At 44.2% G+C, this 71,344-nt stretch overlaps 2 protein-coding genes across 5 annotated transcripts in view; one reads left to right on the top strand and one right to left on the bottom strand.

The window, feature by feature from the left end:
• Positions 1 to 20,752, bottom strand: part of LOC128117975 (sp110 nuclear body protein-like) — a 26,748-nt gene extending 5,996 nt beyond the window's left edge. Inside the window, exons 1-10 of one of the 2 annotated variants that reach the window (XM_052750561.1) lie at positions 20,548 to 20,752; positions 17,706 to 17,870; positions 15,669 to 15,837; positions 10,148 to 10,414; positions 9,550 to 9,633; positions 8,463 to 8,540; positions 8,271 to 8,354; positions 7,066 to 7,143; positions 5,738 to 5,806; positions 185 to 334 (exon numbers count right to left, since the gene is read on the bottom strand). In XM_052750561.1, coding sequence (XP_052606521.1) covers positions 185 to 334; positions 5,738 to 5,806; positions 7,066 to 7,143; positions 8,271 to 8,354; positions 8,463 to 8,540; positions 9,550 to 9,633; positions 10,148 to 10,414; positions 15,669 to 15,837; positions 17,706 to 17,852 — 1,126 coding nt within the window. In that variant the 5' untranslated portion in view covers positions 17,853 to 17,870; positions 20,548 to 20,752. The remainder of the gene's footprint in view (positions 1 to 184; positions 335 to 5,737; positions 5,807 to 7,065; positions 7,144 to 8,270; positions 8,355 to 8,462; positions 8,541 to 9,549; positions 9,634 to 10,147; positions 10,415 to 15,668; positions 15,838 to 17,705; positions 17,871 to 20,547) is intronic. The other variant, XM_052750560.1, reaches the window with a different exon arrangement.
• Positions 20,753 to 22,844: 2,092 nt separating this feature from the next.
• Positions 22,845 to 66,300, top strand: LOC128117973 (nuclear body protein SP140-like). Of its 3 annotated transcripts, XM_052750557.1 has the most exons (21): positions 22,845 to 23,009; positions 28,964 to 29,126; positions 30,034 to 30,202; positions 32,260 to 32,343; positions 33,349 to 33,396; positions 35,965 to 36,045; positions 36,391 to 36,474; positions 39,265 to 39,369; positions 39,651 to 39,764; positions 40,086 to 40,139; positions 41,397 to 41,462; positions 43,348 to 43,428; positions 45,086 to 45,190; positions 47,144 to 47,286; positions 49,080 to 49,127; positions 51,576 to 51,614; positions 62,321 to 62,436; positions 63,147 to 63,252; positions 63,548 to 63,625; positions 63,818 to 63,961; positions 65,970 to 66,300. In XM_052750557.1, the coding sequence occupies exons 1-21, from the start codon at positions 22,978 to 22,980 to the stop codon at positions 66,066 to 66,068; spliced, it is 1,959 nt and encodes a 652-aa protein (XP_052606517.1). In that variant the 5' UTR covers positions 22,845 to 22,977; the 3' UTR covers positions 66,069 to 66,300. The 3 variants fall into 3 exon arrangements, with proteins under 3 accessions (XP_052606517.1, XP_052606519.1, XP_052606518.1); XM_052750559.1 differs by lacking the exon at positions 39,651 to 39,764; XM_052750558.1 differs by lacking the exon at positions 43,348 to 43,428.
• The last annotated feature ends 5,044 nt before the right edge of the window (positions 66,301 to 71,344 follow it).

Here is a 71,344-nt window from a genome sequence, read left to right as displayed (position 1 = left end):
TTCATACCACCCCCCGCCTCAAAGGAGTAGATCATTGCCTTTCTTTGCCCCTCTCACACCCCATCCTCATTCTCTGAACTCTCTTCTAATACTGAGTTCCTGTATCTCCTCACCCCTGTGGCAGCTCTAAGAGACCCTGCCATACTGAGCCCTTCCAATGACAGGTCCCCACCCTCAGCCTTACCCTGTGATCTAGATGTCTGAGCACGTTTAGTCCTCGCCTTCTGAGCCCTGGTCACCATCTCCAAGTTCCTGGTTGAGTCATCCTTCCTCTGAATCCTCTGACCCACCACTTTGGGCTTCTTTTGGACTCCATGTCCAGGTGAGGCCACCCCTAGGCCAAGAGAGACTCATGAATGAAGGTCCCCAGTGGACTTTTAACTTCTTTCACAGATTTCCCTGCCCATCCCACCCTCCTTTCCAGATCTCTGTACCCCTGTGCCTCACTGAGGGAGACCAGCTCCCTCTTTTTCCCCCAGGGTACTCTTGAGGAGGGAGAAGTGAGAAATATGTAGATAGAAGTATAGAGGAGAGAGACAGAAACACAGGATAGCCTCAGGAGGGCCTGGGTCAAAACCTACTATCGCCTTCTGTCTCTACTAAAGGGCTTTTAAAGAAATGCCAAGGGGTGGAACAAAGACCTTCCCCCAGCACAGCCAAGTGCAGACCATCCAAGATACCTGGTAACCATGCACATGGTCAAGCAATCCCCTAATTCAGCTGTGTTGTGTAAAGCGAGCTCAGATCTCACTAGGAAGCTTTTGCGGCCTACTACAGGTCCCTCATCTTAATTTTTTAAAATAACCCCTCAGGCCCCATCAGATAGCCTGAGGACTGTCTTAGGTCATCCCCGTCAGCCAGACAACCCTTACCCATCTTGGAGGTACACTTCCATCAAGTGCCCTCTGGCTTAGTTTGGGAAGCTGGCAAGAGAAAGTTGACCATCCTTGACTCTCATTCTCTGGTATGAGGGTGTACTGAGCTCATTAACTCAGCTCTGGCCCATTTGCTATTGAGCTTACAACCTCCACAATGATCTCCATGGCTGCCACACCTCCCAGTACAGGAGTAGAGGATGATAGAGATGGCATATCTTTCTTGGAATGGGTCTTAAGATGTCTATATCAGCCTTATCTGTGCCAAGCCCTTTTTAAATCAATAAACTCTTGATGCAAACCACATCAGATAAATTACATCAATCTTAAAGATTCCCTTAGCTTTTACCAAACTCTGGTTCATTAACATCAACATAATTTTAGTATAAATGTTACATACTTACAACTATCATGACTAGTTACTATATGTATTTACACTTCTTACAAACCTACATCACTATACATATTTACAACTCTTTACAAGTTTACTTATTTATACTTCTTATATTCAAGAGTAAACTATATAACCATCTTATAAACTTATATTCATAAGGAAACTATTAACACATATCTCTTAGAAGAACTATTTACCAAGATTATATTTAAGAAGAAACTCTGTGAAACTCTAAAGAAATCTAGAACTAACTTACACTAGCAAGCATCTAAAAGAGATTTCTTAACATTTAGAAGAGATTTCTTAACACCGAGAAGAGATTTCTTAGCTAAACTATTAACAAGACAAGAAGTACGCAAATCATTTCTAAAGTTCAGAGTTTATAGTCAACTTTGTTATCATTCTGAAAGTTCTCCTGACAGTTGTTAATAAGAGCCTAATTCATCAATGACTCAATGCTGGGATTTAGTGAGCTCTGTTGCTATGGAGCTGTAACACCTGTACCGTTGTAACTCTCAGGACAAGGCTCCTCTCCCAAAGTCACCTTTCTCACCGAGCTCTCTCTGCTGTTCTGGAACCGGCAGAGATGCACCTAGTGACAGACGGTTTCTAACTAGGGGTTGTCCCTTTACCCAACTCATCGCAGCTCCCCTGAGTGCCACAATTCAGACAAACATTTCTGTTACAGCAGAACTTTCGGTTTGCTCTACCGAAAAGCCTTGCCTCAGGATGATGGTGAAATTACTGTATTGAGCTGCCATAAAGCTCCTAGCAAAAACTCCTTGTGCAGCTATTAGGCATTATCTTAAAGAAGCTTACATTGATTTGCTGCTAGTCAAAAGCAGTGTGACTCCAGGCTTCATTTCTTTTCAGCTTTTCACTGGAGCTGACATTCAACAAACTCTCAGACAATTTCCCCCTTCTTAATTTTTTAAAGCTGCTTTTTAAGTTTACCATGAGCATTTTTTTTTTTTTTTTTTGGTTTTTCGAGACAGGGTTTCTCTGTGTAGCTTTGCGCCTTTCCTGGTACTCGCTTTGGAGACCAGGCTGGCCTCGAACTCACAGAGATCCACCTGGCTCTGCCTCCCGAGTGCTGGGATTAAAGGCGTGCGCCACCACCGCCCGGCTACCATGAGCATTTTTAAAATGATATCAATGTTTTTCTCGAATCTTAAGCCCCACAGCAACCTCCCAGTGTAAGGGCTGTTTCCCCTTGTTTTCTAAAGGGTTTCAAAATGACTTGCTGATAAAGAGTATTAGCACTTTAATAATCTCCTTAGAGGCAAGTTGTTCACCTGTTCTTAGTTCTCAGGAGGTAATATTAAGCTCTCTAACATTGCTTTGAAAAGAAACTTCACTTTCAGCTGAAAAAAAAAAGTTTTCCCAGGCAGTACCACCACTTTTATCTAAAAAGCTACGTTTCTCTATATCATCCTGCTGTTACAAATGACATTATGGACTATGTTTCCCAGACTGCCTTTTGAATATGCTACTTCCATTTCTGGTTACATGACTTCTATGGTTTGTGTTCATACTGAAATCAAGCTTCTGCTTTTTTAATCAAGGGAGGTTTTTGTCTTCTCTAAGCTGCATTAGGACAGGTGTACTTCCCTAATCAGGCCTTTCACCTGACCCTGTCCTTGAGTGGGTTGTGTCTGTCTGCATTAAGACAGCGCTTATTGCCAGAAGCAAAAACCCTTCAGGGCTTCACTCCCTCTCCTCACTGGGTCAGTGAAAGAAAACAAAAGCACTTGAAACAAAGCTTTTTCAGAAAGACTTTTTCACCGATTGAAGAGAGGTTTTTTTCAGAGAGATTTTTGGGAACTCAAGCCCTGCCTCCCTCATTTCAGGGAGCATTTTTTTTTTTTTTTTTTGGTTTTTCGAGACAGGGTTTCTCTGTAGTTTTGCGCCTTTCCTGGAACTCACTTTGTAGACCAGGCTGGCCTCGAACTCACAGAGATCCTCCTGCCTCTGCCTCCCGAGTGCTGGGATTAAAGGCGTGTGCCACCACCGCCTGGCTTCAGGGAGCATTTTTAAAGCCTCCCCTGCTTTCTCCTTGCCAGTAGCCCCTCCCCCATAGCTCCACCTTTCAGGGATGCTGTCCCTGCTTCAGCTTTCGGCCTGCACTATCTCACTAGGCTCTAACTACAGGGAACTTCTGGCTGCTGTTTTTACTGGCTAGCAGAGAGGATTTGCCATATTCCAAGAGTTTGTTTGTTTGTTTGTTTGTTTGTTTGTTTGTTTGTTTTATCTAGAGTCATTACAGGTGAGTCTCCCATACTGATAGATGTTACTGCCAGGTGAGTTAAACTTTTGCCCTTACAGAAAGAGAAAAAAAAAAAATCTGAGAAAGAAAGTTCTGAAAGGCTTTTAGTTTTGTAGAGAGAGATTAAGTTTTTCCCAAGAAAGCTTTCAGTTTTTGAGAAAGACCATCAAAATTTCCCCAAAACTTCTGTTCTCTATACTTTGGCTTCATGGCCAAACAGAAACCAATTCTGATGGTACAGTGTTTCCATACAGTGGCAGTGCCAGCAGAGTGAAAAGTTTTACTTCACCCGCATTCGCCCCACGGAGAATTCTTTCCCTGCTGCTTGGGACCAAAAACTTCCCACAGGAATCTTTTTCTCCCCATTTCTTCTGTGATTTTTCCTAGTTTGTGTTCATAGCCCCATAGTTAGAAAATTAAGGACATAGTTCCTCCATCTTGTTGCTTATCTTATTCTAAGTTTTACTTTAAGTTACATTCTACTTTTCTAAGTTTTTTCCTACACTATATTACTACACTCTACTTTCATTATTTTTCATAGATAAAATTTTAATAGAAAGAGAAAGAAAGAAACCTAGATAGACAGAAATCTATGGTGCAGCCTCACTTAGGGCATCTTTTAGCCCCCTTCACTCCCGAAAAAACTTCCCATGGGGCCCTCAAACGCTCCTTTTGCCAGGTCCCTGGTCCCTGTTTCCAGTGCCATTTGAGGGAGACCTACTCCCTCTTTCCCCCCAGAGTACTCTTGAGGAGGGAGAAGTAAGAAATATGTAGATAGACATATAGAGGAGAGAGACTCTTAGAAACACAGGATAGCCTCAGGAGGGCCTGGGTCAAAACCCACCATACCCTTCTGTCCCTACTAAAGGGCTTTTAAAGGAATGCCAAGGGGTGGAGCAAAAGACCTCCCCCCAGCACAACCAAGTACAGACCATCCCAGACACCTGGTGACCATGCCATCTCCTAATTCAGCTGTGCTGTGTAAAGCAAGCTCAGATCTCACTAGGAAGCTTTTGTAGGTTACCACACCTCAAATTTCTTTTATTGATTTTTTTGTGTGCACCAAGCTTTTTCTCCCCAAATCACCATATATTCTCACTCCAGGGAGCTCTTATAAGAATTAATCAGACAAATTTGGGAGGATTGAGGGGGGAGGTGGCTTTCTGGTTCCTGTTTCTAAGACTACTGAACCACGAGATGGTCCCATCAGAGCCAAATGACAAAGCCCTGGAATTGTTCAGTTGGGGAGGGAGGGCCTTCCATGTGCAGAACAGACAACATCCAAAGGCCTCCAGGCACCTCTTGTGGATAAAGTGTACAGAAGCACAGAAGAGACAGTCATAGTGCCTGCCATGAAGGCAGCTCCCAGGAGTGTCCCTGGAGGGTGTGGCTGAGGCCCAGAGACTCTGCCATGTCAGGGCTGGTGGATAGTGGGTTTCACTGAGGAGAGGGAGGACACAGTACTTTACATTGCTACAACTTTGGAAGCCACAGCCCACTGGCACAGGACACCTTTCCAGAGCTCTTCTGAGGCTCGTCCCATGAACTAACTGCCTGTGGTGGTTTGAAAGAAAATGGCTCCCAAAGGGAGTGGCACCATTAGGAGGTGTGGACCTGTTGGAGGAGGCGTGTCACTGTGGGGATGGGCTTTGAGGTCTCAAACATGCTCAAGCCATGCCTAGTGTCTCAGTTCACTTCCCGTTGCCTACAAATCAAGATGTAGGACTCTCAGCTCCTTCTCCAGCATCACGTCTGCCTGCACACCACCATGTCATGCCACGATGATAATGGACTAAACCTCTGAAAGCCACCCAATTAAACGTTTCCTTTATAAGAGTCACTATGGTCATGGTGTCTCTTCATAGCAATAGAAACCCTAAGACACTGCCCCTCATGGATAGGACCAAGTTGTTTACTCTCACTTTAGTTTGGAAGGATGGTTGTTGTCTTCATGAATACAAAGAGGAAAGCTGTAACTCTCCATCCTTCACCTTGGATTGTAACCTGCCCTCACACAGAAGGATTCCAGCATGTCCAGTTCACCAGTTACTCAGTGGCAAAACTGGTCTGGTGAAATTTAAAACCAGATCACTGCACGGGCAGAGTGCCTGCATGCCTTCTCTTGAAGTTCAGAGCAAATCTCCACCAGATCTACAGCCCTTCAGGAGCCTCCTCCAGCCTCCCCTTGCCTCCTCATCTTACCTTGTGGGAGTCTTTTTTTTGGACATCTTCTTTTGGGAGCTGACCAGATGCATCCTTTCCTTTTCTTTGCTAAGAAGAAAGAATATAAAGTCTTTTATAGACATAAACATGATCTGTCAATCTTTTTTATTTAAAAAAATTAAATTATATTTTTTGTTGATTGTGTGTGCATGCGTGTGCATGTGTATGTGTATTTATGTGTATGTGTGTATGTGTGTGCATGTGTATGTGTGTATATGTGCGTGTGCATGTGTGTGTGTATATGTGTATATGTGTGGGTGTGTTTGTGTCTTAACCCTGAGACACCTATCCAAGCTCACCCCTAACTTTTTAAAGGATCAGCTGGGAAGGAGAGATCAGAAGTTGAACTAGAAGCAGCAAACTTCAAGGACAAGTGTTAAAATGAGAATTCTTACATTAGCTATTGGGAAATTAAGCTAGGCTTGAATAATGGTAGGGCCTATGGATGGCTTTTGGGCATGAGAAACCAAGAATTTGTGAAGGAAAAAAAAACAGATGTGAGGAGATAAAGACTTGAGCAGCTGGAGTACTGGGTAGGTTGCCTGCTACCCATGATGCCTTGAAGGCATTCAACACCATGGCAGGATCTAAGATGGGAGAAAATTAGGCTTAGGAGGCTTCTAGGAAGCAATGGGGAAGCCAATGATGACAGCATCAGAGAGGGCACAGTGATGATGATGATGATGATGATGATGATGATGACATTTACTGCGGGGGCTGTGCACATGTGCCATGGTACACATGTGGAGGTCAGGAGACAACTTGAATGAGTTGGTTCTGTCCTTCCACCTTATGGGTTTCATGGATCGAATTCAGATCATTAGGCTTGGGGGCAGGCACCTCTAGGCAATGACCCATCTTGCTGGGCCAATAACAACACATGTTTTAACTGAATGGTGACACCTCAAAAAAGGAGCTGGGAGAGCAAAGAGCAAGCTAGGAAGTAGGTATCAGATGGACATCCAACCTGCTTGCCACCATGAGGTGTAAGTGAAGGATGACAGGAGTTGCCTGAACATGGCTTACCAGGAAGAGTGTCCTCTTGGGACACTAATTGTAGTTAAAGAGGTCAGTGGAACAGACATGCTACATAGTTGTGGGATAGGAGTCTGGTGATTCTGAGGGATGCTTGGTTCAGCATGTCTAAGTGCCTGCTTGCTACCTGTAATTTTCACAAGGCCTTTGAGAGAGGTGGAATGAGAAGAGGTTGTAGAAACACTGCAGTTGCAGAGACTGGGTGCATTGTGGGTGCTAGGATGCAGCAGCTGGAAGAACAGAAAGCATCTTGAGGGAAAAGATGTCCATACCTTTCTTGTTTGCAGGTGTGCTGGGTGCTTTCTGGGGCATTTCCTGGTCATTTGGTGCTGGAGAATCGTCTTTTACCACTAGCAAAAGAAACAGAACCCATCTCAGAGCTCAGAATGGACTGACGAGAAAATGCTAAGGGCAGCCATTAGAACTTAAACGGCAGGGAGTGAAGGAAGGGATCTGCCAGCCCACAGGGTTCTGCCTTCATCTGACCTTATTATTATTTTAAAAATTCTTTGAGTATGGGTGCTTTGCTTGCATGTGTGTCTGTGTACACATGCCTGGTGCCAGCAAAGGCCAGAAAAAGGCATCGGATCTCTTGGGCCTGGAGTTACAGATGGTAATGAGCTACTATGTAGGTGCTGGGAATGAAGCTCAGGTCCTCTGGAAGAGCAGCCCATGATCTTAGCCATTGAGCCACCTCTCCAGCCCTGACCACTTTGCTGTTGTTACCTATGCATCTGCTAACAGCAAATATATTTTGAAATTCTGCTAACTTTGATGGAATAGGAAAAAAAGGGACTTGAAATTATAACAGATAAAGGTCCACCTCCTTAAGGCTGTCTGTCATTTACACAGCACTATGAATTTTGTATTCAATTCTGGCTTCTTTAGGGTCAGGTAACTGAGGCATGTCACAAACTGTCTACAGACTTTTGAAGTAATTTCTTTCTTTCATATCATTTTAATAACACACATTCTTAGTACCCCCATGTGATGTAGAATTGACTAGCCCTGAGGGACTGTTCCCACAGTCAGGGTGACATCAAGGCTAGCCACACCAATTGTATCACCCACCGATGGGGGACACACAGGGTTTCTGTTTGTCTGTCTTGCACTTTGTTGGGACCATTTTGAGCCTTACTTATTGCAGTGACTTCATCACAGTGGCAAGGTCACACAGTCCAGCCCTGCCATGTCCTCTTCTCTCCTGGAGTCCACCACAGTCGCTTGTGGCTGAGGAATCTTCTCTGTTTGCCAATACCTTATGCATTTTAGAGTCTAGCAGGTCCGAGGGGACTTTCTGACCTCGGTGATTGGTTCCTACAAGTCTACCTTTCCAGTCTTGCCTCCTTGCCCACCCCACAACTCTCCCTCCCTTCAGGAGCCCAGGTCTCCTGATTCCCTAAGCACCCAAGCAGTGTAATTTTTAACTATCCCAGTTAAGACTCCTAAGGGTTAAGTCATCCTTTACCAGTGTTACCTTGCACAGTGCCAGGGGAACCCGGAGGCTGCCCTCCTGAGTCGTCGTCTCCCTCAGTCTCGGGGGTTAAGCTGTCTTTGATCACTGGAGGAGGAAGGAAGCTCTTGGGTTACCAGGCCTTGCTGTCAGGGAGGAGAGTGGGTGGTGTAAATGTCCAGAAAAGGATGAACACTAAGGCCGGAGGCGGGTTACCTGGCATGGGGCCTGAGGGACTGTGCGGCATTTCTGGGGAGTCGTCTTCATCATTTCTCTGAGGATCCCTGGAGGATGCTGAGCAGAGGCAAGAAAAAGAATTGAGGCTTTCAGGATGACCAAGTAGGGACCAGAGTGGTAAAGAGAACAAACGTGATTCTAACTAACCAGTAAGGGGCGCAAGTGACCTGGGTAAAGTAGGCTAGAGAAGGAACAGCAAACAGTTGCTCACTCTTAATTAGCAACTCATTAATAACAGTATTCTTTTTTTTTCTGAAAAAGTGAAAGATGGAAGTTTCTATTGTCTCTAGCTTTCTGATTATGTTAAACAACTTGAGTGGCATGTATCAGAGGAGTGGAGGAAATGCCACTGAGTTCAAACAGGACTCCTTTCTTCTCAGTCCTGAGAGCAGGGAGTCCATAACAACGTATCTTGGGTAGTGTCAGTAATACATCCTGCTAGAGTTAATGTAACTAAACATTATTATATGATGGTTTGGGGAAGGCAAGCAGCATTAAGTCTGGAAGCTAAATTAGGTCCAGCAGACCTTTAATGTTTTATAATATTTTCTAATAATTTTAATAACATACATATGTCTTGGAATCTAATCAGTCTAGGAAAAAATAAGGAGGGTTGGGGGCATAGGTCAGTGTTTTTCCAGCATGCAAGAAGCCCTGGGTTCTACTCTTCACTTGATCTTAGCCAAAAGGCCGAGAAGCGATGGGTTCTACTCTTAACACACTATGAAAAAAAATGAATAGGGCTGACACTCAAAGGTTTCTGTAGTCAGTGAAGAATTATCACTACAAGTGTATAACAAGCTATATGGACAGGAAGTGGGGTTCTATATACTATGGATTGAACCCAGGAGTCTTGCATTGACCAGGGGAGTGATCCTCCACTAAGCTAAACACCCAGATGCATAACAGCATTTTTGAAGGTTTCCTTTGCAGTGTGAGTTTGTGAGAAGCCCTCTCTGCTTCTCTCCCCATTTATTCTCATGCCCATCTCTTTCTCCTGAGGTTCCAACCATAGCCTCCCACTTGGCATGCACATAGTCTCCCTCCACAGCCCAGTCAGTGTTACTCTGCACAGTGTCAGGGGAAATGCTGGGCATCCTTTCCAAGTCTTCTTCCTTATCAGTTGTAGCTGCTACGTTGTTACTGGCAGCTGAAGGAGGAAGGAAAACCATGGATTACAGGACTGGCTATAAGGGAGGACAGTGAACGGCCTAAAGGAGCAGTTCTCAACCTGTGGATTGCGATCCCTTTGACAAACCTCCATCTCCAAAAAAAATTACAATTCACTACAGTAGCAAAATTACTGATATGAAGTAGCAATGAAAATAATTTTACAGTTGGGCATCACCACAACATGAGGAACTGTTTTAAAGGGTCACAGCATTAGGAAGATTGAGAACTGAAGGCTCAGGGAGGTGAAGTACCAAGGCCAAGGGTGGAGGGTGAGATGTCCAGGTGTAGGAAGAAGGGAAGAAGGTGTTCTGGGACCTGAGTCTCCCTGGTCACTGGTAATGCTTGTGATTTACTTAGAAAGGGTTATATGTAGGTAGGTGAGTGCATAGAAATGAACAGATGACCAAAAGGCAGCAATTTGGGGTCCTAAGTGACAGGGAACAAGCATCCTAGGTAAGGTTACAAGTTGTAGGAGGGGATCTGTTTCTTGCCTGGAGTGGTCTTTCCTTTCTGAATGAAGCCAGGCGGAGGCACAGCTGGGTGAGAAGGGCTGGACTGCTCATCTAGGATCTCAATGATTTGCTGTGAGGATGCTCGGGGCTCACAGAATCTTGGTGCCGAGGATAGATGACTTGGTGAAGATAGTTGGGGTGGGGGCAGTGGTTGCAGAGTCTGGAAGGAGCACCCTTCTGCTGGGTTAGTTGAGGCTTTGAGTACAGTCTGTGCAGGTCTCTTATTCCCTCCATAGGCAGTAACAACTGGAATTAGCAAAGGAGCACACATCATGACCCTAGAGATTCTGAATTATCTGGAAAATAGAATTGCCTAGTGCATCTTTTCCCACAGTACAGGAGGCAGAGTTACTGATTTTCCCCAGGTGCACAGAACAAGTTCATCATCATAAGTGTCCATTTGTGGCCGCTTTTGACTTTTATTTCATTTGGACACTCAGTGCTATTTAGTTCCCAATATATCACCAAAAAATTGGTTGACCATATAGAAACTGTCTACTGTAGAAGCTCCCTAAAATATACACATATATAAGTGGAATTTAAATGGAGTTATCATATAATGGGGGAGACAATGCCCTGATAAGATACCATATGCTACCAAATAAAACTACTGTGGAACAATCTTTTTGCATACTATGAATATATATTACTCTTGTTGACTAATAAAAAACTGATTGGCTTAAAGCAAGGCAAGAAGAGATCAGATGAGACAGCCTGACACAGAGAGATTGATGGGAAGAAGGAGGGTGAAGTTAAGAGAGACACCAGCAAGCCACTGAGCAAGCAGGACATGTAAAAATGAGGTAACAAGTCATGAGTCACGTGGTAAAGCATAAATAGAAATATGGGTTAATTTAAGTGTAAGAGTTAGCTAGTAACAAGCCTGAGATATCAACCAAACATTTATAAGTAATATTGAGCCTCTGAGTGGTTATTTGGAAACTGGTGGGTGGAAGAGAAACCTCCATTTACAAAAACACCAAATACCAGGAGTGTGTTACATCTTTTTGAGTCATTGGCCAAAGGAATACCAGAGGTTCCCCTGTCCCCAAACAGTACAGGCTAATGCTAATGCTAATGCTATTGGTCACTCTCCATAACCTGCTGGTAAGACTCTACTGTTGAATGCACCATACACTTATGTCATCTAACATGGAGAAGTCAAGCTAGTGCTCAACTAGAAGCTTCACCCCTACTGATTAGCATTCATAGTGCTGGAGAAGGTTCTATGCACACTACCAGAGGTGAAAAATTATCATCACTCTCACCCATGCTGTGAGCTACAACAGTGACCTGCTTATTTGATATACTCACTGGTACAATGGTGGCACAAGTGTTATGGGAGTGGCCAACCATCTTTGGATTGGCTGTAAGGACGGTTTTACAAGATGGAACCTGCACTCAACACATGTTCAAAATCCAAGACTAGATGGGTCATGGGCCCTCAGGTAAAACCTACTGCAACCAATCTTCTAAATGAACATAGCAACAGAATGACCACTAATAATGTTTTGCTATACTCATTGTGATGCCCATTCTTGGTAGCTAACTTGACTATGTCTGGAATTAACTAAAACCCAGTGGCTGGGTACACCTGTGAGTGATATTTCTTAATTAAATCGTTTGAAGTGGGAAGCCCCACCTTAAATCTAGATCTTTTGAGGTGGGAAGATCCACCTTCAATCTGGGCCACACCTTCTGTTGACAGCCTATGGAAAGAACATGGCAGAAGGACACTTGATCTCTTTGCCTGCTTGCTCTTGCTGGCAAGTCCATTCCTTCACTGGCACAGGAGACTACTTCCATGGGATTCCAGTGTATACTGAAGGCCAGCTGAGATATCCAGCCTCCTGGACTGAACAACTACTAATTCTTGGACATTCCATTGGTAGACAGCCATTGTTGGACTAGCTGGACCATAGTCTGTAAGCCATACTAATAAACCCTCTTTCTATACATAGATTTATTCTATCATTTCTGTTCCTCTAGAGAACCCCAATACACTCATAGATCTGAACCCTCAGCAGAGAAGCTTCTTCTTGCAGTAGATGGTAATTAACACAGAGATCCACGACTGGACAGCATTCAGATAGTGGGAGATGTCTTAGGATTTCTATTGCTGCAACAAAATACCATGACCCAAAAGAAAGTTGGGGATGAAAGCGTTTATTTGGCTTACACTTCAGCATTGCTGTTCATCACTGAAGGAAGTCAGGACAGGAACTCAAACGGGGCAGGAACCTGGAGGCAGGAGCTGATGCAGACACCGTGGATGGGGAGCTGCTTACTGGCTTGCTTTCCCCTGGCTTGCTCAGCCTGCTTTCTTATAGAACCCAGCACTGATAGCCCAGAGATAGCACCACTCACCATAGGCTGGGCCCTCCCCTATTGATCACTAAATGAGAAAATGCCTTACACCTGGATCTCATGGAGGCATTTCCTTAACTGAAGCTCCTTCCTCTGATAACTCTAGCTTTTATCAAGTTGACACACCAAACCAGCCAGTACAGGAGACTTTGGAGTACTCAGCCCTAAATGGGATGTCTGTAACATCCTCCCCTCAAGGCTCAGGGATCTATGCTAAAGAGGAGGTGGAAGACTGTAAGACCCAGAGGTGGTGGAAAGAGCATTTTCAACACACAGAAGGACTGGTGCATAACAACTTTCAGAGACTGTGTCAGCGTGCCTGAGACCAAGTTCCACCCGACAGAAACCCGGGCGCTGAGAAGGCCCAGTGGGCACAAAGTTCCACTCCTAACCAAGAAGGTATCTGCAATTAGTACTTGAAGGAAAAGGGGAAATCAGTTTTCTTCAGTGGAATGGCACTAGGTATATAATCACACTCAAGGGCAGGCCCCATGCTCAGGGAGAGTTGGCCAACACAAAATGTATTCCAGTTTTTTTTCTTTTTCTTTTCTTCTTTTCAGTTGTATTTGTGTCTACATGTGCTTTTTGTCTGTTTGTTTATTTTGATTTGGGTTTGGATTTGAGGTTTTTCTCCCCCCGCCCAAGACAGGGTTTCCTCTGTGTAACAGCTCTGGCTGTCCTGGAACTCCCTCTGTAGCCCAGGCTGGCCTTAAACTCAGAGATCTGCCTGCCTCTGCCTCCCAAGTGCTGGGATTAAAGGCGTGTGCCACCACTGCCCAGCTGGGTTGGAGTTTTTTAAGAGAAAGACTACAAAATGGTGGGGGGCAATGAGAGAGGATCGAGAAGAGTTGAGGGATAGGAGAGAATATGATCAAATGCATGGAAAATCTTTTGAAAAATGACAGCAAAAATAAATAAATAAATAGAAAAAAGTTAAGCAAAAGTGGGTTTTGACACATAAAATTGGATATTTTGTAACCAGGCATTTAATTTCCTATAATTTTGGTTTTATAGAACTTAGTCAATTGTGTGTAATTTTAACAAAGGTCCCTATTTTAATAAATAATCATATCTCCGTGGAGCAAATGAAACCAAGTTTCCTTAGCAGAGTGTATTGAGACCTTGATATCTGGTTTCTGCTCACTCCTGTGGGTTCTAGTGCACCCTACGATCTGGCCAGATCAGCGTGACCGCCCTGTGATCTTCCTCCGAATCCCAACACCAGGCCGCTGGCTTTGCACGTATCGTTCTCTTTAATATATTGGGGTTGGTTGCTGTTAAGACTGTTCTTCATCAATTATTTCAGAAGTAAAGATGCCTCGATCCACGAACAGAAAAAGTCATAGATACCAAAGAAACCACAGAGCTGCACAGGCCGGGAGATCCTTGAGCCCAGCCAGGTCTTAGATGAGCTCAGCATGTACTGGAAGTCTGTGTTCTCCTGGTCTGGCCAGGGACAGATGCCTGGGCAGCTGCTCTAGCTCAAAGTGAAGGCTTCCCGCCGCTGCTCTCTTAGCTTAAGAATCATCTCTCCCCTGGGGAGGAGCCTTTCATGGTGAAGTGTCATCAACAGTGACCCCACTGATGACAACGTTACAGTGCAGAGTGACTGTGTTTCTTCTGTCCTATTCTCAGATAATGGCCTATCTGCTGGGATGTCTTCCCCAGTCTCAGGAGATTGCCTGATGATCCTCTTACTCTCCTTTCCACTCGCCAGACCTGTTACTGCCCCTCTTTCTGTTCCTTTATTATCTAGTTGCTAAAGTTTTGATGTCAAATGTCCCCTCAAAACTTAGGTGTTAGGGGCCTGGATCGCGGGGTGCCACCACAGAAGTGATTCTCAACCCCTTTGGGGGTCAAACGACCCTTTCACAGGGATTCCATATCAGATATCCTGCGTATCAGATATTTATGTTACAGTTCATAACAGAAGCAAAATTACGGTTATGAAGTAGGAACGAAAATAATTTTATGGTTGAGTGTCACCACAAGTGAGGAACTGTATTAAAGGGTCTCAGCATTAGTAAGGTTGGAAATGGTGATCACTTGAAGAGATGGGGCTAAGAGGAGCTGTAGGTCATTGGGGGCATCCCTTGAAGGGGATCATGGAGTCCAAGGCTTGTTTCATTTTCAGAACACCCAGTGAGCAGTTTTACTTTGTCACACATTCCTGCTGTGATGCACTGCCTTGCTACAGGCTTAAACTGTAGACAGGCTAGAACCTCTAAAACCTTTTTCTCGGTATAAGTTAATTACCTCGGACATTGTGCGGCAGAGAGAGGATCTGACTAACAAACGACTCTTCCTGTTCCATTGAACCTCCTACTCCGTTCTTTCTCCTACCCTCTCTTTGCCTGTCGGTCTCTGTCTCCCCCATCTCCGTGAGCTCCCTGTCTTCTCTCCTCCAGCCTTACCAGCCATTTTCCTGCTGGCTTTATTGAGACAGTGGTTACCCTCTTGGGCTCTGTATTGGGAAATCCACATAGGAGTTCCTAGTCCTACTTCTAAAACAGAAGACTGTGGGAGTTACCTCCATACTTTCCTTTCTTTGTCTAACAATGAGGCCACAGGTTGTTTTAAGGACACATGCAATGATCATACTAGTCGTGTGGAACAACCACACTGTTGCAAAGAGCTGTACATTGAATCCATTTCATCTCTTTCCCTCTGTAGAGCTCCCTGTCTGTCTTCCACATCTGGTCCCTGACATTCCTATTACCTTAGCTGTTCCCTGGAGATGGTCCAGTGCCCTATATTTTCAAGATTGGTGTGGCAGTTCACATCTGTAATACCAGTACTTGGAAAGGCTGAGGCAGAAGGATTATATTTCAGGCCAGCCTGGGCTACATCATGAGACCCTGTCACAAACAAACAAACAAACAAAGTTATACCTGAACTAAAATTCATTGAATAGCTACAACAAAAACATCTGTGTCCTATTGAAATTCACCTTGGGGAAACTGAGGTCAAGGTCAGCAAGGGCTACCCCTCCAACTGCTTCTGTGATTGAGTGTGGTTTACCTTTACATAGGGAAAGCAGGCATTGGAATACATAATTCCACACTGGAAACAAACCCAGGCTCTTAGTGTAGTAACACTGCACATGTAAAAAGTATTGGAGAAACCACATTACCGTTTTTGAAACTTCTGGAAATTGCTGACAGGCTGGGGTATTCATGTAGGTTGACTGGGCTGAACAGCGTCACCAGCATCGATAGGCAGAAAGTCCGTTCCAGACTGGTGAGGACATTGTGCACCACTTTGGATAGAGGGACCAGATTTTGACAGGCCTCCAGAGATTCCTTCAAAGGGTGGAGCAAGGGTTAGTTTGAATGATTCTTCATTGAGCTCACAGCTCTATATTTGTGGTTTTCTATACTGTAAGAAAGCTACTTTTGGGCTGCTGAGGATGGCTAGACGGGTGAAGGTGTTGATCATCAAGCCTGATGACACAAGTTCGATCCCCAGGATCCAAAGGGTGGAAGGAGAGAGCAGAATCTACGAGCTGCCCTTTGACCTCCACCTGCACACCATGCACGTGTCCGCCTCGACCCCCAAACAGACACATTAGTGTAATTTAAAAAAAAAAAAGAAGCCAGGCTTGGTGACACATGCCTTTAATCCAGGAGACAGGCAGTCAGATCTCTAATGTTTTCTATTTGAGGCCAGCCTGGCCTACAAAGTGAGGTCCAGGACAGCCAGGGCTACACAGAGAAACCCTATCTCAAAACAAGACAACAAAATTTAAGAAATCTTTTTTAATTCAAGAGGAAATTTAATATAAAATGTAGAGTTAAATTCTCAAAATGGAAGACATAGAGGAGAAGATTGATTGCAAAATTCTTCCAGTGAGTGTCTGCTAGGCTTAGGGAGTTAGTCCCTGGGTGCTCACCACCAGATGGACATGGTGATGGGACATGTGGGGGTGCTGCCCAGTGGGGGTGCTGCCCAGTGGGGGTGCTGCCCAGTGGGGGTGCTGCCCAGATGGAGAAGGGCATCCAGCCCCGAAAAGAAAGTCAGTAAACAGCCCATTGCAACTGAGAACAGTGTCATCAAGGAGAGCACAGCTTGCCATAAGGAGGGTACTACATCTTCCTGAGTGGGTGCCCTCCTGAGCAACACAGTGTGGGCTGTGATCTGATGAGGGAGCTGGAGCTGTGCCAAGACTTGGGAAAGACTGCTGTAACTTTCCTGAACCTGGAATTCAAAACTACTTAAAAACACCAAAATTATAAACAAACAAACAAACAAACCCCACTAAGCTTGTACACATAGCCATGCCCTCCAGTGCCTGCCTTACGTCAGAGTGAATTGGGGAGCCTGCAAGATGAGGCATCAGGTAAGGGTGCTTGCTGCCAAGCCTGATGACCTGAGTTCAATCCCTGAGACCCACATGGCAGAAAGAACCAGCTCCCACAAGTTATCCTCAGGCCTCCACACACATGCCACGGCACATATGCACAACACACACTCATATTCACATATACACACCACAAAAACATGTGATTTTTTTTTTTTTTTTTTTTTTTTTTTTTTTTTTTTTTTAAAGAATGACCTGGGAGCCACATGTTCAAATACATCAGGATGTGGTGGGTTGAGCAGCATCTTCATGCCTAACAAGATACATCATTTGGAGTTTGTGAGTGTGAACTTATTTGGAAAAAGGTCTTTGCAGCTCTAACTGAGGATGCTAAGCCTCCCCTGGATTAGAGTAGTCCCTAAACACAGGAGTCCTCATCAGAGGAAGGAAGAGGGAAAGACACAAGAGAGAAGACGAAGCAGAGATGGAAAGAGACTGCAGTAAAGCGCGAGTCTAAGAACGCCAGAGCTGCCACAGAAGCTAAACAGAGGCAAGAGAGGGGTCCGTCTCTGAGCTTCTAGAACAAGTCAACCTGTCAACAGCTCGAGTGGGGCCTTCTGGCCTCCAGAACCGCAAGAGACTAAACTTCTGATTTCTGGTTTGTGGTCCTTTGCTATGGTAGCATTGACAACATACTTGTCATTAATACAGTCCCACGACACCCTTTCTCCCAACCATCCCCTCCTGCAATAATGATCAAGTGGGGCCTTCCATGTTCTAGAAGCATTGGTGGGTTGTGGTCTTAGATTTCACTAGTGGAGCATGCTTAGTGGGGTCTGGACTGCCTTGTGGAGGCTCCCCAGGCCTCACCTTGTATACTCTGTCAGTGATGAAGGAGTTGTCTCGGAGGGCTTCGAAGAAGGGGAACGGCTTGTTGATGGCATAGGCGATGTCCAGCTTCTTGCATACGAAGTGCTGGAGAAGAGCCCTTTCCAAAGCCTTGGTCACAGTGAACATCCTAGGGAAAGAGGCAGGCTGAGGAGACAGGCAAAGGCTATCAGGAGCATGGGGAGTTGCTCTTGCTGATATGTGTACTTGAAGGTAGACATCCTAGTCCTCAAGCACCCCTTAGCAGTCTAAAGAGCAAAGTCTGCCTTAAAGATCCGTGGAAACAAAGGCAGTGCCCAGCAACCACAGAGACCGAGAGGGATGGACAGACAATAGCACACCACCATCCTGAAAGGGATTTTAAAACAGAAAGTAGATTTTGAAAACATCCGTTATTCGCTGAGTGGTTCCTATGTCCAGTCTTTGTTCTGAGGGTTTCACGGGGAGTAACATACTGAGTTCACAAAGTATTGCAAGATGGTCACTGTCACTGCAACTGCACAATGGTGGAGAAGTCCAGTGCAGGCAGAGGCAGGGTAGCCTTGGGCTAGATTAGAGAGTGTGGAAGGGGCAGAGTGGGAATCGAATCCTGACTTTCTGGTTGGTGGTTTACAGTGGAATAAGTGTGTGTCACTGAGCAGGGTTAGAACAGACCACCTGCACTGCAGCCAAGCCCAGCTAGTGCCAATGCTCACAGGAAAAGGGACCACCCAGTTCAGGGAGCTGGAAACCTGGTCATATTTAGACACAAAAATCACACATTTTTACACAAACAGGCAACAAAAAATAAAGTCAGGAAGGATGTGGAAAATAGGATTGGTCAATGTGTTTGGATTTGTGAACCATTTCATTCCTCAGGACAGACCTGTGCCTTCTTCCATTCCTATAGGATAAAAATCGATCACTTCAAGACCATGAGAAAATAACCAGTCGGTTATAACAGGACGGAAACTTCCAGGTGACAGTCTTGGCAAAGTGTTGTAAAAATGGAAGCCCTGGTAAATGGTGCAGTCACCTAGGGGGTGTCCTTGTTGTTTGGCAGTACTGGGGATTGAGCCCCTGTGTGTCTTTGGTAAGTGCCCCGTCACTGAGCTACATCCCCTGCTGACACTAAAGTTTTTTTTAAATACAAAGCAAACAAAGATGCCCCTTTCATCTTTTGTTAAATAGAATATTAAACTGTAATTAGTGTTACTTCCAGGAATCTAATCCCAGCAGCAAATTAAGCAGTCCTGTTCCTTTCTACTAATTTCCAAATTCCTTAAACTTGGTAGGAAAAATTTTTGAGGAAAGAAGAAGGAGAAGGAAAAGGAGGAGGAGAAGGAGAAGAAGAGGAAGAAGAGGAAGAGGAGGAGGAAGAGGAAGAAGGAGGAGGAAGAGGAAGGGGAGGAGGAAGAGGAAGGGGAGGAGGAGGAAGAGGAAGGGGAGGAGGAGGAAGAGGAAGGGGAGGAGGAAGAGGAAGGGGAGGAGGAAGAGGAAGAAGAGGAAGAGGAGGAGGAAGAGGAAGAAGGAGGAGGAAGAGGAAGGGGAGGAGGAAGAGGAAGGGGAGGAGGAAGAGGAAGGGGAGGAGGAAGAGGAAGGGGAGGAGGAAGAGGAAGGGGAGGAGGAAGAGGAAGGGGAGGAGGAAGAGGAAGGGGAGGAGGAAGGGGAGGAGGACGAGAAGGAAGAAGGAGAAGAAGAAGGAGAAGCAGCAGCAGCAGCAGCAGCAGCAGCAGCTGCCACAGCAGTACCGTAGAGCAGAATGAAGTGCCATCCATAGCCTTCCTGGCAGTTGAGGACAGGTGGTAGGGAAAGTTGTTGACTAAACTCATGGTGGGGAGGGAGGGGGAGACCAGAATGGCCTGACAAAATGGCTCATAATCTCTGAGTTTGAGGCCAGCCTGGTCTACATAGTAAGTTTCAGGCCAACCAGAGCTACATAGTGAAACTGTCTTGAAATAAAAACAGGGAGAAAAAAAATAAACTCTATCTCACAGATACCTGCATTTGGGTTTTTATTATGTTAAGGGGTCTTACAAATAAATTAGGAAAAGGGAAACACCTAGTAGGAAAGACAAAGCTCAAACATGAGCAATCAATAAAATAAGTCACATGTATAATAAGTGCATTAAAATGTGTTAAGTGGGAGTAGCCAGAAAAGTGGGAACAACTTGACATATCAAAGTGACCTAGAGAGAAAACAGTAGGCACAATCCCTAATAATGGTAGAAATGTAAACCAGCTCAAGTGTTCCCTGCCTCACTTGGAAATCAGTGTCATGAGCTCTAAAATATGAATCTCTTTGAATTTTCATGCACAGCAATGTATTTCAAGGAAATGACAAAGAATTTACAAAAAAAGAAAAGAAAAGAAAGGAAGGAAGGAAGGAAGGGAGAGAGAGAGAGAGAGAGAGAGAGAGAGAGAGAGAGAGAGAGAGAGAAGAAAGAAAGAGAGAAAGAGAGAAAGGAAAAGTTCATGACATGCTGCAGAGAAGTAAGGCGGCTCCTTACTTTTTCTTTCCCATTAGCTTCAAAATTAGGCAGTCCCTGGTAGATGCTGAAGGCGCTGCCCACCTGGGCACACGCAGGGCCTAACCTCTGGGCAAGCACAGGACACGATCCCCAACAGCCTTTAACTTTCAGAAAAGAAACCCTGTTTTAGCTTCTCCCGCACGTCCTCCCTCCCCCTCTTATCCACCTCCTAGTAGGTCCTTGGCAACCTCTCCGAGTCTCTAGAAAACAATACTTTGCAAAGAGAGAGCCTGGGGACCCTAAGGTCCAGCAGAGAAAAGCTGTTCCCCAAGAATAAAGAGTCCAGCGCTGCAGAGACCAAGAGCACCACGCACCTGGATGCCGGGCTGTCACTAGTCTCCCGGTTCCCTAAGGCGGCCAGGAATCACTGAAGGAGATGCTGGACCCTGCGGGGAGATGCCTTCCGGGTCCAGTTGGGAAGTCCCTGGCCGCGCCGCGTCAGGTTTCCAGAAAACAAAAACCGAAAGTGATCTCAGCACACAGAGCAGAAAGCCCGGCAGCGCCCAGGGCGCCACTTCTGCCGCTCCCCCCCTCCCCCCCGACGGGAGCCTGTTAGGCTCCCCAGCACGGTTAGTAGTTTGGGTTGCAGGGGCACTGCTCGGAATCCAGATCCTTCTGGAGTGGAGTGACAGGCGGGGGAGGCTAAGGAGCAGCACTGGAGAACAAGAGAAGGGGTTTCCACTGTCTCTTCAACCCGTCTCTATTTCCCTAGTGGCTTCGTTTTAATCTTTTTGGAGGACTGAAATGTTCTCAAACTGGATTCTGGTGAAGGTTATACTGAATAAATTTGCTAGAATTCTCAAAATAACAACAACAACAACACTAACCAGAGCTGACATGTTTGAAATGCCTAGAATTTATCCGGATAACTATGGGAAAAAAAATTGAAATAAAAGGCAAGCAAGTGAACCCACACCCCACCGCCCACCCCACTCCACCGCCACCACCACCAAATCACCTGCAGGTGAAGACTGGGAGGCAGGTGTTGCACAGTCCTTTAAAGATCCCTAATGAGCCTGAGAAGTCTTCAGTTGAGAGGTCTGTGTAACCCTGTCTAATATTTCCCAAATGTGTTGACCCACAAAGAATCCCCTCTCAGGACACCCATGAGGACTCAGTGGTTTTAGATTTGAACCAAGGCTAGCCCACACAGGAGAGAGCCCCTCTGCACTTTCTATGGAGGCACCACCATTCCAGCCAAGCAGTCAGAGCAGCAGGCTTGACCCAGACTGTCCCAGGGATGAGGACGAGAGAAAAGGGGAATAAGGCAAGTCCAAGTTAATACAGGGTGTACGCTCGAGCATGCCCGTGTGTCAGAAAAATACCCCACCCCAAGAACCCTTAAAGCAGGAGAAATGATTACATCAGACAGATGTAAATAAGGACAAAAGAGCTCATTCTATGCCAAACATACTCAAGAATACAGTAAAAATGGTAAAACCTCACCTGGTAATTCACACCAAGTGAGAGCCTATTAGGATTATCTATTTTAGCACAGTTTTATAGATATGTAAAATGCATTCATCTAAAGTGAATTTCACCAAATATAATCATACCACAATGAAGACACAAGCCATCCCTCCCCATCAAATCTCCCTGTTCTTGACAAAAAGCCTCTCCTGGACTCCAGCCCCGGGTAACCACAGATTGGCTGCTACACAGCTAAGTCTCACCCATGTGAAAACATCCTTTTTGGTGTGTGATTCCATTTGCTCTTCACTGTCCTCTCAGGACCTGTCACTGCAGGTCAGCAGTTTTCCTCTTTAGCGGAGGTCTGAGTCTTGGACTCTGCACAGGCCCTTGGCCCCGTCCACCTTGTCTTTGACGCCATGCTTTGCTTGTATTTCCAGTCTTATGTCTGTTGTTTGTTTGTTTGTTTTATTTTCGTTTTTACTCCTGTTTCTGTACCTTTCCACTTCAAACCAGTTTTTAATTTACAGAATGAGGGTTAGGTGTAAGTGAAAAGGATATGCAGAATAAATGTATGCACCCATCCTCCAGAACTGTACTGTCCTTGATGGGCTATGAACCCCTTCCTCATCCTACAAGCAATCTCTTGTTCTCAAGACCTCTGTGGAATTGCTGAAGCCCTTTGTTGTCTAGCTGTTAAGGGCACACTTGTTCAACCTGTTCTGCCTGGATTCTCTGCACTTGCCCTTGGTTGGAGGAGGCAGAGGAGAGGTTTTTTCTTGCTTCTGGCTACATTCAGAAGCTCCAAACACTTTATGAGGCCACCACACCTTCTGACTTTTCCTAGTCTGAGGCTCAAATATCAGGTCCAGCTCCCCTAGTTCTGGCTCACTAGGGTGCCAGGACAGCCACAGGTCTGAGAGACTGCAGACAACCCACTCTCCCTTGTCTTTCCAGGCACCCCAGCTAAGGGCAAAGGAGCCACTTCCTCCCCATACTCTGCAGCCACCTCGCCCCAGACAGCTCTGAGCCCTTAGCTGAAACAGGCTCTTCCACCTTTCCTTGGAGTGAACCAGGGGTCCCAGGTTTCTGGGGACTTGGGCTGTCTTTGCTCCTCCCTCTGGGGCAGTGGCTGGGTAGGAGGACAGTGTGGGTGGGGGATTCCGTGGCTGGGAACAGTGTGTGAGTGCAGCCACGTCACAGCTGAGCAATTTCACTTTCTTTTTCTTCCTCTTTGGAGGGCTCTGAAGAGTTCTCTCTGAACTTTCTAGAGGTTCAAAGGTGTCGTACTCCCCCTGAGCCAAGTTCAGGGCACCCTCGGGGCTGTGTAGGGGATGGCAGGAGGGGACAATGGATCCAGCAGCAGGTAAGTCCTTTCCCCTCTCCTTGTCCCGTGTCTCTGCTGAGATCAATGTTTATATGTGCTACTAGGACCGCCCGGGCCGGGCCCACAGTCCACAGACATGTGAGACAACGAGATCACAGGAAATTAAGAACTGGGATAAGCAGTTTTCACTACATCTCAGCTCTCCTCACTTCCTTTCCTTGCTCCTGTCCCATAGCTGGGCTGACTCTATGGACTTCCTGGGAGCTCCTGCTGGAGTGGCTGGTTCATTGGGACTCTCACCTCTCATCTCTTCCTAATTATCATTCCAAAAGACAAAGCTGAGCCTCAGCACTCAGAGGCAGATGAAGGCGGATCTCTGTGAGTTCCAGGACAGCCAAGACTGTTTCACAGAGAAATGCTGTCTCGAAAAACAAACAAACAAACAAACAAGAGGCAACTCTGTCTAAAAATGATCATTTATAAAAAGTTCAAACCTGATTTTGACTGTTGCCAAGCTTTTCTCAGTCTGCAACTGAGGACAGTTGAGCTCAGAGCCCACCTGTGTGGCTTAGTCAGTTCAGGAGTAAGAGGATTCCAAGGGAGGAAGTGAAAGGTGATGGAGACCAGTGACTGAGGGAAGCAGGTGGGGAGTGGGTGTTGTTTTTAACCTTTTTTTTAAATCTGTGCTGGTTACATAGTTGATTAGAAATGGATCGAAATTATCTTACACACACACACACACACACACACACACACACACACACACACACACACACACACTGCGGGGGGACTGGAGAGATGGCCCAGTGGTTAAGGATTCATACTGCTTTAATAGTGGGCATGGGTTGGGTCCCCAGAACCCACCCTGGGGCTTCCAACGGCCTCTGGCTTCAACTCCAGGAGATCAGATATCCCCTTATGTCCTCCATAGGCACTGCACTTACGTGCAGGAAACACACCCCGAGACAGACGCATATATACATAATTAAAAAGGAAAATAGAACAAATAAGACATAAGTGTATGGAGCTAATCATCCTCTAACAGAGACTTAGTCAATGCTACTTCTGGTCCTGCAGAAGTCCTGAGAAAGCATCGTTTCTCCAGTGAAATTTGGTCAAATCTGCTTGTGATACCAACAACTTGCTGTCTTGTTTGGGAGTGGGGTGGTATTAATGACTGGCTCCATTTCTCTAACACAAGCCTGTCAGGCGATCTGTCTCTCAGAGCATGAGTTTTGGTAGTTTCTGTTTTTTAAGACATTTGGTCATTTTTGTTGTTATTGTTGTTGTTATCAAATCTGCAGATATAGGGATGGCTGCTCTATTTAGTCTTTGCTGTCCTTTCATGTCCGAGGAATTTACAGCTTGTGTCTTTTTGTTTGTTTGTCTTTTCCTTGTTAGATTGACTGGAGATATAGTTTAAAAAAAAGATAAAGATAATAACTTTATTGATTAAAGGAGTGGTTTTTGGTGTGATATATAATCATACCGCTTTGGTGTAAGTATAATGCTAACTTACTTTAATTTTATGGATTTCTACTTGAATTTTTATGGTATCTTTTGTTTTCACTGGGATGAAATTGCTTTCCTTATTTTTCCTAGTTCTTCAGAAGATTTTCATATGGACCCCGCTCAGCTTCTGATCTACACATTTAGTACTGTTCATTTCCCCTAGGCCTTTGTTGTGTCTCAGCCATAGTTGTTTTGTTTTTAACTTCAGGGCTTTAGATGCAGGAGAAAGGGCCACATTTTTACCTGTCTACACCCACAGTTTTTGTCTGTTTGTTTGTTTTTTAATTGTGTTCATTTATTGTATGTGTGCAAGTGCCGCAGTGTGTATGTTGAGGTCAGAGGACAACGTGTGGGACTTGTCAACCAGTTCCCTCCCTCAAACTCAGGTCCTCCTTTAGACTCCAGGCCGGGCCTTATCTACTGAGCCATTTCACTAGCTCCCAAGTGGCTCTCTTTTATTTACAATATTAGTTGCTGTTTTCAAGTGTATTCTGTTTTAATTGTCACATACAGACTGTTCACATTTAGACTGATTATGAATACAGGGCCACGGCTACCATGTTTGTAAACACTTTTATTTTCCTTTTTTTGGCCTTCCTTTCTTTTTACGTCTTTTGGTTTTAGTCAACAAGCATTTTATGATTCTTTTTTTTTTTTACTTCCTTCATTACTTTTTTTTTAACCTTGTTTTCTTTTCTTTTCTTTCTTTCTTTTTTTTTTTGCAGTACTAGAGATTGATTCTGGGGATCTTCTGGGGAATGATTTTTGAAGAAACTTTTACATCTGTGTCTCTTGTTCTTGCTAAACAATGTGGGTTTCCCCCCGCCCCACTGCTCATTATTTTGTGGCATTTGTAGGCACTCTTGGGTTTCTGATGAATTTGCTGCATGTCTCTAGTTGGGTCGCAGCATCAAGTATGAGACTGAACTGTTTAAATTATTTCTGTGAAATAATTCAGCTCTAACTCCAGTTTTCACTCCAGTTCATGTATGAGGAGCTGAGCTCAGATCTCTAGAACCCACTTAAAGCTGGATGCACTGGTGTGTGTATTTTTAACTCCAGAGTTAGCGGAACGGACACAGTTGGATCCCTGGAGCTCACTGGCCAGCTAATCTGGCTGAATGAATGATATTCAGGTTCAGTGAGAGACATTGTCTCAAAAAAGAAGGTGAGAGTGACTGGTTCCCTCACACCAGGCACATGCACATGAACACATCCACACATTCACACACACACACACACACACACACACACACACACACACACACACACACACAGACCTCCTTAAGTTTAAGATAAAAATTATTGTATAGTTTTGTTATATTATTACATGTTGAATATAGGTTCTTTTTGAAACAATACTTCTCAAGATTTTTGGTATCAAATAACTTTGATACCTTTGTTTTGTTTGTTGTATAGCTCTGACTAGCCTGGAATTCACTATGTAGACCAGGCTGGCCTTGAATTCATGATGATCTTTCTGCCTCTGCCTCCGAAGTGCTGGAATTAAAGGTGTGCGTAATCACATACCCCCACCCCCCTTTTCTTCCCTTAAAACTTATGGAGAACCTCCAAAGCTAGCTTTTTGGGTTAAATCTAATGAGATTTACCATTAATTATAAATTAACACTTCAGACATTTAGAATATTTGTCACAAGTAACATATTTTTATGGAAAGTATTTTCTAAAATGAAAATAAAGGTGAGGATGTAATCTTGCTTTACCTTCTTGCAAATGCCTTTACTCTCCTGCTCAGACAGAGTCACCAGACTGCCCTGTTTACCTCTGTGTTCCATCTGCTGTGATGGCCCAGCCCAGGGAGCCTCAGAGAATTCCACTGAACACTTTTGGGAAGAGGAGAGAGATAAGGGGCACATGGTATCTCAGTATTAGTCTGAGAATAGTTCGTCCTCAGAGACATCTGAAAAAGCCCTGAGCAATGTCAGGGTTCCTCAGACTATACCCTGAGAGTCTCCATTCTCAATTATTTAGCATTTAGGTGGCATTTTAAATGCTCAAAAAAAAAAAAAAAAAAAAAAAAAAAAAAAAAAAAAAAAAGCTGTACCCTCAGTGACAGCACCAGCTGATGTGCCTGTGTGGATGCAGTACGTCACAAGGCTCCACCTCCAGATGAAGAGTCATAGGCAATTAATGGCTGCTGAGAAACGGAGAATCAGTCAGTATTCTCCAGGGATAACTGGATAACAGAGTTAGGTTATCCAGTCCCTAATGCTTAGCCCTACCCACATATGCATAAGAGCAACACTAAATGAACTCAGCAGATTCTATCTATCTGTCTGTCTATCTATCTATCTATCTGTCATATCTATCTATCTGTCTGTCTGTCATATCTATCTATCTGTCATATCTATCTATCTGTCTGTCCTATCTATCTATCTATCTATCTATCTATCTATCTATCTGTCTGTCTGTCTGTCTGTCTGTCTATCTATCTATCTATCTATCTATCTATCTATCTATCTATCTGTCATATCTATCTACCTATCTGTCATCTCTCTATCTCTATCTCTATTTCTGTATTTGTATAAATATACGTGTAATAATAATTAAAGAAGGTATTTGAGGGGGCGTGGGGAAGGAAAGCATGGGGGGACTTGAGAGGAAAAGAGAGGAGTAGAAATGAGGTAAATATAATATTCATGTATGAAATTTTCAAAAAAATTATAAAATTTTAAAGTAAGCAAAAGGCAAAAAGAAAGATGTGCTCTATTTTAATTTTTTTAGTTTTATTTTTAATTAATTATTTAGGTTAGCATACAAAATAACGGTCTCATCGTGGCATCTTCACACATATGTATCCCGTTTTTACTCACCCCTCCCCCACTAGCAGGAGCTGTCTCTCTCCTACCCTGTGGGTTTCTGAACTCAGGTCATTATACTCGAGGGCAAGCACTGTTACCCTCTGACCCTTCTCACCAGCCATCCTGCATTTATTTTGTGGTAGAAATTTGCTGGTATTGATCTTTTTTTTTTTTCCCATTATTTGAGACAGGGTCTTTTTATATAGCCCAGGCCAGTCTTGAAATCACTAGGTAAGTGCCTCAGTGGGTAAAGGAGCTTCCCAGGCAGGCCAGGCAACCTAAGTTTGATACCCAGAACTCATGAAAGAGTGAAAAGAGAGAACCAACTTCCACAGTGTTGTCCTCTGACAGCTACATGTGCTAATACTATAACAGTACTAAGTAAAATTAAAGAGAAAGTAAATCGCTATGTAGGCCATGATGGTCCTCCTGCTTCAGCTTCAGGGTGCCGTGACTCCAGGCACTTGGACTACGTCCAGCCCTCTTGCTTCTGTCATTGTACTGTACATCATAATTTGTTTCCATTTGCCCACCAGAATGGAGTCGACAACATGAACAAACAACTCCCATGTCTCACTGGGCTTCTGGGCCTTCCTTCCCTAGAGGATCCTCTCCCTGGACTCTGTCTCTGGCAGGGAGCAGCTGCCACCTGAGATGTCAGGCACGGTAGCAGAGGACAGCACGGTTAATAAGTGCTGGTTCTGAGCGGCTAGAGAGCCCCCCATCACTGCAAGGAGGTGGGGAACAAGGAGGAGAGAAGAAAGCATGTGGAGCAATGGAAGATAAGCCACAGAGCGTGTGTGCAGGCAGAATGTTTTCTCAGTCCTGGATCAACTCCTTATCAGTTTTTTCACACATCAACTGGAAGCAGAGGGTGTGCGGTTGTTTTTGTTTACTATTGTTGTTTTGACATTTCCTTTGACCCAGTAGTCTAGAGGTTGTCTTCCAGGTTTATTTCTGTTGCTGCGATAACATACCTGACATAAAGCATCTTGGGGGAGAAGAACTCATTAGCTCCCGGGTCTGGGTGACAGTCCATCATTGCAGGGAAGTCTAGGCAGGAACTTGAAGCAGCTGGTCATATCCACAGTCAAGAGCAGAGGGACATGAATGCAAGTATGCCTGTCAGTGCTCAACTTGTTCCCTACACTTAATGCTTTCAGGATCCCCTACCTAGGAATTGGTGCTGCCCACAGTGGGCTGGATCTTCCCTTATCAATTAGCATAATGAAGACAACCCTGGATAGACATACCCATAGACCACCTTAATCTAGACAATCCTTTCTTTATTAAGGCTCATACAATCCTAGATGATTTTAGAATGTGTCAGGTTGACAATTAAAACTGATCATCATGTTGGGCCTGGTGGAGTATGATTTGAATCCCAGCACCCAGGAGTCAGAGACAGGTGAATCTCAAAGGCTAGCTAGCCTGGTCTACATAGCAAGTTCCAGGCAAGTCAGATTACAGGTGATACCCTATCTCAAACAAACAAAACCCGAAGTGTCACAAATTGCATCACTATTTTAGACGTTTAAAGTTTCAATTTTTACTTCAAATTTTTTCTTTTAGTGGACCATCCTTCATGCCAGAAATTATCCAGCCATTGGTAGCCTCTTGTAAACCAGTTTCTACTTCTCCCTGGAATCTATCCCTTAGGGCAACCACAGAAGACCAGAGCAAAGAGGAGTCGGCCGAATATCAGCGCATGTTCAAGCACTTCAAAGAAAATAAGGTAGAAATCGCAAGCGCCATCACAAAGCCGTTTCCTTTCCTTATGAGCCTCCGAGACCGCGGCTTCATCTCTGAGCAGAAGTTTCGGGTAAGTGAGGAGAATGAACTCAGCCCTGACAGTAAGCCTGCCCCGCTGCATTATGCTGAACCTCTGGGTGCAGCCAACAGGCTGAAGGGCCTCCAGGGAGGAGGGACCTTCACTTCTTGGAAGTCAAAGGTGAGAGGAGAAGCGGACATCACAGGAAACATTCATATCCATCTCTGCTGTAACCGGGGCTGAGGCACATGGTGACAGCGGAGGGTATAGGAAGTGGGAATGCACTAAAGGGCGAGGCACCTCAGGTTTCCTTGTGCAATGTGACAAAAGAAACTAGAACGTGAGTGGACACGTCCAAGCAGTGCTTCCTCACAAAGCCTACTTATTCCAAATCCCGGAGCCTGCGAGTTTTGAAAGTCACAGGCAATTGGGTTGTGTGAGAATAGAACCAGAAATCATGCTCACTTCTGTCTGTCCAAATTGTTCCTGTTCTTCAGGCACCACTAAGGCCCTAGAATGTAGTAAAGGATGGTGATGGGGTCCCCTGGGGATAAGGAAGACAAGTCCTCTCTCCTTTGTGCGTTGTCTTTGCCCTGTGGCCAGGATGCTCACTTTGTTGCCTTGAGCCCTGCAGACCAGGTCAGTCTCCAGGAGTTACTGTCTGGTCTCCAGACAGCCTCTCATGGCCTGTTAGGGCAACAGTGGAGCATCTTGGCCTGGCTCTTACAGACACACCATCGTTCTTCAGAACTACTCTTTCCTGTCAACTGTGTGTCAGCATCAGAGTTGCTCTGGATAAGCAAGGGTCTGTTATTACAGGGAGGACATGTAAAATGTCACCTGATGTATGTAAAACTCAGACACTTCACAGGAAATCAAATGGTGTTTGAACCAGTCTAAGCCTCTCTTGTAATTCATAAATTCATTCTGACATAATTCTTCATTCAATATTTTTAAGGATTCTCAAGAAAGGTGTCAAAACCTGGTCCCGGTGGGCATAGTGGTGTATGACATCCTTAGTGACCTACAGAACAAGTTTAGCCTGTCGCTTCTGGCAGTGATATTCAGCAAAGTGCATCTGAAGGCCTACCCAGACTTAGAGGAGACTCGGAGAAGCTTCCTAGACGGTAACTACAGCTCTCACCTGCTTCAGGGAATTCAAGACAATTTCATTCACTCATTCACTCACTCATCCATTTTTTTTTCATTGACAGTTGACGTATAGTTTACTGAGGGACTATGGCATGCCAAGCACAGGGGGAATGTAGGAAACACACGTGGCCCATGTAGTCAGGAGCTTACACATGGGCCAAGTAACAGAGTTTCTTGCTGTAAAACACACTATGAATGGTGAGTTTCCTTAGAAAGGAGTGGTTTCTCTGATACTTGCAGACATATCCAACAATAAAAATATGTTCCTTGTATCAGAAAATGTATCATTTGGTAGAGTCCTACATCAACTTCCTTCTTTGAAGAATAGAGAAATCACAAGGGAAGCCCAGCTTGGGCCCAGGCACCAGAGAGGGCAGCGCGTGTCAACTTAGAGTGTGAAAAGAGGGTGGACTTTTAGAACCAAGGGGCTGGCGTGTTACATGAATGTGAAGTCATCAGGTGGGCAGAGAGCAGCCTCTGTAGCTCCCACTGGTCCCCTGTGGCCTCACCTTTCCAGCTCCCCTTCCTCTAAAGGACTTTCCTTTCCAGAAGGTGCATCCGCATCAGACTGACTGTGAAGGATGTTTCTATGTTTCTTGGGTTTCTTGTCCTTTTCCCCTCATGATCCCTGGGTCAGGTCTCTCCGTCTGTATCACTTGGTCACCTTGAAATGCAGCTCTGAAGGTCTGGAGTTGGTGTTTCACTCCTCACTTGCCACCTGAGGGTCACTGGCAGCCACTTCCTATGCTCGCTTTCAGAAAGCAGGTTTTCATTTCACCCTGCCCATCCTGCCTAGGGGAGCGCTGCTTCCTCTTCAGGACAGTACTCTATAACCAGAATGTCTTCCCTGACTCAATTCAAGCAAGTCTCTCTATTTCTCTATTTCTCTCTCTCCCTACATTCCTCCCTTTTTCTTCTTTCCTGCATCATTGAAAGATGTTGGCTTTTCCCCCTCCCTCCTTCTCTTCATTCCTCCCTCCTTCCCTCCCTCCATCCTGTCTCTCTAAAATTGTCTTTCTCCTCCAGAACCCTCTGCTCTTCTGTCATTTCCTGCCTTTGCTCTAATCTGAAATTGGCTTTCACTGTCCTCTGACAATTTTGAAGAGATACAAGCCATGATTGCTACCTCCTGACTGCCTGTCTGTCTCTAACTTTACAGGATACCGGAAGGGCTAGCAGGTTGCACAGAAACCCGAGTCCATTGTGCACCTGGATGTGTAACTGTGAGATGTAGCTCGATTCACAATTGAGATTCCTGATTGCTTTCCCCCCCTTCTCACTGGTTCATGTCTACTTCTATTACCTACTTTGCAAGGAAACAGCAACCCAGCCGAGGTTCAGCACCCACTCAAGCCTTGAGCAGGCTGGTTATAGCTTGCCAGAATCTTGTTTTTACATTGAGTGGTTATTCAAGGTGTTTCTGCAGATCAATTCATTTATTTTCACAAGCTTACAAGTTAAGAGGGACAAATTCTGCTTCATTCCATTTTATATGTAAAGTAGATGCATAGATGTATGTAACTTTGTCAGACCAAAGTCAAGCAGGAGCAAAGGACTAGCATCCCTCAGGACACACTGTGGTGATGTTGTGTGAGACTGGCAGAAGTTCTGGGTGGCCAGGATCACTGAACAGAGTTCTCATGGGAGAACTTGGGGACCTGAGGAGTGTACCAAACCTGATACAAAGGAAAAACACACAGAGAATTGGAGGCTGTCTCATGGAGATAAGCACTCTAGAGCCAAAGGAAGTTCAGAGATGCAGTAGGTTGTGCTAAAGAGCATTGAGTAAACAAAGAAGAAAAGGACTGAGGCATGTGCAATGCTTTGAATTGTAGAGGAACAGCATTGGGGACCAAAAGATGAGAAGAAAGTAATAGGGGTGAGCAGAGAGAAAAGAGACAGAGCAAGGCTCTGGGTGGGTGGGGGTGAGTGTCTCAGACGAAGTGAAGTACTGAGCGCCAGAACTCAGAAAGAGTGCTTGGAGGTTTTTGTGTCATCACATCTGATTGGTCATTATCATGTTTCTCTTCAGTTTCCAACAGTCACAGAACTCCTCAGAGGATGAATGGAAGAGATGTTGAAGAGAGGCCCAGACTGCCAGGACATGTTAGGGAAGGTGACTATGTTTTTAGATTACAAATTATCTCACTGATACTGTTTTCTTGTCTTTACCCTTCTCTCCTCACCATTCCCAAGAGGTACACACACACACACACACACACACACACACACACACACACACACACACACCTCCACACACACACACACACACACACACACACACGCACACACCCCTCCACGCACACACGCTTGTGTTCAGCTTGTGGTCGCTGTCCCCAGTGGGAGACAAAAAGGGAAGAAGGCGAGTCCTTAACAGATGCGCTCCTGGGTAATGAAAGAGTACAAAGTCATAAAAATGAAGAGTAGCAGCAGGGTTGGGAGATTCCTAAGCAGACTTGAGTTTATCGAAATCAATCTGGTTTTATATATAGTCATGTGTCACTTAACAATGGTGATGAATTTCTGAGAAATGTGCCATAAGGTGAGTTCTTTATTGCATTGACACTGTAGATCCCAGCGATCAAGTCACTGGTCATATCAGCCTATGTGATGTCTGTCTTATAATGTGGTCCGTCCTGGACTAAAATATTATCGTGTGTCACATGAATGCAGTCTCAGGATGGAGTTTGATAAGAAAGGGGAAAATTTAAACATACTTGCTAGAGATCATATAGGAACAATGAAATGGGGCATTAGGAGAAATGTAATGGAAGTGGATATAAAAATAAATAGATGATTGGAGAAGAGGTAAAACCTTGTATATAGAGAAAAAGATAGAAATGGAAAGATATGGCAACAATTAACAAGAGAAAGTCCTATCAATAAGCTCCATAAATAGATGCACGATGTAGATGTAGAGACAGCAATGTGGGAAGGTAGTGTTGGAGACGGGGCCAGGCGAGCTGATCTAAGAGGTTGGCAAATCTTGGAGGTGCAAACATGCTCACTCTTAGACAGCGACTTGATACTCTGTCAGAGTCCAACCTATTCACATCAGGTATGTATTCAGGCCATTACCAACTGTCATTCATGTTTTTTTTTTCTCTCTTCAATGACCTAGGAACCTTCTTTCCAAATGGTTGCAGGAGGAATATCAGAAGTACAGAAGGTGATACAGATTTCAATGACCTATTCTCTAAGTAGCTTTATTTCCGTCATCACAGAGAAGAACCTCCATTACTTTTACTCCCTTTCTTGTTCACCAATCCATCATCCATGAATCCACTCACTCATGTACAACCATCTAGCTATTCATCTACTGCCAGTCTATGCATCTATCCATTCATTCATCCATTCACTCACCCACATACCAATACAGTCATCCACCTGACAATAGATCTACCCATCTATCCACCTATCTATCCATTTATCCATCCTTTCAACCATCCATTCTTTTCTTCTCTCCCACCCCTCCTCACAGATGGCCAAATGTTCAATTTTTGAATTTTTTTCAGGAGACACAAGCAGTATAGAAATCTAAATTCAGGCTGGTTGAGATTTTCTTGAGTACAGACCATCCACCAAGAGAGGGAAGTTGAGAACCCTAGATGGAGCCATCAAAACTGGAGCTCTGAGTGATTGCCAGTTTTACCTAAATAGATATGGAATCCTAATATCACCCTTTGGGGGTACACTGCTGAGGGGGACTGATCACCTTAACCTACTTTTCCCTTAGTTAAGCTAGTATGCACATAAGAGTACAATTGAAATTGAGAAAACTCTGGAGAAGATTTTTGAAGAGGACTTGGCAAGGGAATCTCCTCCTTTGTCCACAGTGAACAAAGCCTTTTGATGACATAAAAGGACAATGAAACAATGTACAGGAATGGCAGAAATGGGATGTTTAGATTAAAATTTGAGTTGCAAAAATCAGAAACAGCAAGCTAACTAAAGAGAACAGACTGGGCTAGAGAAATGAGAGCAGTGAGGGGAAAGAGCTAATCTCAATCATGAAACAAGGTGCAGAGTTTAAAATGTGGAGAAAATTCTGTAAAGGGGAGATGCTACTAGACAGTATATGAGACTCATCAGCCCTACACACAGAGAAAAGATAAAGAAGAATGAATTAAAAAGCAAGCTTGTTGCCAAGCTTGATGATCTGAGTTCGATCCTCGGGACTCACATGAAGGAAGGAGAGAGCTGATTCCTGTAAGTTGTCTTTGTGACCTCCGTGTATGTGTCATGGTATGTGAGACACTCTCCCATCCCCAAATAAACACAATAACAACAACAACAATAGTAATAACAATAAAATTGTTGAGAAAAAAACTGAGAGCAAAAAAAATTGTCTTCAGAGAAGAGAGAAAACAGATTGAGACATTGAAGGGACTGAGTTACTAGCCAAAACTAACTTCTGGCCTAAAGTGAATGCATTGGCTGTGAGTTTTCAGATTGTGATGTCCCCAACTTTTAAAGTGGTATTGGAAAACATACCAGGGCAATCAGTTTCTCCCAGGCATTCTTATCTGCTCCGTCTATAAGTTAATGATCCCCAAACTCAAAGCCCCAGACTTGCCTGTCAGCTTCCTCATCTGCAGGCCTGAATATCTTCATATAGCTCTCTCAGAGACTCCTTTATCCAGATGTTTTTCAAGACCTTCAGTGTGAGACACTTGCAAAGGTGCACATGATATCTGTAATGACAGTGGGCCTGCCTCCTCTGCTGGTGTCTCTGTTTCAGCGTGGGGCGCTATTTCTCCATCCTCAAGCAGGGTTGTTAATGACAATGTAAACCAGTCTTCCAGTCTTCCCCTGAGCCCTGTCCATTTTTTTCTTTCCCACCAGAAATATCAAATCAAATCTTTCTCTTATTTTAATTTATATGTATGAGTGTTTTGCCTTCATCTAACTTCTATCTATCTATCTATCTATCTATCTATCTATCTATCTATCTATCTATCTATCTATCTATCTATCTTTCTATCTATACCACATACTTGATTGTTGTCCAAAGAGGTCAGAAGGTGTCAAATCCCTTGGATCTGAAATGGCAGATAGTTGTGAGCTTCCATGTGGTACTGGGAATTGAACCTGAGTCTCCTGGAAGAGCAGCAGGCACTCTTAACCACTGAGCCATCTTTCCAGTGCCCCCCAACACACCTCAGATCTTTTGTTTTTACCTTAGGACTACAGAAACGGCTCTTAGTCTCAGATGCCTTTTCTCATTCAGTCTTGTTCCATCAAACTCATTTTCTCCAATACAACAAGACATTCAGACATGCACTTGGCATCCCTTACTCTCCTCTTTAGAGTTTAGAGACAACTTCCTGCTGTCATAAGGATTGAGTTCATTTTCCTCCCTAAAGTTTCCAATGCCCTATCTGCCTCTCTTGGTCTTCAAGAGAATAGTTTGTCTAAAACTTTCGTAGTTACTTTGATTTCCTGGTTCATCTGGGATCCTTTGCCTTTTGTGGGAAAGAGTGAGAAATACTTGTGACTCCTGTTTGGAATAACCTGATTCTTATGGGTAGAATATGTGGATTCTTTATTCATGTTGAAGTAGTAATTATTGGGGAAAGACAGTGCCTTGCTCTTCCCACTATTTGTGTTACACGGCCCATGTTGTCATTTTATTGCCTTGTACTCCTTATTTTCTTATATTCCCCAAACTTCCTGGTTCTGCCTGAGCAAACTGAGGTCCCTCTGTATGGTTTGTTGTATCCTCGTTTCTCTTCAGCATCCTGTAGTCCTGGAAATTCCCAAATGAATGATGAGCAGGGAGAGGAGGTGCCTAGCCTCCCACAATGCAACGGAGGAGGTGAGTGAGCCTTCATTTGCCAGTCAGCTAGTGAATCTGTGAGAGAGAAAGTGCTCCCCTGAGCCTGTTCTTTACAGTCTCAGAGAGAAGAAATCATAGAGGCAGCAGCAAGGGTCAGAAACAAAGGGGAATGAGATGCTCAGAGAGGGAACAGATAGGTGGCCAATCTTCTGCCTCTGGCGACAGAGAAGGAGTCATGTCAGCTTCCACTTCAGAGTCCCCAAACAGAGACATTCATTCTAGGAGACACCAAGCCAGCTAGCCCTTCCTGGTTGTTTCAGATGATTTTCCTGCTGTGATTTCCCTTGGCCATCTGGGTCTGCTGAGTCTCATTCTTTTCTACAGAAGGAAGTAGTTCTTGTGAACAAATGTTTGATGGACAAGAGCCCCAGGATGACTTACCCCCATCATCACTGAGACCTGAAGCAGGTGAGCAAGGTTCCTTGTGCCTGTAGCACTGAGATCATGGCTTTGGTATTGGTTGTTGCCATGGGTCTGTCAGCTCCCCAGATCTACTGACATTCTCAGACAGGAGTCACCCTCCATCTTGAAGGGAGCAGGAGGCTCTGGAGCCTTCTTCACGCTTCCAGTCTCTGATTTCCTGTTTTGCTGCCAGCTGGAAAAAGCTTCTCTGCTTGTAAAGGGTTCATTTGGTTAGACCAGGCCTAACCTGAGGCCTGCTCTCTCTTAAGGCCAGCTCTGCCACATGACCTAAGCTAAGCACAGGAGTAACATCTCATCATGTTCATAGTTTACACAATTATAGAAGAAGCTCTTAGAGAACCATCTCGGAATTCTTCTTACCACCAGAGAGCTCAAAGCATCCCATAGAAAATTAATATCTGGATAACTCATTGATCTTCTCAAGCAACATTACAGGGGCCAACAAACAAAAGTAGACCATGAATGGACTAAGACATGAACGAGCCTTTAGGAGAGACAGAGAGACTACCGTGATTAAGCAAGGCACTTTGGGAAGGGATGAGGGCCTGCATCACACCTAGTCAGGGGCTGAGGACTCAGACCAATTGTACAGAGACATGCGCAGGCGAACCTTTCAGGACCTCTGAAAGACGTCTCTGTTCACTTAACCTGGAGTTCCTTTGTGGAAAGATCTCAACCTCAAGGTTGAGGGGTTTTGTCAAAGAAAGCAATGTTTCCCAGAGAATGGTCTGGACTGACAGTTACTGGTGGGGACATGGGAACACTGGAGACTGCCTCTCTTGTTTTATAGAGCTACTTGACACACATGTGAAGTCCCCCCATTGTGAGGTGGAATCATTAGTGAAACCGTGCCATTTATAAGGGGCAAGAGGTAGAGTCATTATGAGAGTACAAGAAGGAAGTGCAAGTTCTGTCGTGGTGGATTGTGGCTTTGAGAAAATAACCCCATGATTAATGGAAAGAGGATGCTGGGTTATAGCGGTAAACTGTGTGTTGTCATGTGTGGAATACTGATGTTCTTGAGAGAAACGGAGGCTAAAAAGAAACATGTGATTGATAACATGACAGTAGTTGACTCAAAATTGCATACACAGTGAGAAAAATGACTTATTTCCCAGATACCATGTGTCTTTGTGAATGTCCCAAGACAGAGTAGGACCAAGAATCTTTGCACAGTTTGGCTACCCCTGGTGGATCCTTTATTAGCTTTTGAGAGCAACTTGGCTTGAGGACTTGTTAGACCTTTTTCTCCATCTATCTTATTGGAGGGAGGGGTCATTATCTTCCAATATTCAGAAAGAATGGGAGAATCAGGAATAGACACAAGAAAAAAAGACATTTTAAAAGTTGATGAAGCAAGAATAAACACAGAGAGAGTATTTTGCTAAATGCTGCACCTACAAATAAAGTTGTAATTTCTTTACATCGAATTGCATACATATCTTTAATTAACATAACTCAGAAAAAAGAACACAATGAAACAAGTTGCTGTTGAGACTGAGTCACTTGGCAGTGGTTCAGGAACACTATCTGAGTTGTGTACAAGAAGTCTAGAATTCACACCCACAGGGCACTCCCAGCAGGTCTTCAGATGATCTTGGTGGGAACACTGTACTTAGTGATCATCACTCCCATGTCTGAAGCTGAAAGCTTGCTAAGTGAAGGCCATGGTGGGACTGGGAGACACTGTGTGCAAAGCTTGTGGCCACAGCTCATTTCACCCAGAGCTTTGAGAAGCAGGTAGTTCAGGGGCTATAGACTTTGCAAAGCAGAATTGCTTAGCACGGGCAGCTATGGGACCATCACCCAAGCATTTGGAGGATGGCTGCTGCTGATTGGCTAAATTTCAAATTTGTATTGCTGCCTCTGATTGGCTAGACTTCAGAAGCATGGTTAATGATTAGGTAGCATTGGCTAATTTGGGGTGGGTTTGAAACTGGTAAAACTAGCAAAAGTTATCCTTTACTATTTTCAAAGAACAGTTTTATTCTTCATCATAGAAGATAAGAACTTTAAAATTTTACTTATAGCTACATGTAGCAAATTAAAGGTGGAAAAATGGAAAATAAAGTACATGGTGGAAAGAATAGCTCCATTGGATCCTAGGTGTGATTGCTAGAGCAAGTTTTGCTTGTTTCTTAGTTGTTATTGTTTTTTGTTTGTTTCCCCAGAAAATATCTCCTCTTTTGTTTCTTCCTTCAGAATCTAGCTTTCTGTGTAGTCAGACAACAGTGGGGATCTTAGTTGTCTGTCTCAGGATCCTCGGACAGCAATTTTTTGGTTAGGATTACTATCCAGAGCACTAGATCACCAAGTGAATAATGAAAGAGGTCAGGAGAGCTTGCTTCTAACCTGCTGTCCCATGAGAGACATGGTGACCATGCCCTAAAATCATCACACAGATGCAGTTCTGACAAGGGGGGCGAGACAGGGGAGGAAAAAATAAAAAAGAGGAACTGAAGGTCAGACAAAGGGAGAATGTAAAAATATTTCAGAGGAATAAGAAAAGGGGGTAGATTAATAAAGATATAAAAAGATCATTTGTCAGGTGCTTAAGATCACAATAGAAGTCCACAGTTCAAGGCTAGCTTGGGCTAGAGTGAGTTCAAAGTCATCCAGGAAAATTAGTTAGCACCATGTCAAAAAAAGGAAGCAAAAAGGACATGTGAGGGTGTAGTCCAGTGGTAGACTGTTTGCCTAGAACAAGTGAGGACAAGTTTGATCCCCAGTATTGCTAAATTAAATAACGAACCAACACCCACAATGTTGGCCCAGGAGCAGAACAATCCACAAGTGGAAATGAGGCCTGTTCCTGTGTCATGTGTTCCCCAGCATACATTCAAGAAGGCCCAGAAGCAAGGATGGGAAGCAGCCGAGCAGGTAACTAATAGATAAGCCTGCACAGGGTCATGGATTAGACATGGCTCAGTGAGTACCACAGGCTCCAGCTTGTGGTCCAGTCCATCCCTGAATCCAGTTCTCTGCATTTGCCTGTTGGGAGCTGGAGAGAAGCAAGAAACCTTTACAGAGTCACATTTAAGAGGATAGAGTCAGTTGATCACATGTGGATGAAGTACAAGAAATGTACTCTTAAAACTGGCACTTATCTTGACTGCTCCCTTGATGTGCTGAATTGCACCCATTCTTCCCTGCCACCTAAGGTGCCACCTGCAGCTGGATGACATTGCTTTGTCAGGGCCCTAGGAAGGACACTGTCAAGTGTGATCCTACTGCTGGTGAGGAGGAAAGAGTTCAGACCAACTATTCTCAACCCAGTATGTATTTCCAACCAGACTCCTCAAGTATGTCCAATAATTAATTAGAGCTTGCCCAGAAAATTTCCTACAAAATTCTTATTTTATCTGTGCAAAAATATGTTAAGTTTTAAAATGTCCCATTGGGGGTGGGGGGCCAAAATGACCAGAGCCCTCCCTGGATTCCTAGTTCTCAGTTCAGTAGCCTTGGGTTCTTTAGAAAGAGAGAAGGAATGACAGTGGGAACATTGATGTAAGCAGGGCCTTTGCAGTGTGATCAGTCCCAAGATTTGTAACTTCTCTTCATTATTTCTTCCCTCATTGCCATTCATTGTTTTCTAGATACTGTGAAGACTGGAAACAACACTACTGTAGGAAAATCCAAGAGGAAGAGAAGTAAGGAAACAAATGAGAGTTTATGTGCTTTTGGTGTTTCTGATAAGTTATTTACTGCTAGAAATATTATTGTGATTGTGTGTGACAATGGGGTAGACTGTGGTGAAATCCCTGAGTTCCTCCTTGCCCTTGGAACCTGTTAACAGTGAACACCAGAGAGACCCTGTCCCAGACAAAGTGCAAGGCAAGAATTGATATGTGGTGTTGCCTTCTGATCTTCACACACATGCGCTGGCATGTGCATGGCTGCACTCATACACACACATGAACACACACATACACATCCTATATACCAACACATACAGATTAATAAATATAAATGATCCATTACTGTCATCATTAGATTGACTTTCCATTCCCTCAGAGCTATGGTCACATGAATTTGGATAATTCCAGAGAAAACAAAACTATAACAAAAAGATCCTACTGGGCTTCCTTAAAGTTCCCCCCCACCCTACCCTGGCCCTTCCTGTGCTGGATTAAACATGTGATGGGTTTCGTGCTTTAACTTTAGAGAACAGAGATTTTTTTTGGGGGGGGGACAGGGTTTCTCTGTGTAACAGTCCTAGCTGTCCTAGAACTCACAGAGATCCCCCTGCCTCTGCCTCCTGAGTGCTGGGATTAAAGGCATGTGCTACCACCATCCAGAGTGATTTTTTTTAATAGTGTATTTATTTTTATTGTATGTGCATTGGTGTTTTGCCTGCATTTTATGTCTGTGTGAGAGTTTCAGATCTTGGAGTTACAAGCAGTTGTTAGCTGCCATGTGGGTACTGAGAACTGAACCCAGGTCCTTTTGGAAGAGTACTCAGTGCTTTTAACCACCGAGCCATCTCTTCAGCTCCAAGAATGGAGATTTTTTTTAAAAAAAAGATTCTCTACATGGAAGTTGAGAGAGCATTCTTCAACTTCCAGGGTAGCATGGTCTCTGGCTTGAATTTGCACAGTAGATACATGCCCTAACACTTATCATCCAATCAATCTAAGGCATGAGCAGGAATTAGCTTTCCATTCTTCAAAGGTATTCAAAGGAAGGTGCTTTTCAATAGCCTCCCAAGGCTATAGCCCAAGACGCAAGAACAATTGAAATTTAGCTCTGCCACCGACCTCCACGTGACTACACTAGTTGTTAAGAATTTTGCCTCATTTCCAGGATCAGAAGTTTGAAAACAATATCTGAATATGGCTGGCATATGAGGCATAGAGATTTACATTTTATGTCTCTAAATGATTAATTTTATTCTTTTTATTTTGAAGGAAAAAAGAAAGGCCACAACTGGTCAAGAGTAAAATGGAGAAGGCCACAGACTGTACGACCAACAAGTAAGCAAGCAGAGGGGCAGAGTCACAGCTGTTGAGTTTAGGAGGATGTGGCCTGTGAGTTTCTGAGCCATGACTGTGTGTGTGTGTGTGTGTGTGTGTGTGTGTGTGTGTGTGTGTGTGCTGCATTCACACTTGTGCATATGAGTACACATACTTGTACCCACATGTATAGGCCTGAGCAGGATGCTGAATGTGCTCCTCTCTCACCCTCTACTTTATTCCCTTGAGAACTGTCAGTCAGCAAACCCCAGTGAGCTTCTTGTCTCCAGTCCCTTAACACTAGCATTAGAGGTGCACACATATGTATTTTTACATGGATGCTGGTATCTGAACTCAGGTCCTCATGAGTGCACACTAATTGCTCTTAACCACTGAGCAACCTCCACCCTCCCACAAAAGTTTTATAGCTACTATAAGACATGGGTTAAGATGCTGTAACAAGGATCCCGATACTACAATGTCTTTTACAAGTGGTTTGTTTCTCGTACATGTGGTAGTCCAGAGGTGCTGTCATCCTCAGTACAAAATTTTTATTGGTTTGGAAAAATGTTGCAAAGGATGAATGAGGCAAACAGGCTGCATATGTATATGTACACATGTGTGTATGTGCATGTGATAAGAAGATACATATTTGTGAACATATGTACCTATGAAACCATTCATTTTTATTTATAAATTCAGGCTTTTTAATATAACTATTTATTTATCTAGAGAAGAAGATATACTTTGAGATAGAAAAATAATTGACAGTCCATTTTCACAAATGTTCATTGAAGGGCAGGTGAGATGACTTAGTGTTTAGTGTTGGCTATACAAGTCTAAGGACCTGAGTTTGGATCACTAGCACCTGCATAAAAACACTGGGCATGATGTACACATCTGTAATCTCTCACTGATGGGTCCCTCGGGTTTGCTCAGGGACAAGCCTAGACACTGGCCACTTCAGTGAGTTCTGGTTAATGTCAGACCTCATCATCAGTGGAGAGCTACTGAGGGAGACACTTGACTTTGATCTCTGGCCTTCACACCACACACATTCAGGCACATCCACAGATGTACATACAAAGGAACACAACATGTACACACACATGCAAAAATGCATGCATTAGTTATATTTGGCTATTGGGATAGAAGTGATGTCCATATTTTTGTGTTTTTAAAATATTGAACATGCTCAGCTTTGTCATTAGAAGTATTCTTAGAGAGAGAGAGAGAGAGAGAGAGAGAGAGAGAGAGAGAGAGAGAAGAGGGGCGAGAGCAATCAATCTTACAAGATTTTGAAAAGGTTAATCACAAACATATCTACATGGTGACATATCCTACAATCTTATTCCTAAAACTTGTATATATTTACAAATAGCCCCCTGCCATCTGATTTTAGTAATGGTCTAAGGGATTCCTTCTTCCCGGACAAAAGCTAAGTGTCTTTTTCTAAATGATTATCAATTTTGCATCATATCTATGAAGCAGGCTTTGGAATCCCACTCAATATGAATTTCACCAAACTAGGAATCTTACACTCTTGACAATGACCCAGCTGTGCTGTTGACTGATATGTACATTTTTGTTTGGAAAAGTAGAAAAAGTGGTTGCATCCATTTTTTGAATGCATATTTTGAAAACCGCATTATTCAGGCTGAGTTTTTGACAACATTTTCATTCAAGTCTCTTTGTGTGTAGACAGATTTCTTTCCAAAGTGTTAATACAACAGAATCCTCACATGCTTTAAGTCTGACTTCTGCCTGGTCCATCACGGCTCTTCGTCATGAGCTTTCGACCCAGATGTAGAGAAAGTACCCTGATGTAACCGGGATGCCTCCCTTGCTCATTCCTATTGTCAGCTGTACTTTGGCTCAACTCTGCATTTGCCTGTGTCTCTCCTAGATGACAGCAGAGCTGGTGTCCAGACAGCTCTCAGGAGAAAGAAAATGAAAAAGAACCCAGGACCCTCTACCAAGACCAGGGGTCAGATGGCGTCTGTGGGTCTTTCCCTTCACCCCCTGAGTACACACAGATTTTGTTAAGGTTTGGGGGAATCTAAAACCTTAAAAAAAAAAAGTCTACTCTAGCTTACTTGTAAATCTGAGAGCAGCAAAATCTAGAAGCAAGCTGTTTGGAGCAAGGCCGTGACTGTATTTATGTCATCAATCTTATCTGTTCTAATTTTTCCTTTCCCTTTGAGTTGAACCTGATTTTTATGGAATGCTTTTAACTTGACCTTTGGTTATTAAAATGTCTAGATTGAATGACTTACAAGAAGAAAGCAAATCTGCTGTCTCATAGTCCTTTTCCTTCCCCCTTTTGGTGAGTTCTTTCTTGTCGTGAGCAGGCCCTGTAGCCTCCCAGTTCCATTTTTGTGGCAACAGCATTCCACACCAGCAACTGAGTGCCCTTTCTGACCTGAGGTTCAATTTTTGAGACAGTGAGACCCTGTCTGAAAGAGCAAACAGCAAAGGAACAAACCTTCCTGCTCTCTCCCATCTAAAGAACCTCCTTCCTTCAGCTGGGCAAGCCCTAGAACAGGACATGGAAAGCAGGGCTGGTAAATGCCCCCCCATTTTTAGTGTTCCCTGGAGCCCTGCCTCTGTTCAATAGCAGCTGGTGTAAGCCCCTCCGGGTTGGGGAGGTTAAGAGAACACGATGACTGGGGCCGGTGTAGGCATCTTGTTTGATGGGCTTAGCTGTGAAATGATGCTGGAAGTAGAGGATGCTCTCTCTCCCATGAGATGCTCCCATTGCTTCCACAGTAGGAAAGAAGAGGGGCCAAACACCAGGTTGGCCTCATTAAAAGAAATTCAGCTCTTTTTCTGGGGCCTGGTTTAGGGGGTCCATTCTGGCCTAATCCAATCCCACTAATGTGCTCCGTGGTCCCAACGGTGGTTTGGCACGTTGCCTTAGGATGTGTGTCCTTGGACCGTAGGAGACCAACTCAGTCTGGTTGTCTGAACCTTTCCAGGGTTTTTTCCCCCACAGGAAGTATGCCCTTAGTTCTGAGGAGACTGACCCTATTTGGCATCTACTAAATGGACCCAACAATTGGGCCTTCTATTATAATGTTGAATAAACAGTAGGAAATGGACAAAGCTGTCATACTTCTAAAGTTTAAGACTGGCCATAATAATTATTTTAAACTAATTTAAATCATATTTTGACCATGATTGTATTTATGGGTTCTGCTGTTGCAAGGGAGAGATTGAGCAGAGCAGGCAAAGAGAGGAATGATCGCACCCCATTCTGCTAGGTGCCCATCATCTCCTCTCCCTGCTCATCCAGTTGGTGCTCAAATGGGGAGCTAAGAGGACCATCTCTGGCTACCATCTTTAGTAAAACAGAACAGCTAGACATCTCCTGTTTGATGGTCATGTAGCAATCAGTGGTGGTCACTAGAGTGAGAATCAAGACAGTTTTATTGAAGCCAAATTTCTCTGCTAAGCTTTCTTTTTTTATAAATTAGCAATAAAATATTTGTCAGTATGTATCCAACATGCCACTTGTAAGAAAGACTTAGAAGCTAGAGATCTGAGGAGCAAAATGTCCCGAGTGTTAAAAAAATGACCCCAAGAGAGAGGAGGAGGCACGTGCACCTGCAAAGTGAGACAGAAGAGGACATCTTCTTTTTCAGTTCCAAGAAAGCGCAGATATGAGAATGCAGATTTCAGCACTGAGCTGCTTCCTGTGACATGTGGTGACGTGAAGGGAGTGTTAAGCAAGGATAAATTCAAGCAAGGTGAGTTTCATGGTTTTAATTTACAAGTGCTAAATAAAAAACCACAAGCAATAGCAGGATTACTTAAGGAATTGGGGGTTAGCATGGCTTGAAAACAGGAAAGGATCCTAACATGTTATTTTCACACTTGAAGAAACCATACCTAACAGATGGTCACAACAACATAGATGTAGCCATGAGATGCCCAGAGAACAAGCGAGAAGCCCATGAGCTTCCATCCATAGATGGAAACTAATGTATATTTTTCTTCCAGTCAGACATAAATGGAAAGAGACCTTCAGCCTCTGCCTCAACATCCCTGGATGTCAGCACCAGGGCAGGCACTTGCCATGGTGAGACCATCACAGGATTGAGAATCAGAGAACCCAAGTTCCAGACTCAGCTTTGCTGAGTGTGATGGTCTCATTCTGTAGAGGGGAGGGGCTTTCTGAGCATGAAATTTCTCATTTTTAAAGTAGAGGACCATAATATAAAGCCAGCCCCATGATATATCCATGAGGATTAATTTATATTGTTGGTAGAACATATTCTGCAATCATACACCATAAAGGTTTGCAAAACAAAAGTACTATGATGGACTTCATCTCAGATCTCTCTTACTATGAGCTTGTGGATGACAGTTGACAGAAATACATTGTCACTATTTTTAACAGCTTTACTGAGTTATAATTCATATACCATATAATTCAGCACTTAGCGTCTATGATCAATGGGGTGTTTGTCTTTGGTACGTTTGAAAAAATGACCATGGGAATGTATTTGTCCCCCTCTGTATATTGAGTAGTTGACGCTCATTCCCACTTCACTCTACTGAGCATTCAGCCACCCAGTTCCTGTCCTATAAATCTGTCTACTGTGTACATTTCATACAAATGGCATCTTGTAATGTATGTCACTTGTGACTGCCTGCTTTCACTTAGCACAATGATATCAGGCCTCGTCCGTGTAGGTTATGCAATATGTTTTTAACTCACAGATAATTTCATATTCCATTGTATGACTATATCACATTTTGTTTGTTCTTCAGTTTGCACAACTATGCCTTTGGCTATAATGAATAATGCTGTTTTGATAATTTGTGTACACCATTTATGTGATATAAACACTCAGTTTGAGGCACATACACAGAAGTAGAAATGCTGGGTCATATGATGATTATATGTTGAACTCAGTAATGAATCACCAAAATGTTTTTGGTGGTGGCTACACTGTTTTATATTCCACCATCCATACAGGAGACTTCCAAATTCCCTATAATAAATAGCTGCTGTTTCTTCTTGTTTTTTTTATTATGGTCATCTTGGTGGGACGTGAAACTGTGTTGTTGTGATTTTGTTTGCATTTTCATAAACATGAAGATACCAAACATACGACTAGCTTTTTTAAAAAAATCATAATCTGTATTTCCACGGGATAATATTTACTTACGTTTGATGGTACCTGCCTCCAACTGCAGCAATAGACAAGCTTCTGTTCAATAGTCTCATTAAATTGGGTCGACAATGATGTCACAGAACTCTCAAGTTTGCAGAAACCACCTGCAGCTTCAGCTCTAAACTGAGGACTCCACCTCCACCTTGCCTGGGACCTCCTGAGACTCTGGCTGTTCTCCAGCCCGAGAGCTCGACATCAGGTTGAAATCCACTCACCCTGTGGAGTCAGTCACTAGCTTGTCCTTGTCTAATGACCCTGAAGTGGTTTTAAAAGGTGTCTGTTGGTGGTGATTGTCATTTTCTTCAGGCATGAAAATCAAAGAAATATGCATAGCTTCAGAAAACCCTTTAGGGGACTCCAGGGCTGAGCTGGCACTCCTGAAGCCAGAGAGGAGACCAGACTCTTCTGCTATTGACTTTGAGTACGGTTTGGGTGGATCCAGCTCAGTGTGGTGGGAGGCCATGAATCTGAGCTCTAGGGACAAAGCAGGTTCACAGTCAGCCTACTGTGGTCTTACAGGGGTCTCCGTGAAGTCCATACAGAGTGAGGATGGGAACTGGTACACACCCCCTGAGTTTGAAATCCTGGGAGGCCATGAAAAATCAAGGAACTGGCGATTGAGTCTGCGCTGCTACGACAGACCCCTGAAATTGCTGATCGAGGTATTGCAGTGCGGGCGGAGAAGGGTGTCAATGTTTCTTCCTGAACTGTTTACATATCTGATAGGTATGAGGTACAGGGAAGCCCTGATGCCAGTGAGGTTTTCCTGTCACTCAGGAGAGAGGCATTGCTGGGAGGTACACCCTGCTGGTGTTGACAAATGATAGATACAGAACCTCTGAGGAGGGAATGGCCATTCAGGACTGGGGTTCTTGCAGAGACATTTCTGCACTGAAGCCAAAGGAAGAGTTGACAGTCAAACGAGTGAAAGGGAATCTAGAGGAAGGACATGCAAGCAGCTGCACCCAAGACTGTTGTGTGGACAGAGGGGGGTGAGCTGAGTGTATGGCACAAGCCATCAATTCAGGTTGTTTGTGCACGATCTTAACGCCACCCTAATTACCTCAGTTCAAAATGTGGGCAAGGAATCAGTGATGTCCTTGAGGTAAAAATGGCAGTTGAAATATATGCTCATCATCATTGTCACTATTATTTGGTGAGCAGGGATTGAACCCAGGGCTTCAAGTACAGTAAAGAAGACATCAGCTCTTTTCTAATCCCAACCTCTGTTTCCACCTTGCTTGCTCTGTTATTATGATAAACACTATGATCAAAAGCAAAAAGGAAAAGGTTTATTTGGCTCACAGGCTACAGTCCATCATGGAGGGAACCAAGGCAGGGACTCAGGGCAGAAATATGGAGGCAGGAACTGAAACAGAAACCACAGAACAACAGAGCTTACTGGCTTGCTTCTTGGCTCATGTTAAACTGCCTTTCTTATTCAGCCTAGGCCCACCTTAATAGGGATGGCACCACCCACAGTGGACTTTGACTTTCTATATCAATTCACAATCAATAAAATGCCCCCACAAATATGCCTATAGGCTATCTGAAATAGAAAATTCTTCAAATGACTTTTGCTCTTTTTAGTTATATCAAGTTGACAACTAAACTAACCAGGAAACATCTACCATGTTATTGGAAATAGACTACCTTAGACATGATTTCCTCATCTCCATATGCAGCTAGCCAGTGTTTATCTTATAATTCTTAGCTTCATGACTGTCCTGGCCCCTCAGCTCCCAGAGATCCCTCTTAAACTGTTTGAGATTGGTTCCCTGTGCTGGTGGTTGTGGCACATGTCTTTAATCCAAGTAGTCCTGATGCCGAGGTGGGTGGATCTCTGAGTTCGAGGCCAACCTGGTCTACAGTGCAAGTAGGATGGCCAGGGTTACACACACACACACACATACATACATACATACATACATACATACATACATACACACACACACACACACACACGGACGGACGCACGCACGCACGCAAGCACGTGCACACGTACACACACACACAGAGACAGACAGACAGACAGAATATGTTCCTCACATGAGCTTTCTCCTCTATCCCACCAAACCAGGGTTTCTGTCTTTGTGTGCTTCACATTCATCAGAGTATGTGACACCCTAGATGCATGCAGCAAGTGTGGGTTGACTGGCTAGTGCTGGTATGGAAAGTCAAGCTGAATGTGTCAGGTGGGAGCAGAGAACATGTAATGGTTGAATCAGTGGTAATGAGGGAAAATTCTCAGGAAGAGGGATGTCAGGAGGTATTTCCAGCTGCCACAGGCCAGAGTCTCTAAGTTGTAAGTGATGAGAGGGAAATGGGGTCAGACAACTTGGATCTGAATAGTCCATAGAAGATCCAAGAAGAATTTCTGCAAGGAGGTTGGAAACCCCAGACTCACACCACTGAAATACAGACAACTACATACTGGTGTCCTTCTCTCTTGCAGGGAAACTTTCTACCCAATCCTCCACGAATATATGGTAGGAAAAAAAAGGTAAGTTCTCATGTGATTTTACACACAAAGCTTCTTATATTATGATGTCTCAGTTGGGTTGTCATACTTAAAGTACCTCTCACTCCTTCCTCTACTTTAATCTTTTCTTGTTTTCAGCCTGTGTCTTTACTCATGCTACTGTACTGTGTGTAAGGCTGGTCTTCCTTCAGTGTTGACCCCTTTGAGCTGGAGATGATAAAGAGCCACCAACATAGACTTCAATGGTCACATATCACTGGACACTGAGCTTCACGGCTCACTGAGTTTTTGAACTTCAGACCTGTGTATTATTTGTCATTTGCATTATTGCCTGGCTGGTTTGAACTCTGAACCACTGGGATGTTTCATCCACTCAGTTTCCTAGAAGGAAACTACCGTGTAACCTGGTCAATGGATACTTTAAAGCCCATTGCCTCTACCTTCCCCCAAATGCTAAGAGTACCTCTTCCTGGATCACTCAAATGAGCTAGAAATGTCCAGTCCAGGCAACCATCCTTCTTCCTGGGTGCAATGCTCCATAGCAACAAGGGGCACTTCTCTCTCTCTTATTTTGAGTCTCTATTTGCAAGAACAGAGTTCCCAGAGAAAGAGAAGCCAAGATCCATTTCCACTTTCCTAAGTCTCTCAGGGCCTCTTCATCTGTTCAGAGCCATGGATTCTGGGAGCTTCTGTGTCACTTCACATGACAGCTTCCCAGCCCATGCAGGACCATTTAAGCTTTCTGGTGATAACTGTGTGTGTCAGATCCTCTGGTATGGTCACCAGAACCATTAGTTCTGTATTCTGACATCTGCCTTGAGATACCTGGATTCTCTTTTCCCAAGGAAAGCCATATTTACTCATCTGTATATTGCACCATTACCAAGTATCCTCAGAACATCCAAGGACTGTAGAGATGATGGAAACAATAGCCCTGAGGGACCTCAAGGATTGTGTCAAAGTCACTGTTTACATTAAAGAATAACAAATAGTGTGAAGTGGGAGATTCTAGAACAGTGGACAGTGACACTCCCCTCAGGTGATTGTGTACCAGATCATGCTTCTCTCCAGCTCTCGGCCCTGGACTGGGGTTAAGAGCTGAGAATGCCTGGGTCACAGAAGGAAGAGTGACAAGTCATTCCAATGGCTTTGCAAAAGCAATGTGAAGTCCAGTGTTGCTTCTAAATGTGCAGCCAGACAGACTTCTTTTTGAGTTGTGAATAGATGGGTGGGAGGCCATTAAGAGGAAAAGCTGCAGCCCTGGGTGCCTTGGGTTCATTCGATTTTCAGAGCTATGACCGCAGGAGAGCTACAGATGGTGATAGATTTCCTCTGTAGGATCTCCCAGACTCCAGAACTCTGAGCCTTATACATTCTGGTATATGATTGGTACTCCACAGCTTCATTCTCACTTCAGCTACTCTGGGGTGAGGTGTTGGTGTTCGTGGTTGATACATCCTGGGTGGCCAAATTGAGGAAAAATGGTTGACAGCTATTAATGTTTGAGGACTGGTCAAATTGTTCAAACCAGCCTGTAGAAACCAGACCCTGCCTCTTTGTATGACTCCACAAAGGCTTCTTGGGGACCAAGAGCCATGGAGTAGAACTTGCTTTGGGTCAAACAGTAGTTTGACAACATCTCTTTCTCCAGAGAGATGCACAGGTCCATAAAAATAGGTATGGAAAAAAGTAGATATTTTAAGAGAAACCCTCTAGACAGAACAAATAAAACCAATATTTTTAATCAAAGAATTAAGGACTGAGTGCCCTCTGTCAAGTGGTGGTTCCTGGGAACCCTCTACATGTGCATGAGGCCATGGCTTCTAAAGGCTGAAGTGAAAGGGAGATCAAGAAACACATTTGAGTGGTCATGATGGAAAGCCTTAGTGAGAAAGCCCTCACGTGTTAGGTCATGGCCTCTGTGGCTGAAGCACCTCCTCTGACTTTGCTGTTGGCACTAACTTCAATTTGTTAGATGGGGACTCCAAGCACTTGAGTTGTTCGTACCCAGTGCACTCTAAGTAATAATACGAACTTTAGCCGGGGTGATGGCACATGCTTGGAACCTCAGCACATGGAACATAGAAACACGAAGATCAGTAGTTCAGGTCCAGCACTGGCTATATAGTGAGTCTAGGGCCAACTTGGGCTACCTGAGACCCATCTCAAAAATAACAACAGCTGGGAGGTGGTGGTACACGTCTTTAATCCCAGCACTGGGGAGGCAGAGCCAGGTGGATCTCTGTGAGTTCGAGGCCAGCCTAGTCTACAGAACAAGATCCAGGACAGGCACCAAAACTACACAGAAAAATCCTGTCTCGAAAAACAAAACAAAACAAAACAAAAAAACCCAACAATAAAGCTGGTGGTGATAAAACAAATGTAAACAACTATCATTTGGCTACTTAAATGAATGACATATTTAAATCTTACATTTAATATTGTCATTTCAATTTTCCCTTTCTGCAGAGAACACAGAATTTGTACAGTTCTCCAGCTGACCCTTGTGTAAGTACTGACTCATAGTTACAATCCCTAAAGAGCCCCAGTCTTCCCCTTGGTGCATTGCCTGTGTCTTGTTGCCTCTCCCCTGAAAGGACTCACCATTAACTTGGTTGTGCTGCTCTGGGTGATGAGCAAAGATTACCAGATTTGTTCCCAACCCAGGGAGGAGGGGCCAGTCTGGGTGTCTGGGCCAGAAGCACCCTACCATGTGTGTCCCCGTGTGTTCTCATGTCCTCATTCTCCCTAAAGGTGAGGGTGAGACAGAGCTCTAGATGTCTGGGGTCCCTGGGACAGAGCCTGGTGTGGCAGTGGGCATGGCTGGCTGTGGATGAAGGGTGAGGAGCAAATATGAGAGGAGACAGCATCTGTAAAAGGCAGCGTGTGGAAATATAACATCCCAGCATACATCCTAAATGTAGGTAGAGCTCAGGGGGAGACAGCATCTGTAAAAGGCAGTGTGTGGAAATATCACACCCCAGCATGCATCCCAAATGCAGGTCGAGCTCAGGGGGAGACAGCATCTGTAAAAGGCAGTGTGTGGAAATATCACATCCCAGCATGCATCCCAAATGCAGGCAGAGCTCAGGGGGAGCCGGTCAGGCCTCATGTGCAAGTTCTAGGTATGAACCTCTCTTCGTCCTGAAGAAAATTTCCTGCAGAGTGAATGGCTTCTCATGGAAACCCTGGGGTCAGTCTGAAGGGAGCCATCATGGGCCCATTTGGTTAGGACCAAAACCATCACCACGGACCAATTCATAGGGTGTTTTACCTTGGTCAGTTTGGCTGGTTCTCAAGCATAGGCAAACCATCTGTATTAGTCAGGGTTCTCTAGAGTCACAGAACGTATAGATGGAATCTCTCTCTCTCTCTCTCTCTCTCTCTCTATATATATATATATATATATATATATATATTTATATATGAATAAATTTCATATATATTGAATAATATATAAATTATTAAATAATATATAAATTATTAAATATATATGAATATATATATTTATTAAATATATATTAAATTTATTAGAATGACAAATGGGCTGCAATCCAGTGAATCCAACCAAGGCTTGCTGTGAATGGAAAGTCCAAGAATCTCGTAGTTAGTTGCTCAGTCCCATGAGGCTGGGTGTCTCAGCTGGTCTTCTGTATGTGCTGGAATCCTGAAGAAGTAGGCTCCAATGCCAGTGAAGGAATGGATGTGCTGGCAAGGCTAGGGCAAGCAGGAAAAGAAGAACAAACCCTTCCTTCTTCCACTGTCCTTATGTAGGCTTCCAGCAGAAGGTGTGGCCCAGATTAAAGGTGTGTCTTCCCGCCTCAAGATCTGGATTAAAGGTGTGTGTCATTCCACCTCAAGATCTGGATCAAAGGCATGCTGTCTTCCTGCCACAATGCACACAAATGGTGTGCCCAACATTTCTGGATTATAGTTCATTCCAGATATAGTCAAGTTGACAACCAAGAATAGCCATCACAATCTACCCCTTGTCAACTGGACACATAATCATATCTCCTTATGTCATGATTAATTTCCAAATAAAAACAATAAACAAGTTATAATAATACCTAAACATAATATAACTATGCCATATACAATCACAAACACATTATATATTTAACCAGGTCATAATTACACCTAAAGTGATATAACTATCTCTCATACAACCACAAATGAATTTTAAATTTAGAACAGATGGCAATGTCCCTTGGGAGACATCTTATTATTATTCTCTTAATTGTTATTACAACATTTGATAAGGAAATTGAGAGAAAACACAAATGTCTGTACAAATACATTCTTAGCAAAATACAACAGAAGCACTCATATCAGTTATAATCCTCATTTCTGCAAGTGGTCATGTTGCCTTAGATGGTCTTTATAACTACCTTCCTCTACTACCATTCTGTATTTCCTCCACCCTAGGCAAGCCCCTCAACAGATCTTAGCTCTTTTCCTAGAAAAGTGACCCACACCTTCATTCCTGATGGGTCTGTGCCCTTTGTCATCCTGCCTGGATCAGGCTGTTGTAGCTTCCCATTGACTTTAATCACAGGACACAGTAGCACCAAGAGACACCCTAAAGGTCTCTTGCATTCCAGACATAATCTTTCTTACTTCCATTGTGGAGTGACAATCCAATCTTCCCATGGTAATCTGGATGATTCACCCTAATGCTCTTACTCCTTTCTTAGCCTATTGGTTTAAGGGCATCAGAAGCCCAAAAGGACCAGGGGGAAGTCTTAGCTTCCAGTTCAATGGAATGTTTGTTGTGGCTCCTGGCAGGAGCACTCCCCCCTCCTCTGGAACCAAATCTTCTAGGCTAGCAGAACTTAGGGATGTGGAAACAGGTAGCAAAACCTTTCCTAGTGGGTCACTAGGGGTGATAGTGAGTGCAACTGTTTCCTTTCCCACCCCTTGATTCCTGGACCCATGGATCCTGGCTATGGGAGAAACAGTACCATATATTGGATGCTGATTCAAACATACACCAGCCCTCCAGACTGCTGCCACCTAATTGGCACTGTAACTGTGTTTTTGAAAGGCCATTCCATCTTTCTATCTTCAGGATGGTGGGGAACATGGTAAGACCAGTGGATTCCATGATCATGGGCCCATTGTCACACTTCTCTGGCTGTGAAATGAGTTACCTGCTCAGAAGAAATACCATGTGTGGAATACCATGTTAGTGGATCAGGTACTCTGTAAGCATGGATGGTGGTTTTGGGAGAAGCATTAACCACAATAAGTATCTATTCCAGTAAGGACAAAGCATTGTCCCTTCCATGGAGGAAATGGTCCAATGTAGTCAACCTGCCACCAGGTTGCTGGCTGGTCACCCCAGGGAATAATGCCATATCTGGGGCTCAGTGTTGGTCTCTGCTATTGACAGATATGGCACTCAGCAGCAACTGTAGCCAGTCAGACTTGGTGAGCAGAAGTCCATGTTGCTCAGCACATACATAACCCCCATCTCAGCCACCATGGCCTCTTTGTTTATGTGCCCATTGGGCAGTGACAGGAATGTGTGGGGAAAGAGGCTGACTGTCCACCAAGCAAGTCATCCTATCTACTAGATTACTGAACTCCTCCTCAGCTGAAGTCACCTTTTGATTAGCATTTACATAAGACACAAGTATCTTTCCTTTGCCCATTTGGAGAAATCTAGCCACATACTTCTTCCCCAGATGTCTTTCTCACCAGTTTTCCAATCATGCTCTTTTCAAGTCCCTGACCATCCATCCAGTCCATTGGCTACAGCCCATGAATCAGTGAACAATCACACATCTGACCATTTCTCCTTCCAAACAAACTGTAATATCATGTGTACTGCTTGGAGTTCTGCCCACTATGAAGATTTTCTTTTACCAGTCTCTTTCAAGGTTGTCCCAGAAAGGGGTTGTAATACTGCAGCTGTGTACTTTTGGGTGGTGCCTGCATAACATGCAGAACCATCAGTAAATCAGCCCTAATCTTCTCTTTCTCAGTCAACCGACCATAGATCAGCCCTAATCTTCTCTTTCTAAGTCAACCGACCATAGAGAACTCCCCACAAGGCGCATGCTTGGCAGTAGACAGCATTGTAACAGGAGTAGAAACTGTAGCCATTTTGGACAACTTTTTATGTAACTTGCTTGTGCCTTTAGGACCTGCTCAGGACCAATCATGTATATACCACTTCCATGTGATAATAGATTGCTCCTTTGCACATCTTACTTTATGACTTGATGGTCCAATAACACTCAGTTCAGGTCACATGGTAACTTGGTGGCCCACTGTCAAATGTTCAGTTTCCATAAAGGCCCAATAGCAAGCCAAAAGCTTTCTTTCAAAGGAAGAATAGTTGTCTGCAGATGACAGTAGAGCCTTACTCCAAAATCCCAAGGGTCTCTTCTGTGATTCACCTATAGAGATCTAACAAAGGCTCCAAATAGCATCCCTATCTGTCACTGACACCTAGTAGATAGGTCTGCTGGATCATGTGGTCCAAGTGGTAGAGCAGCCTGCAGAGCAGCCTGGACCTGTTGAAGAGCCTCCTCCTGTCCCAGGCCCCACACAAAGCTAGCAGCTTTCCAAGTCACTTGGTATATGGACCAGAGTAACACCGAAGTGAGGAATGCGCTGTCTCCAGAATCCAAATAGACCTACTAAATGTTGTGTTTCTTTCTTGGTGGTGGGAGGGGCCAGGTGCATTAACTTAGCCTTCACTTTAGAAGGAGTATCTCTGCATGCCCCACACCACTAGATTCCTAAGAATTTCACCAAGGTGGACAGACGGTCCTTGAATTTTGGCTGGATTTATTTCTCATCCTCTGACACGCATATGATACCAATGAGTTCAAAGAGGTTGTTACCTCCTGTTCACTTGGTCTAATCATCATAATGCTGTCAATATAATGCACCAGTGTAATATTTTGTGGAAGAGACAGATGATCAAGATTCCTTCTAACTAAGTTATGACACAGGATAGGAGAGTTAATATACCCCTGAGGCAAAACAGTAAAGATATACTGCTGGCCTTGCCAATTGAAAGCAAATTACTTCTGGTGGTCCTTATGGACAGGTACAGAGAAAAAGGCATTTGCTAAATCAGTAGGTGCATACTATGTACCACTACATCTGGCACAGCAGCTGCAATGCAGAGTCACTACTTGATTGAGTTTTCGTTAGTCAGCTGTCATTCTCCATGATCCATCTGTCTTCTGCACTGGCCAGATAAGAGCGTTAAATGGAGATATGGAATGGGAACCACCACCTCTGTGTCTTTCAAGTCCTTGGTGGTAGCTCTAATTCCTGCAATTCCTCCAGGGATGTGATAATGTTTTTGATTCACTGTTTTCCCTGGCAGAGGCAACTCTAAAGGCTTCCATTTAGCCTTCCCAACCATAATAGCCCTCACTCCATAGAGGGAACCAATGTGAGAACCCTGTCAACTTCTAAGTATATCTATCCCAATTATACATTGTGGAACTTGAGAAATAACCACCGGATGAGTTCGGGGACCCACTGGACCTACCATGAGCCAGACATCAGTCAAAACTCCATTATCACCTGGCCTCCATAATCCCCTATTTTAACTGGCAGGACACAATGTTTCTCAGGATCTCCTGGAATCAGCGTCAATTCAGAAATCAGAATCCAATGAAACCTAGAAAGTCTGACTTTCCTTCCCCCAGTATACAGTAACCCTTGTGAAAGGCCTCAGGTCCCTCTGAGGAACAACTGGAGAAAGATTAGTTGTAAACTTTTAGGTGTCTTCTCAGGGTCCTTTCTCAGGGCACCTGGCCACCCTTTCATTCAAGGGGTTCTGAGTCTGCAAATTGACTCAAGTCTGGAAACTGATTCACTGGCTGGGATTGCCTTTTGCCTTGATCCAATGTGCCTTTCTTTCATTTGAGAATTTTTCTGCTTATACAGGTCAAACAGAAATGTAGCAAGTTTCCTATCTATTTCATGCTTAGAAACACCATGATTGATTAGCCAGTACCAAAGGTCCATAGGAGTCATGCCACTCTAAAACTGACCTTGTTTGTGCTGATCATTACAGGTTAAGCCATTATGAACACTGTTTTGTCTACACTGCCCATTATGATAGCTATGGCCACCTTGTCTCTGGCAATTCAATGCTACCACCTGGCCCCTGCTACCACCTGGCCCAATTAAACTCACTGCATTTAATTCATCCAATTGAGCAGCAGCATCTCCAACTGTAAGATCTGACACAGGAAAAGGGTGACAAAACTTTTCAAATGTGCTGGTGCCCTCTCACCATTTTTTTGTCTTACAGGATTCATGAAGGGTATGTCTTCTGGGCCTTCCCATTGGGGAGGTTTAGATTTTACACAGCACACCCACTCTAGCACTGCCATTTCCCTGAGCCTTAAACTCCCTTTGTCAACACTAAGCCAAGGGACATCAGGCATCTCCAACTCCTGTTCAGGAGGCCATCTTTTGACAAATGCTTCAGCCAACCATTCAAAGAAACTTGACACTTTTTTTTAACTGTGTGAGCTTCCATATTAAACCTAGACTCTCCACTCAGAGGGCCCATATCAAGGCTGTGATTATCTTGATTAACCAATTGTGTGTGGCAAAGAATTTGGCGACCCTATGTATGAAACTTTTGACAGTTTGGGGGAAATAAGAAAAATGATGTTGCTGGTTGGTTGCTCTTAGCATCTCTGGATAAATTGATAAAAGGGTAGGAATGAGCGCCATGATAAAATTAACCAACTTCAGAATACGGTGAAGCCCAGCAATGAACTCAAAATTGACCAGCTCCAGATGTGTTTAAAGGTTTTTAAGTGTGCCCTGGATCCAGTTTTATGTTCCTTCCACCATTATCCCATACCCTTAAAATCCATCCCCACACATATTCCCCAGATTTCTGCTTGAATGAAAATCCTTAAGCTCCTCAGTAGTGTAGCGTACTTCCTCATGGACTGCACTTTCTACTTCCTCTCCAGGAACCTGCTTTGCCTTGAGTCTGGTTATAGGTCTAGAGACAACTATTTATGGACCCTGAAGGACATATGTATTGTCTTGCCTGGCATTTCCTTCAGAGAAAGTCACTGCTGGTGTAGCAGACACTGAAGGATTAATCTCCTCAGTGAAAGGTCAAAAGGGCAATGTTTCACAGGGTGGGACTGAGGGTGCTACTTCCTCAGGTAAGAATCTGAGGGTGCAAAGTTCTCAGGTTCAATAGAGTCCTTCCACACATCCCCGTCCAGGTTGTAGGATCCCATTCTTTGCTAATTAATGCCCTTCCTTTAACTGCTGACACCCTGAGGCTGAGACTTGAATTTTTGCTGTAATTCAGGCAACCTTATAATGAGGGCTTCAGTTTGGTTTTAAGCTCTGTGGCTGCTGGAGAGGTTTTCTTCCAGGGCAAACTTAAAAACCTTTAGGCTGTTTATTCACATCTGGAGCTGGTCAATTTTGAGTTCATTGCTGGGCTTCACCGTATTCTGAAGTTGGTTAATTTTATCATGGAGCTCATTCCTACCCTTTTATCAATTTATCCAGAGATGCTAAGAGCAACCAACCAGCAACATCATTTTTCTTATTTCCCCCAAACTGTCAAAAGTTTCATACATAGGGTCACCAAATTCTTTGCTGCTTACAATTGGTTAATCAAGATAATCAAAGCCATTTATATTTTTAAGTTTGTAATATAGTTCACACCATGGGCTTTCAGTATTCTCTGAGCTACCTGGAGATGGAGTGCCCAGAGAGACTTCATTATCTGAAGGTGCTGGTGAATTAAAAAGCCTATTCCAAATACTTAAAAGATTCATCCTTATAGTTCTGTTTCTCTAGAACCACTCTGGTACCAAAATCTGTAGCAGTTAGGATTCTCTAGTCATAGAATTTATGGAAGGAATCTATCTATCTATCTATCTATCTATCTATCTATCTATCTATCTATCTATAATCTATCGATCTACCATCTAATTATCTATCTATATCTATATATATGCAAAAAGGGACTTTATTGGAATGACTTACAGACTGCAGTCCAACTAATCCAACAATGGCTAGCTGTTAATGGAAAGTTCAAGAATCTATAAGTTAATCAACCCATGAGGCTGGGTGTCTCAGCTGGTCTTCTGTATACACTGGAATCCCAAAGAACAAGGCTCCAGTGCCAGTGAAAGAATGGATGTGCTGGCAAGGCAAGGGCAAGCAGGAATAGAAGAATGGACGATCCTTCCTTTCTCTGTTGTCCTTATATAGGCTTCCAGCAGAAGGTGTGGCCCAGATTAAAGATGTGTCTTCCTGCTTCAGGATCTGGATTAAGGGTGTGTTTCATTCTGGCTGAAAATCCTGACCAAAGGCATGCTGTCTTCCTGCCTCAAGATCTGATCACAGATGTGCCCTCCATTTCTGGATTGTAGTTCATCCCGGATATAGCCAAGTTGACATCCAAGAACAGCCATCACATCACCATAATCCTTCCGGTCCTGTCAATATTCTTTGCTCACCAGCATCCTTGTATTTTGTGGATCTTGCTAAACAAAGCAAAATTTTAAATAAAATTAAAAATTCGTGTTCAGGGGAAAGTGAATTGAATGGATTTAGAAAATGAGAGCACAGAAGCAGGATGGACTCCTGGGTTTGTGGTGCATGGAGCACGTTATATAAAATGGAAGCTACAACGAAAGAGCACGGTGCAGGAGGAAGATGCACTGTAGTTTAACAGGATGAGTGTGAGGGGCACCTAGGGAGCCCTAGAGGAGACATCGCTGAGCATTAGGACATGTAGGGCTGCAGAGGAGAGATGAGACGCCCTGAAGCTGAGGACACAAGGGGAAACCTGCGGCTGGGGAATGACTCTGATCATATGGACAGACTGTGGCCAAGGATGGAAACCTGAGGAATTCCATCCTTTGTGAGGCCGAGGAGAAGGATTCAGGAAGGAAAGTGGTCCAGCAGTTGAGGTGATAGAGCAAAACCACCAAGAATGATGCCACAGGCCAGGCTTCTCCTGAAGGCAGAGATGGCACAGGGCACAGAGTGATTGACCCTGTCACCTTGCCTACTTCCCTTCTTCCCACCACTCACTCAGTGGTGGACCAGTCCTCAGGCCTGTGCCATGTTTGGCCCTCAGATGGTCACAAGAAAGAATTTTCCCAAAAGCCCAAGGACTACATAGGAGTTTTCCTTTCACACCATCCCTTCCACTTTCCCTCCCTCTCTTCCTTCCATGATGTTTTTGAGACAGGGTCTCATGTAGATCAAATTGACCTCAAAGTCACTATGTAGCCAAGGATGGCCTTGAACTCCTGATCCTCCTGTCTCGACTTTCCACTGCTGAGGTTCCTGGAAATGTTCCACCACGTCTGACTTGGGAGTTTTCTATATGGGTATAGAGCCACCATCCAGTTCTCCAACTATCACTGTTCTTTCTGAAAGTGACACCAGGAATGCATGTGTTCCTGTCCACATGTCACTCAGATACTTTCTGGTTCCTGTATTAACACTAATCATAGGAACCTCCACAACATCCTGAGGGAGGTTGTGAGGTACAAGTTAAAATAGTTCTCTGGTGGGGGACAGAAACTGAAACATGCCAGTCAAGGATGATAGAGGTTGTTAGCCAGGGGGCTTCACTTCCTGGAGCAGAGTGGTACAGAGAACTCAGAGACCATTTTAGGCCTCAGTTGTTTGTTTTTGTACAGAGGTTTCAAACTGTCTTCAAACTCATAGTTTTTCTGCCTTAATCTCCTAAGTGGGGTGCCTTAATCTGAGCACCCCACTTAAGCCTTCCAACTTTTCTAGATATCCGGGCAGGATATAACAATGAGCCTTAATTTTGGTGTTATGCCGCTCTTCCCACAGAGCAGCGGTCAGTCATAGGCCACTTCTGCACCTTGAGCACACATGGATTTGAGTACCATACAGCGGGTATCTACTGGTCTCTTCTTCATTGCTCTGTACAGCCTATGGATTTGAATAAACAGACCTTCCTCTATAGCAACAAGGCACACACACTGTCAATTGACCTTCTCTAGATGAAAACTGAATCTGACTGACTACAGCCACTCCGTGTTAGGCCTGGCAAGAAGTCCAATCTCTGTTGACTTGCGGGGATTTTTCTCTTTCATACAACATAGTTCTCTTTTCGGCTCCCAGAAAATGATGGCAGAGCTTTGGTCTCTGTCTCAATTCCCTTTCCTGTGACTGTGATAAAATACCCTGGCAAAGGCAGCTTAAGAGAGGATGGGCTTAACTGACTCATAGATCTAGGTTCCAGTCCATCCTTGCAGGGGAGTCGAGGTGGTAGGAACATGGAACATGGGTCACATCACATCCACCATCAAGAGCATAGAGCAATGAGCTAACCTGTGTGTGTTCATGATCACTGCACTTTCTCCGCTCACACACTCCAGGAACCCACTGTGGGCAGGTCTAACTGAAATTAACGTGATCTCTAATAGACATTCTCAGAAGTTCTTTTCTCAGGTGATTCTAGATTATATCAAGTTTACAATTAAAACCATCCCAGTCTCCATCCCTGAATGGTTGTCATGACTACAGTCCTTATCTTTAAGTGGTGGTGACTCCATACCTCACATGCCCATTTTCTTTGGTCATGTGGAATCTTCTACAAGATTCCAACAGCCACAGAGTCCTTTCCTTCTTTGTACCCACTTGGCTGGTCATCTGTACTCATACCCTGTCTTCTCAGAGGCCCCACCACAGGCTCTTTAGGTACAGAACTCACTGTCTAAAATCTCTCTGCAGACTCTTTCTTCAAAGGCTTGTTCATGGCTCCATTACAGAATGTGGTATTCTCTTAGTTTATCCCATCAAATTAAATTCCTAGTATTATCATCTCTTGATGAGTCAATATCATCATTGCTACGTAGGCAAATGAACTTAATATTTACTTCAGAAATTCATTTTATCTACATCATAGGAAAAGTAGTCAGATTGTGTAAAATAGTGTTTTCTTGCTAGTCTTTCTGTCAGGATCTTTTGTTGACAAGGAAGATTGTTTTGGGACTGGTTCATGGCCCCCTTCTCTCAAACTTCACTGAAGAGCAGAAAGTCTTGTTACACATTTTACATTCCATGATGTTCCTTATTGTCCCAGGAAGATGCATCCATGTCCTTGCAGATTCATACAAAGGCCCCACATTGAGGATTGCCACAGTGGTGGCTCTGTGGGTCTCATCTCCCCATGATGTGAATGTTCTACTTTCTAGATGCAAAACTCAGATGAGTGTGAGGTGTGCCGGGATGTAGGAACACTCTTCTGCTGTGATACTTGCTCCAGAGCCTTCCATGAGGAGTGTCACATCCCAACGGTGGAGGCTGAGATGTGAGTGAGATGTGGTCCCTTCTCTGTCTCCTCTTAGACACCTTTTCCTTGTCGTAGACATAACTCTTGTAGATTGTGATCTTGTGTCTGATGAGGGATGAGTAAAAGCTCTTCATAACAGATATCAAACAGGAATATGCAGAGAGCTGTTTCTAGATGCTGTCAGCAAGGGCTTAATGTTCTCTGTTAGGGGAGGCTTCTCTCTTGATACAAAGCCTGGGCCATTTGCCTATGCATTGCTACTGCCTTTTCTTCAAAGCTGTTCACCAGAACTTCTTGTCAAAAAGATTAAGAGTGGAATATGCCAGGTTTTCTCTTTTGTACTTATTCATGAAAGAAGGAAACATGACTCTTTCCTACATTTCACCAGGATGTAATAGACCAATCGAGGTCCAAGGTTCCCAGAATTTGTGGAATCCATTTTACTGTGTACAGACCTGATAGCCTGGCCTCTCTGTGCTCCCAGAAACCTCTGTTGGAAAATGTAGATTCCTGCACTCACCACAAATTCCACTTTTCCCAAGAACTGGCTCCTGCCACAGCCCTGATGGGAGCACTGGCAGCTTAAGATCCCACAGGGGGTCCCTCAGAGCCTGGGAACCTCTCTCCCAGATGAGACTGTCAGTCATTTCTGAAAGCACAGTGGCAGGCATAGAACTGTGGCTGCTTTCAAGGCTTGTCTGCTGCTCACTTCGCGTCCAACCTTTCAGAACACCATGGAGCTGCATCTTCTGTAGGATGCAGTCCTTAGGAAGCCAACAGAGTCATCCAGAATCTGAGGTACTGCAGAGACGCATGGTGCCCCAGGAACAGTTGGTGAGTCCCTGTGAACCCCACACTTTCTCCTTTCTCCTGGAAGAGCACAAACAGGTTTGTAGTCAGAAGAATAGCACCAAAGGGAGCCTGCTCCTCCAAGACACACTCCATCATGCTGCTACCACAGCATAAACCATTGGCATAAGAACTAACTCAGCCATTCTAAGTCTGTAACCAAGATACACTAATGTTGGAGAAACTTCCAGAATGTGGATTTGAGTGGTTCCTTCCTCCTGGGCATGTGTATGGACTCTGTCTTAATAAGTCACTTTGATTGAGTCTCCTTTTCTTGCAGAAGTGTGAGTTTGTCCTCTTGAAAGTCTATTGCTGTTCTGAGAGCTCCTTTTTTTCCAAGATGCCATATTATTATTATGTAAGTATTGGTGGTTGAACCCCCCATTACTGGCTGCCATGATGTCGTGTGCCTTAGAGGGGCACATGTGAGATTGGGTTCACAATCCCCCAGGTCCACAGGCTCTGTTGTTTCTGTGGACTTTCTGTGGCCCTGTGGAAGGTAAATGCTGAGCCATACCAGTCCCTCTCCCATTGCTGTTTCTGTCTCCAGTTTAGGGAAACATCTGAGGGTGTGCAGAAAGCTATGTGGTTGGACATCATCAAGAAAAAGCTGAGAAAGAGAGGTTACTCTCACGTGGAAGAGTTTGTGCAAGACATGAGGCTCATCTTCCACAATCACAGGACCACGTTCAAGGTCAGCATTCCTCTCTGCCTGCATCTCATCTTCTTTCTGCCAGGTTACTCCTCCCTCAGTTTCTAGTATGTGGAAACTATAGTTTCCCACATCTTCCTTTATTAAAGTTGCATAAGCAAGAAGTCTGAGATGCCAGACCCAGTGGTGCATGCCTTTGATCACAGCCCTCAAAAGGCTGAGGTAGGAGGACTGTTTTGTGTTCACATCCTTCCTTTTCTATAGTATGAGACCCTATCTCAAAAGAAAAAAACTTCTGGAAGTGAAAAAAAATTGTTTGGTTTCATATGTAGATGGTGATGTGCTAACATGTCACCAGCATGACAGAGCTCATTTAATTCCCAGTCTCTGAGGCTAGAAGACCACACAGAGGACAGTTAAGCTACCTGCCCCCCCAACACAAGGGCATTTTTTTTTATTGATTGATTGATTTTAATATATATGTACACTCTGGGTGTATAGCCAGACTTTCTTTGGAACACCAGCTCCCAAATAATGACTTGCAGACTTCTTATTAATTATGAAAGCTTGGCATTAGCTTAGGCTTGTTCCCCACTAGCTCCTAAACCTTAAGTTATTAATGATGAAAGATTAAATTATTAATCTATGTTCTGCTCCTCAGTAGAGCGAATCCAACTTACTCTGCGTCTGGCTGGCAAAGCCCAGACCACCCCAGATTCCTTCCCCTCATTCCTATCTCTGCCCAGAAGTCCCACCTATCCTCCCCTGAGTAGCTATTGGATTTTTAGCTTTCTATTACACCAATCAGAAGGCACCTTAGGCAGATGAGGTAATAGAGAAACACATCTTTACAGTGTTCAGAAAGATTATCCCACAACAATGGGTATGATGGCAAAGGATTTTAATCCTAGCGTGTGTGTGTGTGTGTGTGTGTGTGTGTGTGTGTGTGTGTGTGTGTGTGTGTGGCAGAAGGCACTGTGTATGTCCATGGGAGTGTAGCTGCCCATGGAGGCCGGAGACATCAGATCCCTGAAAGCTGATGTTACAGCCGCCTGCATGAACACCAAGCCATTTCTCTAGATCCTAAGTGTCTTAATTAAGGTTTCCATTGCTGTAAATACTTACCGTGAGCACGGTAACTCTTATTAAAAGAAAACCTTTATTTGGGGCTAGCTTATAGTTACAGAGGTTTAGTTCATTGCCATCATGGTGTACAACTTGCAGGCAGACATGTGTTGATGAAGGAGCTGAGAGTTTTACATGTTGATCAACAGGCAGCAGGAGTCTGTGTCTACACTGAGTGTAGCTTGAGCATAGGAGACCTCAAAACCCACCCTCACAGTGACACACTTCCTCCAACAAGGCCACACCAATTCTAGCAAAGCCACACCTCCTAATAGTGCCACTCCTTGTGGTGACCAATTTTTTTTTTCCAAACCGTCACACTAGTTTAAATCTTTGTGTGTGTGTGTGTATGGATATGTGTGATGTGTATGTATACGTGAGTGTGTGCATGTTCATGTGTGAATTAAGAAGCATGTGTGTCATAGTACAGATGAGTGAGCTTATGTTCATGTGTGAATGCAAATGCCTGTATGCCATAGTATACATAAGTGTGTGCATGTTCATGTGGATGCAGAAGCATGTGTGTCATAGTACACATGAGGATCAAGTTAGAGGGCAACCATGGGTGTTCTTCACATTTCACCTTTTTTGAGACAAGGCAAACTGTTGGTCACCACCGTGGAGTGCTGGGATTACAGATGTGTGCTACCATGTGCAGCTTTGCATGGGTTTGGGGACCTGAACTCAGGTCCTCACACTTGTGTGACAAACATTGACCCACTGAGTCATCTCCCAGCTGAGAAGTTTCTGCTTCTTACCTTAAACAGGCACGATTCTCAGAAATACCAAAGTCTAAGTTTCCTTACTTGTGATTGGACCAGGGATGCACAGATTCCATCAGAGGGCAGAAGTGCTGACAAGGAGGAGATGTTTCTCTCACTGATAATGATCACCATCATTCCTGCTTTTGATATTTGTTTTCTAGGACCTTAACTTTGGCCAAATGGGACTTGGACTGGAGTCTGAGTTTGAGAAGACTTTCAAGGAAGTGTTTGCTATTCAGGACACAAATGAAAACAGTTGACTGATGTCCCGGATGCTGCTGGTGTCCTGGCACCTTGTCCTTTTCTGGCCAGGTCTTCCCACACACAGCAGTGAGTGCTCTCTACCGACTCCATCATCCACAGAGGATTCTCTGGGTCACATGCAGACAGCTGAAGCTGGGAGTCACACCTCCTGGCCTTGAGGTCCATCCCCCTGCCTCCAGCTGGAACCAAGGATGTAATAAATTGCTGTTCTCTGCTCCCCACGTCCAACTGATTTAGCTCTCTCTCTCTCTCTCTCTCTCTCTCTCTCTCTCTCTCTCTCTCTCTCTCACACACACACACACACACACACACACACATTTGCTTCCCTTGATCCTACTGCTGAGAGCGCTTTATAATAAACTACAAGCTTCTAAGACTCCAACTCACATGGTGACACACTCCTGTAATCCCAGCCCTTGGAAGGCTGAGGCAGGAGGACAGCTGCAAGTGTGATACCAGCCTGGGCTATATAGTGAGTTTAAGCTACTCTGGGTTATAAAGTAAGAGCCTGATTCAAGAGCAAAAAACTCACCAAATAAGACTCATAAAAAGGCCCCATCTCTGGATCTTTCTCTAAGAGACTCATCCTAGATGATGGTCCCAGAAGATGATGGTCCTAGAAGATAATGGTCCTAGAAACAAGGCCTCAGGGTGGGATTCTAGAGTTGGGTCACTGTCCAACCAAAAGGTGATTGGTGGGATATCAATAGGCCCTCAGGTGCTATACCAGCACACGGACCCAATTTTAGCCTGTAGAAAGGCACTAACGACTGTGTGAGCTACAGGCAAGGTGGCATATTCGCTAGTGGATGGAAACAAGGCAACTCTAAGAATGCTGGGATTTGCTGGCTGTTGGTACTTTGTGCTAATAGGTTGACAGAAGTTGCTGGCAGGCTTAGCTGCAGAATCCCAAGTGTAAGGAAAGAGACACCCAATCCTGCAGCTGTATTTTCAGACAGCAGCAAAGGCATGTTCCAGGTCCTTACAATCCGAAAGACAGAACTCCAGCAAAGGCTGGATTCTAAGTTCAGGAAGTCTCTTGCCAAATTCAGGGTCCTGACAGGGGCATTGAAACAGGTATGCATGGGGCCTTTGAACTTGTTTCCCCTGAACCTACTTGCCTAAGGAAGAATCCCTTTGCTGTGTCTTGGAAGGAAGAGGCACTCCTCTCCCCTGTCTTGCTTGAATGGAGACTATGTGAGGCCTTCCAGGATGGCTCAAGTGGACAAGCCCTGGGTGGGGCTGGAAGATGTGAGGGAGGGGCTACCCACCAAAGGAATGGCAAGCTCAGCAAGAAGGTTGTGTTTGGGGTGGACCAAATAAAGAAAGCTGAAATACTAAACTGTCAGAGTTATTAATACTTAAATGTTCCTCTGTGCTGTACAACCTAATCAACCTGGTGATGGCCGAGGGTAGTGATTCTAGGCTGTCTCCTGGTGGCCCCTGCAGGTTCAGCATAGCTTTAGAGTATATTAATGAAGTGGAAGTAAGTGGCTGGAACCATGACAGCAGACTAAGGGGTACAAACCTAATTGTAATGGTGAGATAGCTTCACTCTAGTACTAGAAATGACTGTGCTTCTCAGGGCCACTCAGAGGCATGAACTTCATGAGGTGACCAGGAACACACTGCCATGGCCCTGAGCATCGTGGAGCAGCCCATCAGTGCTGCTGTCTGTAGAATGGAATAATGGTAGGACTATGTAACAGCCCTGACTTCCACAGTAGCAAAGGAAACATTAGGTCCCAGAATAACAGACCAGGTGGAAGCACATAGCTGTTGGAATCAGATAAAGTAATTTCCTTAGAGAGACAGCTGGAGACCCTCTCTGTAGGTGTCTGTGGAGACAGCTAATAGGATATTCCTACAGTCAGGACAGTGGGGCAGCCTGTAGGCTACTTTTCATATATATCATCAAAGAGTGGGAAACCGATGGGCACATGGTGCAAGTCCACTATCCCAATGTAAAGTCTAGATCCTTCCCACAGTTTCCAACTTCAGACAGTTCTAAATGGGACTCAGAGCCCATCAAATGAATGAGACCTGTTTTCTCAATAGAAGGAACCTTGCACGTGTTTATACAGTGGCTCACGGTTCTTCCCTCAAAGGAATCTCAGGACATCTGTTCACATTGTTTCCTGCCAGGGAAAGGAACGTATGGCTCTTTCAGAGGATGTTGGGCACAGCATCTGAGCTGATGCTGATATTTGGGAACCCAAGGCTCCCTCACTATCTCCTGAGAGAGGAGGCAATGAAGAGGTCAGGTAATGTCCCTGTCACAATGAGTCCACCGGATCTCCAGAGCCACCCAGCAACCATTTCTCTGGTTCCTAGACGTATGATCAGGGTAGATACAGCAGTTAGTTGAGATGGCTTCTTCAACTATGAAATGACAATGACTGTCTCAGAAAGACCAATCAGAAGGCATGGTGGACACCGAAATTTCTCCTGGAACAAACAGTGTAAAGCAGTATCCCAGCACAGTCCAGGGAAAGACAGGCATAGTGCTGCTTGCAAAGATTGCAAGCATGCAAGGTTTGTTACCCCCACTGCACCTCCATTCTGTTCAGCGGTCTGCAAAAGCTAAGCCATTCATGGCCGCTAGCTGGCTGCTAGAAACTTATCCAAAAAGGAGAAGCCCTAATTACAATTGTAACAGATGTGTTGTTTGTTTGCTATGTATGGATAGGTGTTTTGTCTTCATATATGTCTGTACCATATTTATGCCTGGTGCCCAAGAAAGCCAGAGGAGGGTGTTGGATCCTAGAACTGGAGTTGGAACTGTGAGCTGTGAGCTGCCATGTTAGTGTGTGGATGCTAAGGATCAAGCACAGGTTCTTTGGAAGAGCAGGTAGTGCTATTAATCTCTAAGCTAGCTCTCCAGTCCCCATATTATCTTTACTATAGACTCTTCTCTCTCTGTATATATACTGTATACATACACTATAGCATAGTATATACCCTGGGAAGTGATATGCAGCTATTAATATGGAAAATGTACTTTTAAATTTTCACTCAGAATGTACTAGGTAAAAAAGAGTTGACAGTTGCATTGATTGGACAACTGTGTACATGTATAGTCTTCCCTTAGTGAAAAGTAATTTCTCCTGGTTTCTGTTAAAATATAGCCTGTCTGCTAGGTGTGTATGTGCATGCCTTTAATCCTAGAACCAAGGAGGAAGAGGCGGGTGGATCCCTGTGTGTTCAAGGCCAGGCCAGTCTACATACAGAGTTCCAGCATAACCAGAGTTAGGTAAATAATGGAGAGACCGTTCCCACTCCCCCATATTCTCTCTCCTTTTTTGTCTTATCTGGAACCTACAGTGAATGCTGGTGGCCTTCACTCAGCATGGCTCCACACTTAATGGGTTTACCATCTACTAGATTGATTCCTGGGTGAGGGAGCCACGAGCCATAGATAATATGCCTAGGGAATCCAGAGGGGTCTCTATTCCCTCTGGAGAGAGATGTGTGTATTCAAGAGGATCCTAAATGTAGATGGTAAAGATCACCCCAAGGGATAATGGAGTGTATGAAGTTGGGGTTCAGGGTACTTTCTGATGGTCTCACATGAAACACTTCTTCAAGCCCTATTCCTTTGTGGGTGCCCACAAAGGCTCCCTAGTAAGACTTTGCTCAAGTTCAGAGAATCTGAGCTTGCTTTACCCAGCAGGGCTGCATAATGGGGTGATTTGGCTAAGGGCATGGTTACCAGGTGTTTTGAAGGGTCTACACTTGGCTGTATATTGTGCTCTGATCTTGAAAGGGGGAGGTCTTTTGACTTGCTCCTTGGCATTGTATAAGAAGTCCTTTGGAATAAATCTTGAGGCGACTGGGTATTGACCCCAGGCCCTCCCAAAGCTATCCTGTCTCTGTCTTTGTCTCCATCTCCATCTATATTTCTATCTAATGCTTTCTCATTCCTTTCTCCTCCCCGCAAGAACACTTCGAAGGTGGGAGCTGGACTCCCATGGATTCCCACATTCCTTCTCTTAAAATGTCATTCCATCTATTTTTGAAACTGTTTAATCCTCTGAAGTATTTTTACATCACCCTCAGGTGAGAACTTTGTTCTTGGAAGACTTTTGGGGTCATCCCACAAGACTTCAGGGTGAGGTGAGGGACACAGTGCTTTGACTGTGCGATGGGGTCACCCTGGTGCCCACAAGCAAAATGTCACTCTCCAGGAAGAAAGATGGGCTTTTCCAGGGGCTATGGTTAAGCCAGATTCACAGTGCCTCTCCAACAAGTTTAACCAAGAATCTGTATAGAGAGACTTATTTACGCACGTGGATTGTCAAATATTAAGATTATGTTACACTCAGAAATTCTACCAGCAGTCCCAGAGTGTTTCCATAGCTCTTGAAGAGGATTTTTGGTTTTCACCAATGGCAGTAGAATCGAAGTCTAAGGAGACTACTACCTGCAAAATCACTGGGGGTAGAAGGTTGTATTTTTAACTAGAGCCCACTCGGGCCAGAAAGTGGATACTGCCCTCTGACAATGCTGACTCAGTGGTTAAAAGCACTGGCTACTCTTACAGAGGACCCAGATTCAATTCCCAGCACTACATTCTGGCTTACAACTGTCTGTAACACAGTTCCAGGGGACCCGACCCCCTCATAAAGACATAAACACAGGCAAAACACCAATGCACAGAAAACTTTTAAAAAGAAGAATAAAATCATTGTTAAAAAAAGAAAAGAAAGGTTATGTAGTAGTGGCTTACCCCTTTAGCCCTAGCACATGGGAGGCAGAGGCTGGTGTATCTCTGAGTTCAAGGCCAGCCTGGGCTACAGAGTGAATTCAAGTTTGAGTGAGTTCAGCGGTTGAGTGCATTCTGCTCTTACAGAGGACCTGGTTCTGGTTCCCAGCACCCACATCTGGTAACTCACAACTCCCTGTAACTCCAGCTCCAGGGATCCCACATTGTCTTCTTGTATCTTCAGCCACATGAACTCATGTGTACATACCCCCATACAGAAACATACACATATCTTACGATAAAATAAAATCAATTAATAATGTTTAGTCCTGATAGAAAAGTTGAAGCCGGGCGGTGGTGGCGTGTAGGGATAACGCCCGCGCTACCACCACCCATTCACCATGTCCGAGCAAGGGGCTGTGGATTAAAAAATAAGGGACAAGAGACAGCGAGTCATTCGCCACGGCTGAATGCCGAGTGCCAGCCGAATGCCGTTTATTGAAAGAGGGAGGAAACCTTAAATACAGGTTTACAGCACAATGGCGGATCCCAGAGGGCAGAAGTTTG

The sequence above is a fragment of the Peromyscus californicus genome, unplaced genomic scaffold, assembly GCF_007827085.1.
Source record: "Peromyscus californicus insignis strain IS unplaced genomic scaffold, ASM782708v3 Scaffold_21__1_contigs__length_65335640, whole genome shotgun sequence".
Lineage (NCBI taxonomy): Eukaryota > Metazoa > Chordata > Mammalia > Rodentia > Cricetidae > Peromyscus > Peromyscus californicus.
The sequence above is the reverse complement of the archived record's forward strand: the minus strand, read 5'-3'. Positions and strand labels throughout refer to the sequence as shown.

Excerpts from the sequence above, each read along its gene's own strand:
- LOC128117973 (XM_052750557.1), top strand. The coding sequence starts at position 22,978 with ATGGCAGGAGGGGACAATGGATCCAGCAGCAG. Across the intron at positions 36,475-39,264 it reads ATCACTGAGACCTGAAGCAG|GAGCAGAACAATCCACAAGT; the intron begins GTGAGCAAGGTT and ends ATGTTGGCCCAG. Across the intron at positions 63,253-63,547 it reads TGGTGCCCCAGGAACAGTTG|AAGTGTGAGTTTGTCCTCTT; the intron begins GTGAGTCCCTGT and ends CTTTTCTTGCAG.